Source organism: Rutilus rutilus (genome assembly GCF_951802725.1).
Source record: "Rutilus rutilus genome assembly, chromosome: 14".
NCBI lineage: Eukaryota > Metazoa > Chordata > Actinopteri > Cypriniformes > Leuciscidae > Rutilus > Rutilus rutilus.
In genome coordinates this window covers 25,209,131-25,262,075 of record NC_140219.1, presented here as the reverse complement: position 1 = coordinate 25,262,075, position 52,945 = coordinate 25,209,131, and the positions used below count along the sequence as shown (strand labels likewise).

At 37.8% G+C, this 52,945-nt stretch overlaps 4 protein-coding genes across 6 annotated transcripts; 2 read left to right on the top strand and 2 right to left on the bottom strand.

Moving 5' to 3' along the window:
- The first annotated feature begins 24,684 nt into the window (after window positions 1-24,684).
- Window positions 24,685-38,107, top strand: slc43a1a (solute carrier family 43 member 1a). 3 transcript variants are annotated; one of them, XM_084430345.1, is made up of 16 exons: window positions 24,685-24,998; window positions 25,105-25,170; window positions 28,936-29,115; window positions 29,272-29,449; window positions 29,940-29,995; window positions 31,037-31,113; window positions 32,991-33,083; window positions 34,141-34,268; window positions 34,392-34,489; window positions 34,588-34,734; window positions 34,829-34,861; window positions 34,950-35,082; window positions 35,317-35,446; window positions 35,953-36,026; window positions 36,316-36,439; window positions 36,882-38,107. In XM_084430345.1, the coding sequence occupies exons 4-16, from the start codon at window positions 29,340-29,342 to the stop codon at window positions 37,071-37,073; spliced, it is 1,395 nt and encodes a 464-aa protein (XP_084286471.1). In that variant the 5' UTR covers window positions 24,685-24,998; window positions 25,105-25,170; window positions 28,936-29,115; window positions 29,272-29,339; the 3' UTR covers window positions 37,074-38,107. The 3 variants fall into 3 exon arrangements, with proteins under 3 accessions (XP_084286471.1, XP_084286469.1, XP_084286470.1); XM_084430343.1 differs by having other exon boundaries at window positions 24,909-24,998; window positions 28,936-29,093; XM_084430344.1 differs by having other exon boundaries at window positions 24,995-25,170.
- A 1,512-nt stretch (window positions 38,108-39,619) lies between these two features.
- med19a (mediator complex subunit 19a) lies at window positions 39,620-41,969 on the bottom strand. The gene is made up of 6 exons (XM_084429830.1): window positions 41,627-41,969; window positions 41,384-41,506; window positions 41,099-41,232; window positions 40,907-41,003; window positions 40,722-40,816; window positions 39,620-39,866 (listed from the first exon to the last, which is right to left on the bottom strand). Exons 1-6 carry the CDS (start codon window positions 41,844-41,846, stop codon window positions 39,801-39,803), a joined length of 735 nt encoding a protein of 244 aa, XP_084285956.1. The 5' UTR covers window positions 41,847-41,969; the 3' UTR covers window positions 39,620-39,800.
- Window positions 41,970-42,657: 688 nt separating this feature from the next.
- pmf1 (polyamine modulated factor 1) lies at window positions 42,658-47,010 on the bottom strand. Its single transcript, XM_084429701.1, has 5 exons — window positions 46,726-47,010; window positions 46,532-46,637; window positions 45,148-45,248; window positions 42,973-43,168; window positions 42,658-42,877 (listed from the first exon to the last, which is right to left on the bottom strand). Exons 1-5 carry the CDS (start codon window positions 46,911-46,913, stop codon window positions 42,809-42,811), a joined length of 660 nt encoding a protein of 219 aa, XP_084285827.1. The 5' UTR covers window positions 46,914-47,010; the 3' UTR covers window positions 42,658-42,808.
- Window positions 47,011-47,139: 129 nt separating this feature from the next.
- Window positions 47,140-50,440, top strand: tmx2a (thioredoxin-related transmembrane protein 2a; the record flags this gene model as incomplete). The annotated part of the gene is made up of 8 exons (XM_084429702.1): window positions 47,140-47,328; window positions 47,868-47,928; window positions 48,027-48,140; window positions 48,271-48,347; window positions 49,077-49,183; window positions 49,251-49,316; window positions 49,795-49,924; window positions 50,004-50,440. The coding sequence occupies 8 exons, from the start codon at window positions 47,140-47,142 to the stop codon at window positions 50,202-50,204; spliced, it is 945 nt and encodes a 314-aa protein (XP_084285828.1). The 3' UTR covers window positions 50,205-50,440.
- Between the last annotated feature and the right edge of the window lie 2,505 nt (window positions 50,441-52,945).

Sequence of the window (52,945 nt, the reverse complement as noted above, 5' to 3'; positions counted from 1 at the left end):
TCATTGAATCGGACAAGACCATTAGCATCTCTCTCCAAAAAATGACCAAAGAGTTTCGATATTTTTCCTATTTAAAACTTGACTCTTCTGTAGTTACATCGTGTACTAAGACCGACGGAAAATGTAAAATTGAAATTTTCTAGGCTGATTTGGCTAGGAACTATACTCTCATTCCTGTGTAATAATCAAGAAACTTTGCTGCTGTACCATGAGTCCAGCAGGCGTAATGATATGACGCAGCGCCTGAAAATAGGTCTAATAGGTTAGACAAATTTAGTCCTGGTCACGTTGGAAGTTAGTGAGCTGGGGACTATTATCAGGCGCTGCGTCATATCATTACGCCTGCTATACCCATGGTCCGGCAGCAAAGTTTCTTGATTATTACGCAGGAATGAGAGTATAGTTCCTAGCCATATCAGCCTAGAAAATCGCAACTTTACATTTTCCGTCGGTCTTAGTACACGATGTAACTACAGAAGAGTCAAGTTTTAAATAGGAAAAATATCGAAACTCTTTGGTCATTTTTTTGAGAGAGATGCTAATGGTCCTGTCCGATTCAATGATTTATGCTAAGCTATGCTAAAAGTGGTACCGCCAGACCCGTAGATCGGCTGAATGGATTCGAAAACGGTAAAACTCAACTGTTTAACTCTGGGGGAGTTGTAAAATGAGCCTATTTCCAAAAAAAGTGGAGTATCCCTTTAAAAAAAAGTGAGGAAACCCATTACCTTAAAATGATTAAGTAAATAAACTTAATGCGTAATTGAAAAAATTAAGTTATGTGGAATTGTCAAGTTTAAGTTTCTCCACTTTTTTTAAGTCAACTGATCACTTTTTTACAGTGTATCATAAATAAATAATAAATAAATCTCATTAATGATGAAACAGAAACAGATCATTTCTTCCGTATGGTGACGTACATCTGACTGAAGAAAAAAAAAAGTAGGGCGGGGGCTCACCATAAGATTGAGTTATGACATTTTGATAAAAAAATTGCAAGGTCAAAAAAGAAAGAAAGAAAGAAAAGAGCCATATGCAATAGGATGATCAATAACATGCCAGGGTGAATTTTCATTTCATTCTGAATTTAATGCATTCAAATATTGCAGTAAGGGACATTTTAGCAGTAAAGATATATGAAAACATATCGGTATAATATACTGTATGTCAAATTTATTTCAACCTTTTATGGCCCGCTTCAGTATGAACATAAATCCCTTTAATAATCCTGTGCAGAACTTCTCTCTCTCTACAAACAAACTGTACCAGAGGCCAGTAGCAGAAGCAGTGCCAGACATATCCGCATGAAACTGTAATCTCTATAATCAAAGTATAACATAAAACCAACTGTTTAATTCTGAATACCTCAAAAGAATTAGTTAAAACCACTATATTACAAAAATGACGCTCCATAATCTCTGTGAACTCTTATAAACCAAACATTTATTCAGAGCTGATTACAGACAGATTTTCTCTGCTTCGTGTTATTCCTCAAACAAAATCACAGTCTTCATTTGTGTTATTCGAGAAATAACAAACTTATTACACTGTAAAAAATTATATGATCGTTGCGTTTATGACAACATGTGTTTTCACTCGTCAAAATAATTTAAGCAATTTTCAACTTTTTTATAAGTTATACAAGATTCAACTCATCTTTTAAGTCAGTTTGACGTAATTTAATTTGAAATGCCTTAAACATCCAAGTTGATTGTACTTAAACATTTTGAAATGGCAAAATGGAACCAAAACAAGAGAATTGGACATTATATCGTCAATTGTGCATTTTCACGGGACCTCAATCCCTGTTTTCACTGCTTTGTATTCCAGTTGCTGAGGTTGCTGGGCTGCTGTTTTTGGTGGGGTGTGTTCAGGCGCTGGACCGCACACTCATGCTGTCCAATGAGAGGAGCTCGATAGAGAGAACATACGAGCTGACCAAATACCTGGACCACCAGCTGAAGGAGATCAGAGACACCTACGTGAGTCACAATCTGTTTGTGTGTGTGTTTTATCAGTGTGTGTGGCGATGAATGACGTTTTTGTTTATAGATGGTTTCCTGTGGATGCTCTCGTCCTCACTCTCTTTTTATCTCTTTTGCCTCTTCCTATTGTAATACATGCTCTAGTTTTATCATTTGTTTCTAGTATCTCCTAACTGACCTAACTTTTGCCAGCTAATAGTGTATAAAGACCCTTTTAAATGGTTTGATAGTAGTTTTGTTAACTGTGTTTGTGTTTACTTGCTAATGAAACAGTTGGGGTGTATATTAAAAATCTTAACGTGAACAATTAATCCGTGCATATGTTTAATTTTCTTCCTGTGAAAACGACAGACTTCTCCCTGGTGAACTATGCAGGACTTCTCATATCATTTAGTCAATTAAACCCGTCCCTGCATGCTCACGTTCATCTGCCTCCACTTTTGAGTGCAACACCCAGTGCATAGAACCAAGTAACCAAGTTTCTTTTTCAATATCCAATTTCACTCGGATGTACGTCACAATACAGAAGAAAAGATTTGTCACTACTTCCATTTCTTCGCAACTTTAAAGGGAGAGTTCATCCAAATTATGAATATTCTGTCATTACTAACTCACCCTCATGTTGTTCCAAAACTTTTCTTTCTTCTGCGGAACATAAAAGAAGATATTTTGAAGAATGTTGGTAACCAGACAGTTTTTGGTTACCACTGACCACAAAATAAAGAAAGTTGTAGAGGTTTGAAACAACATGAGGGTGAGTAAGTGATGAGAGAATATAAATGTTTAGCCAACAAACATGCCAACTAAACAAAAACAAACACTACTTTCTAGTCAGAAGCAGATGGTATTTCATATTTAAAGGGATAGTTCACCCAAAAATGAAAAATCTGTCATCATTTACACACCTTCAGGTTGTTCCACACCTGTATAAATGTATTTGTTCTGTTGAACACAAAGGAAGATATTTTGAAGAATGTGGGAAACTTAACATTTCTGAGGCACCATTGACTTCCATAGTATTTTTTTTTCTTCTACCATGTAAGTCAATGGTGCCCTAAAGCGGCCTAGTAACAAACTTTCTTCAAAATATCTTCCTTTGTGTTCAGCAGAACAAAGAAACTCATACAAGTTTGGAACAACCTGAAGGTGTGTAAATGATGACTGAATCTTCTAGTACACACTCTTAAAAATAAAGGTTCCAAAATGGAATTTTCATAGCAGACCAACAGAAGAATATTTCGGGTTCCCTAAATAACCTTTTAGTGATCAGTTCTTAAAATAATAATATTTCAATAATCTAAAGAACATGCAATGGAAAGTGTTCCTCATGGAACCATCAATGCCAATGAAGTACCTTTATTTTAAGGAGTGCACTAGCGTGCAATTTTGATTTCATGGGGTCTTGAAATGCCTAAAAGGACATCTAAAACCTGACAGAATCAGTGTAATTGTTTTCTAAAATCTCTCCTCATCTCTGGTCCTCAGCTGTCGTATCTTGGGCCTCCATTCAGTGATCCCGGCTTCTCTCCTCCACGTCCCAACAGCTCCTCTCTGTCCGTGCCCAGTGCAGCTACACGCGTGGACTTGTGGCGCGGGCTGGAGAACGGTGCCCGTCTGGCACAGAACCAGCGGGCGTACAGCATTCTCCTGTGTGCCGTGAGGGAGCTTGCGCGCTCCACCCTGTGCCCGTACCTCCAGAGCTCTCTCCTGCACTTCTGCTCCGGCCTCAGCGGGTTACTCGGCTCAATATCCGGCCTGATGAACGCCCTGGGCTACACCAACCTGCCACCCTCCACAGGATACGCCACGCCCGTTCAAGGATACGCCCCACCCATGTCGTCACAGTTTCAGGGCGTGAGCGAGAACAGCCCCGCCCCTCTACGGAGTTACGTGCCTCGAAACAAAGGCACTCACACCGCCTCCGGTGTGAGAGAGGGAACGACTCGGGCGGATCTCAAGCGGGACAGAGAGAGGGAGAGGGGGAGGAGAGGGAGGAGGAAAGAAGGAGAGAGTTGGGTCGCCAAAGAGGAGGGAGAGAAGGAGGAAGGAATGGAGAGATGGGGGAAAAGGAGAAGACTGCTGAGCACGGAAGAGGAGAAAATGATCAAACTGAACAACATGAACTACACAACTTTAAAAGTTGGAGACGGATACCGAAAGCAGCCCCTACTCTTTTCCTCGCCATCCCTCCATCCTCGTCGATCTATCCGTTCCCTGCCGTCTCGTCACGACGGTCTCTCTCCTCTCTCGCTCCTCTATCAGTACGGAGGGCCGGCCACTGAGGTTCACGCTTTGCTGGCGGCCCCTGTGCTGTCATCACATCCCACTCCTAATGACTTCTCCCGGAAAGTCGAGGGATTTTGGGTACTGCGGGAGCTGCAGAGCTGGCTGTGGAGATCCGCGAAAGACTTCACCAGACTGAAGAAGCGGCTACGCGCTTGAGAGAGAACAAAGGCTCGGCTCTAAAACCTAGTGAGCTGCCTCGCTGCCTTCTAACAACTTGCGGTCACATTAGCGAAATTTCATGGACAAAAAAAGGTTGTCTATTGTCAATAGTGTAGCGATGTATGAAGGACAGCTCACACAGAAGACACTTTCAGACCTAGCAGTTTTCTGCAAACCACATGAACAACTAGAACCTGTTGCATTTATGCAAAATTCCCAAATGCATGGATTCCTTTTGAAATGACACAAAAATATGCCGAACAACAGTAAATGTGGCTTACAGCATCTTAACAAGGATGCTTGAAGCCTTATAAATGAATGATCTGGAACACTCCACATGGAAGATCCAACTGATTCAGAGTTTGATGATAGCTTGTTGCTAAGCAAACAACATGACACTCCAATCAGAATAAAAAGCACAAAATGCACACATTTTAGGGAAAATAGTCAGGCAGGCAGTTACTGTGAACTTTTGATACTTTTCGACACTGAATGAAACAAACATGTTTTAATTGATATTTCTAATGCTTCAGCCACCATGTTTAATTTATTTTTTCACTAGGCTTTTAGCAATGCATTCCGGGATTGTCTTATTTGCGAAGGATAGATGCAATGCTGCCTTATTTTGGTCAAAACCAAATGTCATCCATGTCAGGAGCTTGGATATGATGCCTTAAAATGCAGCCTGTGGAAGCAGCTCACTAGGTTTTGGAACAGAGCAGAAGTGTGTGTGAAACAGATTGATTCATGCTCTATGGATGGGGATCTAAGGACTTCAGATGGTCACGCTTTGCACTAAATCACCAAACAGAAAAGAGCCGCCAGTACGTCACAGACAAAGGGAAGAGAGCGCTCATTGAGAGAGCGAGACGTGATTCAGCAGAAGGAAAGTGAATCATGTTTGGAGTCATGCAGTAGTGAAAGGGTCAATGGGCAAAGTGGAGGAAATGTGGCATAACTAAAGAGACAATGGAGATTTTTTTGCTGCCTCACAAACTGAGTCAGTAATGCCTCATTGACACTGACTCGTCTTTTTCCAGACACACACAAATACACACCTACACATTTGGAAACAAGTGCACAAATCTGATGCTCAGATGGTGTGTTTACGAACAAGTGACCGTGAAAGTATATTATTCAAAAAGGTTTATAACATTTTTGGGCATGGTACCATGGTAATACTGTTTTCTAGAAATGTACAATGAGAATAGCATGGTGATTTTTGTAGACACATGCAGTACTATGTAAATACCATGGTATGTGAATGTGGTAATCATTCAGTACCATGGTATATATCAAAGTACCACATTTTTTGGCATGATACCATGATAATACTGTGTTTTCTGGAAGTATAGAATGGTAATACCATGATATTTTTTTGTAGGAAAATGTGGAGTACTATGTAAATACTATGGTATGTGAATATGGTAATCATTCAGTACCATAGTATTCCCATTTTTTTAAAAAAGATAACAGTATTCTTGAAGGTTCATTTGGGTATCAGGGAAATACCAGAGTATATAATATATGGCATTTACATGGTACTCCAGTGATACAAAAAGTACCATAATGTGAAATTTTTGTGGAGAACATAGTGTTTTCTTGGTGTACCATGTAAATACCATGGTGCGGGAATTTCAGTACCATAGTATTTGATTTTTAACATAGTTTCATGGCAATCAGTCAGTACCAATGGTATGTTTTTTTGACAAGGCATACCATGGAACTAATTGAAATAGGATTTAATATAAATACCACTATATAAATATGATAGTCATACAGTCCCATAATATACTATAGTATTACCATTCTTTTACCATGTTACCACCACAGAGCTTTTTTTTTTTTTTTTATAGATAAGGGATTCTACAAACATGAAAATGAGTTCTAATGCAGATGAGAGGGTGTATAAATATGAGTGTTTGTGTACAGTCTGTACATTGATTTCTGTATGTGTTTATATGTCTGTTATATTTATTTAATACTATTTATTTCTCTGGGGTATGACATTATGATGTCACATGTTTTTTTAAGAGTACAAAAGACCTTTACTGACTACACTTTGGGTGTGTGTGTGTGTGTGTGTGTGTACTGTTACCCCTTGAGGAAAAACCAGAGGGACTGGGAGGATAGCGAGTTTTATTCGTCTGTCTGAGCGAAATTTATGACCACTCCGTTCTTTCATGTAATCCCACATCCTCTCATCCCTCTCTTCCCCTCTATCTCTCTCTCACGCCTCTCCTCTTCCCTAGCGCTCACCTACTGACACACACACACACACACACACACATACACACACGTTTACTTCACTGTCTAAATGGGAACACTGCATAGACTTCTATTGTTTTTATGTTAGAAAGGCCCCACTTCATATTAAGTGACTATGTAGTAAGATTTAAATTAATAATTTGAAACAATGCACTTATTGTGTACATACATGTTTTTGTATTTTAAAAATACATTTCTGTTATTACACTGTTGGGTAACACTTTATTTTACAGTTACACATTACTTTGTGTACTTACAGTAAATTATGCTTAATTACAAGTAACTAACACTAAACCAAACCCTAACCATAACTCTATAGTAATACATGTTAATTAATAGTGCTCAGTACTTATTTTGAGTAAGTACAATGTAACAACGTCACCTTAAAATAAAGTGTAACCTTGTTGACCTTTCATTACACCTTAACCCACCCTTAAACGTCCCCATACCAAAAATCTGTCCCTAAATGTACCTGTATCCCACCTCAAAAAGCAGCAAAAGTGTTTTTCAATATGAACACAATAAGTATATTGTACCTTTATTAATTTTTAATGGACCCCCTCCCCCCATTTTTAAAAGGATGTCCCCATGGGAGTTTTTTTTTATCAGGTTTAGCTCATTTCTAGGTACAAATTTGCCCCCAGAACATGTAGGTACGCACACATTCTGTACATACACAAGATAAAAACAAAATGTCACATGTCATACTGACTTATGGCACAAACATCACAGTACTACAACATAATCAAATGAACGAAAGTTCAGGCGCTTAATGTTACTTTTCCTCAGGCTGTGTTTGAGGTAAAATTAAAGGATCAATGATAATTTGTGTTTACCTTTGAGCAACACACCTGCACTGGAGTTATCACGGCACAACCACACCCACACACACACACACACACACACACACACACAGGGGTGTGACGTTTTTTATTTGCAATTATCACAAATTACGGGAAAACATGAGTTTGGTGAGGGGGAACACTTTCTCTCTCACACATGGCCGACGACTCAGCGAAATGCGTAATGCAGAATCCAGTCAGCTTCGGCCCCTAAATGGATGACCACACATCGGCAACAAAGGCCGCATTGTGCGCCTGTGACATGTGTGTGTGTGTGTGTGTGTGTGTGTGTGTGTGTCATCACGTGTCGCTTCACTGAATCAGCGCGAGAGACTGTTTATGCATCTGCGCGACTGTAAAGTAGTTTTATTTGTTTTAGCCAACTTTAAAAGGCCTTTTCCGAAGCCTCTCATCTCGTGCCATCGCGTCTGCCTCTATCTTTCCGCCATATGTGCAGCAGGTCGAGAGCAAGTCTCCACCGCCAATCACGCATTAAATCACTCGTCTGTCATCAGGTCGTCAGCAGCAGCCTATTTAGTCCATCTTTATAGCTCCCTCCATTCTCATTCTGTCTTTTCGACTTCTTCCGCTGCTCGTCGTCAGGTTTTCTTTCCCATCCTCGTCCAGCACCCCCCCCCCCCCCCTCTCCCTCTCCCTCTCTCTCTCTCTCTCTCTCTCTCTCTCTCTCTCCGTGTCGAGCCCTGATCACCTGCAGCACATAAAAATTCCTTTTTTCTCTCTCCAGAGGATTGCGCCGCTGCCTAGGGAGTTTCTGCATTCCTGCTTCTCTCTCATTCCGTCTGACTCTGCCTCCTCCTCGATCCTGCTGTTTTTTTTCTCTCTTGCCGTTTGCTTTGTCTTTCCCTCTCTCACCTGTGGCCCAGCCCTTCCTGTTACCTCACGGCACCCACCACCTGCCGCGCCCCCGCCCGCGCCGCGCCGCGCCGCGCTTCTTTGGCTGCAGGGCTGGGCTGACTCTCCCAAACCGCTCGGTGCGGGGGAAACCTAGGGCACAGGTTGACTGATTTATTACCTAATCAATTGATCCTCCCAGATAAGAGTCGGTAACCACAAGTTCATTTATGTACGCGAATGTTGACTGAGCCCCTGAGGAAAAAACTGACTTTAATGTACCGTGGCGTGTTTTAGTGTTATCAACATGCTTTCATAAAAGATTATGGATGATTGTTTTGGATTGCCTTCAGAGAGTTTGGTGTAGGCCTATGTGTGTGAATGTGGGTGAATGAGTCAAGTGTGTATAAAGTTGCACATGTGAGCTGCTTATATCTACCGCCTACATAGTCAATATCTTAACTAACATGACTCCCTGATTTGAAATGCTCTACATACAAAAATAGTGCTCCTCCAAGGGGGTCTATAATACCTGGAGAATACATGATCTCACTCACAACTAAGTGGTTGATGGCACCACAAGAAGATGCACAGTCCATGTTATGCTCCAAAAGAAGAAAGAAAAAGCATTGGCAAAAAATCATAAATTATATTCTGAAATATTAGCCACATACAAAAGTTTGGGTCAGCAATTTTGAAAATGTTTTTAAGAAGTAGTGCATGTTGTGTGCAAACATATCTATTAATCATTTTATGGCTAACTAGATCATATAACCACCAGCCATTCTCCTCCCCGCGTCTGAATATGCCTACATCTCTACAATATTAGTAGGTGAAAAGCAGTAATCAAAGTACACTGAAACCAAATCAATCAGGTTAAATCATTTAAAGGGATAGTTCACCCAAAATTAAAAAATCTATCATTATTTAGCCTACTCACCCTCAAGTTGTTACAAACCTGTATTTCTTTGTTCTGCTGAATACAAAAGAAGATACAGTATTTAGAAGAATGTTGGTTACCAAACAGTTGATGGTCCCTGTTGACTTCCACAGAAGCCTATTCCCCCTGATCGGATAGCAAACTGAATTGTTAAAACTGTCCCATTTACACTTGGCCACATAAATGTGTCTCCACAAAACGAATATAAATCCGATCTTCAATTCCCACTTTAAAAAAAAGTTGCTGCCTTAAATGTTTTAAGTACAATCAACTTGGACAATTAAGTAATTTCAACTTAAATTACATTAAACTGACCTTATGAGTTGAATCTTGTTTAACATAAAACGCAGAAAATTACTTAACTTATATTGATGAGTTAAAGCAATGTAAAACCATATGTTGTCATAACTGTGTATCAGAGTTCATGTCAATGAAAGCAAAAGATATGAGTTTAATTTGTGTCTGTCCCTTTCAAGCTTCAAGAGCTCCTGTGTTAGCAGCTCCAATTACCTCACACAAACACACTGAAAATGTTAATGTTCAAACCGGAGTCAGACAAAGATGGAGAGACTCAAGAAGAAGTGACAACATAGACAACATTTCTGAATGGTTAGTTGGTGAATTTATGTAGCTTATATGTAGTTATCTTCTAGTCATTGATTAGCATATTCTGTCATGATAATCTATAAATCGCGTTCCCGGGGGCGGGGTTTATGTACATTTTAGGGTTTGTGATGTCACTAACCCGGGAGGAATGTCGTGTAGTCCCTACCAGCCGTTTGTTGTAGTCCTTAAAAAGCAATTTCTTTAAAAGTAAATATCTCCCTTTGCTTTGAACTTTGAGCGTTGTAACTTTGCAGATGTTGTTTATGCTCAAACAGCAACATTACACACTAACTACAGTTAGAAAAGTGAAATCATAATCAACCATCCCTTTAATGAAGAAGTTTACACGTTGAGCTTCAGGATGCAATGCTGAACTTTGATTTTCATTTGTGGCAGTTTGCGCATTTGCGGCTTGAGATACTTAAAATTGACATGTGGCTTCAACAACCACATGCATTTATACTATTCCAGGTATTTACACCTGGTCTTTTCCCGATTGGATAGCTATCCGATCAGAGAAAACGCATGAAGCGACCAGGCGTAAACGGGCCCTTTGAAGAACACATGCAATGGTGCCGTTGATTTTAGCTAAATATTATCTTAGAAGGGTGCATAATGTTGCTGCCTACCTTTTGAAATCTGTTGCACACCTGTTGTTTTAAAATGCTGTCTAGGTAGGAAGGTTCACTAGGTTTGGAACAAAGCTGAGTGAATAAAAACTGGCTGATAGAATTACTATAGCCAATGGTTTGGTTTAAAAAACATGTTGGCAGTTTCTCAAATGAAAAATAGGGTTAGCATGTGTTTGAGTGTGTGTGTGTGTGTGAGAGAGAGAGAGAGAGAGACCTACTAGGTGATCGTAATAAGCTCTGCCAGGGAGGATGAACTCAACTGTAATGTGAAGGACACACAAAGTTTGATGAACACACACGTTTGTCTGTGAGCGTGTGAGTAAGTGAGTAAGTGAGAGGTAAATAAAAAGCTTTTAGTGTCAGAGATGGAAGGACAAAGATTACAGTCACAAAACCTCCCACACTGTCTCACCAACTCACAGTGTCTGTACACTCACACGTATCCTATCTGATTTGTCTCCACACACACACACACACACATGGCTGGGCCTATTTTTGGAGGCTTTTAAAAGTTCCAAGAATCTTCAACATAAACGAATGAACTGTAACAGTTCCTTAAAATCCGGAAGAGCATGTAATGTTCTTCCATTCCGTTCTGCTTCTCCTCTGTCTCTTTCATTTCGATCTGTTGTTTCTCCGTGAACCAAACACAAGCTGACAGGTGAAGAATGGCTTTCTCACGCTGCGAGCGTGAGCGAGAGATCTCGCGGAGGTTTTCGAGAGCGCTGCGCACGCCCTCGAGGGATTCCACTTTTACAGCAGTTAAATGAGGTTGGCTAAGTGCCACAACCAGAACATCTAAAAACAGGAGCTTATTGAATAAATTCTTGTCTATTTTTGGTCAAAGTTATCGTATGACATTATAAGACCTGGTATATAGTATAATAAAATGAAAGGTTCTTGATTGGCATCATTGGCCTATTAAGATGCATTTTGGTTGATCGGATCACAGGTAGATGATGCTAAATACTGAAGCATTTTGAACTTTCGACCACTTCCAGAGAAAAAAGCGAATGCGTTCGAACAGCCACAAAAGATAAACTCTCCTCCTATACTGACCTACTGCCTAAACATTATGGGAAGTGCTCTAGTCAGATGAGATTTAAACTGTCAGCTGAAGACCCAAGTTTAGTTTGAAGACGCAAAATGTACCAAGCAAGATGTTCTCTCACCATTCCTGATTTCTAACACACACTCACAACGTTTGCCTGAGTCTTTATGGCTGTCAGAGCAGAAACAAAAGCTGATGTTCTCCATATGTTTTTCCGTTGTCTCCGGTTGTGTTCAGATGTATATTTGCGCAAGCTTATTTTGTCCATTTGATCAAAAGATCTGAAAAAGCCCATACATTTACCCACCCCACCCAAAGACCCTCCCCTTTAAGAAATCAGGACAGAAGTGTTTGAAAGAGGACAAAAGAGACACATTAAAGCACCGGGTGTAAACGAGGATGTATCTCCCTCGTCTACTTGTGATCCAATCGACCAAAACACATCTTAACAGGTGTAAACAGGGCCGGCTCTTCATGGAGCATTTCCATTTTTTAGGTTCTTTAGATTTTTTTATGAAGGTTATTTTAGGAACTGTCAACTGAAAAAAAATTGTTCTTCTATGGCATTGCTGCGAAAACCGCATTTTTTTTTTTTAGAGTGTATTTTGTGTCCTTGTTCACCTTCATTGTGTGGAAAAGAGTAGCGTCAACATTCTTCAGAACATCACATTTTGTTTTCCACGGAATAAGGAAGTTTCAGTGGGGAAATTCCAAATTCTTTTTTTTTATTAATCAAATCCTCAGTAAGATCTTCATTTATTAAGTGCCTTTGTTATTTCTGAATAGATGAAACGCAGCATTCTCAAATGCGACCAAAGTTAGAATTTACCGAGAAACATCTTGCCAAACGCTTTCCATTGTATTTGACCGCTGAATCCAGTGAAGTCTAAGGAGCATGTTTACGTTCCATTCATTGAGAACTGTCAAGGTGGAAACATGTTGAAAAGATGAAAAGTCAGTGGAGCCTCCTTTAAATGCTTGAGCAATACTGTTTAGAATCACACACCTGTTTTTGAAGCAAAGGGAACTACACATGCACATAAACGCACACCCATAAGTAAAGTTTGGGGAAGCGATCGGGGAGAAATTACAGACATGTGTGGACTCTGAAGGTAGAACTCAGTTGTACGAACTCTGACATGAAACCGTGACCTTTGGAGATCTTTACGGAAGCAGACTTAAAGACAAGAGTTAAGCTACTGACTGAGTGTTTATATACATACCACTATGAACATATGTTAGAAAACTCAACTGTCAGCTTAACTAGACAAATTGAACAAAACATTGTTCATGGAACATTTTTTTAGACAGACAAAGAGTCTGATCAAGCAGACAAACAAATGGACTTTTGCCCTTTTCAATGAATGTTTAAAACAGGACTTACATTTTTAGTTAAAGGGTTAGTTCACCCAAAAAATTAAAAAAATCTGTCATTAATTACTCACCCTCAGGAGACCTTCGCTCAACTTCGGAGCACAAATTAAGATGTTTTTGATGAAATCCGAGAGCTTTCTTAACCCCGATAGACTGCAACATTATTACCATTTTCAAGGCCCAGAAAAGTAGTAAAGACATCGATAAAATAGTCCGCGTGAAGCACTATTATTTTAAAACAGTCAAACATAAGTTAGCCTATCTCGCCATTGCCAATTTTTTTTTTTCAGTTGCAAGGGAGAACTTTGATCTTGTCGGTGACATTCGCACTGATAAAGGATCACCTGTAACAATAATCAGATTAATCCGCGCTGAAGACGCAGAGCCGAAGCACAACTCAACGCAAATACCTGAAACAAAGTTCCTCCGCAAGTAATTTGCAGTTTTACGCGTCAACCGCTAGAGTGCCAAAAGTAGTACGGCTTTTTGGAAATTTAGAAGATACTTATTTAAAAAAATGCTTTTTACACAATGCATTTAATATAAATTAATAAATTCGATGTATTTGAATGGCTAGAGAGGGGACTATATTACACTGTAAAAAATTACATGATCAATAAGTTATGACGACATATGTTTTTACATTGCTTTATCTCATCCAAATAAGTTAAGCAATTTTCTATTTTGTTTATAAGTAATACAAGATTCAACTCACTTTAAGCCAGTTTAATGCTATTTAAGTTAAAATGACTTAAACATCCAAGTTGATTGTACTTAAAAATATATGGGGGGGCACTTTAGTTATTTTCATTGTGTTCTAGTTCTAATCTAACATATACACAATTCTCTCTCCAAAAAAATATGTTTTGTGCCTTAATTGCTTTAATAAAGACTAATGTGACTACAATTTGCACCTTAGCTATTCTTGGAAAGTGCCTGTTACAGATTCTGCACCTGAAGTTTTTAACATGTCACACAGCAGCAGTAAAAATGATCGTAATGTCATGAATGACATAATTCTACAAATCAAACTCGATCTCCCATGCGCTGCATATGAGGAAACTAATGTTTTTTGACAAAATGAACTGTGATCTTGTCAAAGCTCATTGCTGATCTGGTCTAAATAAGCGTTTTTATGGCAGCAGCGCTGTAGCTGGATCTCAAAAGTGCTTTCTGTCATGAGCAATCACATAATCAGCAGAAAACACAGCGCCGCTACAAATACAGCACAGTTTACAAGTCTACAGAAGTCCAGGGGTTTGTTCGGTTTGACGTTTACAGAGTCTGCAGAGAGGGAAATTGGTCTCCTTTGGCTCAATTTATCCCAGCGATGGAGGATGTGTGAGCAATTTATGAGGGCTAACTGCATGAATGACAACACTATTGTTCTTTATCCTCAGGTTGGGTGAAGGAGCGGATTTTAATAACACCATTTTAGACATTTAAGACACCTTTTGTTGTTTTACAGTTTAACCCTATCCACCGCTTTCCCCCCTCACATTCTCTTCTCTTCCACTGTCATCCATCATCCGTGTCGCTGGAGGTCACAAGCCATCGATCAGTCTCCCCCCTTAAACATCACCTCTTGCTCTCGCTTGTGTCTAAAATCAATTGATTCGAAGCAAGTCTTAATCATAATGATGGTTATGGTTACTAAAATAATAACTGTTAAATGTATATGTTCACAGACTGTTTTCTTCTGGATAGTCTGATACTACACGTACACAAAAACCCACCCCCAATTGTAAAAGAAAATATATATATATTTGAGAAATAGTTGTATAAAGTAGTTGTAAAAATAGTTGAGAATAGTTGAGAAAACTCAAAATATCATATCAGATTTTTCTTAATTTTTCGACTCAACACACAAAATATTTTTTTTAGCTTTCCAATGTAGTTGAGAAAAGTTTATGGTACACTTCAAATGTTTTTTCTTTTATTATTATTATTTGTGAAATTTTACATTCTACTACAATATTCTATCTCAGTTCCAAATTTAATGTTTAATTCAATATAATTTCTTTGTAATTGTGAAATTTACTTGCAATTTATGAGTGAAAATGTTACATCAATGAAATGAAACATTATATCATTAAGATCATAATTATCATAATTATATAATGACAACATGTTTTTACACTGCTTTAACTTTTTCAAGTCAGTTTAATGTAATTTAAGTAGAAATTACTTAAACATCCAAGTTGATTGTACTTTAATTAAAAATTTAAAGCAGCAACTTTTTTTTTTTTTACATTGTACGCCATTTTCAGTGTAATGTGATGCATTGAGATTTTTGAGTTCTCAAAATGCTACATTTCTGTTTCTGACAGTCACTTTAACTTTTTATTTATTTCTTGTCATAGCAAGAAGTATTATCCAGCAATTAGCATTTAAAACATTTTGATTTGTCATTTATTTAACACTGTTTTTTTTATTTTTTTTATGTTTGCCACTGAAAGAAGGAACATCAGCTTTGCAACATAAAGTTTAAGAAGCAAATATAGACCCGACAAAACATAAAACTCAGTAATGGGGACAATTAACAAACACATCAACACATATATTTTGAAGTATCTGATTTCATGGTATTGTAACTCCAATATAATCAGTATAATTACTTACAGAAATAAAGTCTTGATCAAAATACTTGTAAATGAGCAAATGTGTTTACTGAATTAATATGATTAAATGAAAAACATAAATTCAAAGGATAGTGCTAATATGAAAAGAAGTGTTTTGGTGCCACCAAGTGGATATGAAAAGCAGCTGTTTGACTCTGAGTGAGCCATCCTGGCCCTTAAGAGCCCCACGGCCGGCCCCTCACAGATCTTCTGAAGAAATAACAATAAACTCAAGTCCTGTTTCTGCCTTGGAAGTGGAGTTCGTCTTTTACTGAAGTTTTACAATGAAACTCAAGCTCAGCCAAACTCCAAACGTTGCCCGGGGACGAAAATTAAAACCACATGAGAACGAGAGAGAGAGAGAGAGAGAGAGAGAGAGAGAGAGAGAGAGAGAGAGAGATGTCTGTTTATATGTTCATACTGATTGCAGTCTGGTCATCATTAAGAACAGAGAAATTTAGGAATGATAATAAGGTCTAATTTGAGAGGAATTTAAATCTCACCAAAGCATTTGAGATCGTTTGTTATGTGATCTGCTATTGTCAGAGTGTATTTGTAAATCACAACATTAGATTCCTTCAAAATCTGAAATCCAGTTTAATCTGATGAAGGAAGATGTTTGTTTGTGATGTATTTCCTGATCCGCGTCTGTGCCAAATGGTTTTGTGCTGGGATTTTGATGGGTGCTGGCTGTTTGAGCGTCAAACACAACATGTGATATTTACTAAGTCTTTAGGAACATTTGTGTCTGCTTCTTCAAATTAGCAGGCCTGTAATGTAATTTGCTTTAACTGTTTTTAACACTTCAGATTTGAGAATAATTTTTTTTCATTAAGAGTATGTGCTGAAAACACCAGTTATGGATCTTATTTTTAGATTTAAATATAATCTACATTGTCATTCACTTGACTATTTCAACTGCATTTACAGAAACATTTTAAATAACACAATGTAACAATGCTACACATTTTACATTTGTAAAATACATTTGTCCTAGATACAGGTAATTGTAAGACATGTAAGTTACTTTACATACAAATAAGCAGACTAAATTGGACAATACATGTAATTTTTTTTTGGGGGGGGGGGGGTGAATTGACAATCTATGGTGAAAAAAGGTCTATATTAGACTATTTTCAAAAAGACAATGCAAATAATATACATATAAAGTAATATATATATGTTAAATGAAATTGAACAATACCGTATACATTCTTTGGGGGGGGGGGTATTTAATAATTTATGGTGAAAATAGGCCTATATCATATTCAAAAAACTTACATATACAGTAAAATATAGTTATTGTACAAAACAGGATTTTAATAGTTATAGTTCAATATAAGTAGCAGGTTGGTATTTAAGGGGCTTAAGTAATGTAGGAATATCCATTTATTAATCGCCTTTTTATTGCCAATGAGTGAACAGCTTCAAATTAAACTTAAAAATAGAGAGCTTTCCCGACTTCACATGTTGTTTATGAGAACATGTAGACTGGGTTTATTTTACGTGAAGGACTCGGGACGTTTTTGGCGGGAAAATTCAAAGGACGCACGATCGCGCGATACTCTCTTCCGTTCTTTGACACGTGAAACGAATGCTTAGCCTACAATGTTACGGATTATGCCGAAATAATTCTGTAGTGTAATGATGTTTCATGCAAAAACAAAAGGATTAACTCAAACAATAGTCTCACATAGCCAGATCTATAGTCTCAATTTACTTTTAAATTCAATATCAATGTAATTTTGAGCTCATACATTCTTAACTGCTGTTTTCTCACAGCTGTCATTTTGTTGTGTTTATTTTGTTATTGAGAGGAAAGTGCAGCACATAGGCCTATTTACATATTCATCTAAACGTTTGTTAATAGTAGGCCTGTCGCTGAAAGGTATTCCCAATAACAAGGGTTTCTAAATTCTACATATAGCCTGTTTAACATTTTACCAGTTAATAAAACATATGAACTGTAAATATATAGCCACCAAAATGCCTGTAAAGCCACTGTATTTTTTGGTGAATTTCTAGCAAGTAGCCTAGCTGTTAACATTCCAATATAAAGCAACAACATCTAAAGATAAAGGCATCAAGGATTCAAGACAGGCTCACAGGACATTTTGAGATCAGCTATGGCTTGCTGAACAGTATTTCATCAGTATAAGGTCATACGTTTGGCGCAATGTGTGCCAAATAATGTTTAAGACAGATGTTCTGATGGTCTCTGGAGTCTTTAACACACACACTTCAGTCTCAGTAATTCAATGACATCACAACCATTCATGACCATTACATACCACAGGTGCATCTGGACATTGTTTACGATATTAAACTAGAGAACAGTAAATTTCTGTGTCTAGACATAAGAGGTCATTTTCAATACAATCAATAAATTTAACAGAGACACAAGATGGCAGCAGCCGTGTTTGCATGAAACACGAGAGAGCGAGTCTTCAGTCAGTGTGATACGAGACACATGAAAGATTCCCGGATGGGCAGTATATTATTCAGCGTTGCTATTGACGACAGAATGTCACGCCTGACAAATCAGAATCAAGTATTCCAGAGAGCCTTGTTATAAAGAAAAATAGTGCAAAGTAACAATGAAACCATGTTTTTGATCTAAATCCACAAAGTTGAACACGGTGGACCAGAAGATATTACACATTACCTCCTTATTTAAGTTGGTGTGTGTCAGATTCAGCTGTCAGGCATCAATGACATCTTCACTGATAGTCTGTCTCCATGGTTACTAGCCCACCTGTTCTTCATCACCTCATGATTCAATATCTTATCCCACTTTTTTGTTGTTGTTGCATGTTTTCCTATACTGGGGTAATTTCCCTGTCTGGATTCTGTTTATAATTTTGAGTTCATGATCCTAATCTGTATCTTTGACTTCTCTCTTTGAACGCCCCTCCTATGTTTGGATTATTGGATTACATCAGCACTGAATGTGGAACTGATTTATTGATGACTGAAACTGGACTGCAGATTTAGCTTTGAAGATATAATTGTTCACAGGGATGATAATCAAATGCCATCGATACTGAAGGCATTACTTTGAATCTGTAATCTATTCTGAGTGTATTTATCAGTACTGTTCGTCTGTGTTTTCCAGAACCCTTTTATTCATAATGGTTTCCTCCATTATCGAGAAGCTTATACGAATCTTAAATTCAAACATTGTAACTTAAAGTCTCCCTGTGGTGAAAATCAATCTTTTAATGTTGTTTATATGTCTATTTGGGGTTTTTAATATGCTTTAAGACAAAACCACGTGCAAATGCATGAGTCAATGCCAATTGCTTTGTATTTTCTCATTAAAACTGCAGTGAATACAGTCTCAAAAACACGGTTTGAAATCGCTGGTGTTTCTGACGTCACAAACTACCTTGTAACCAATCAGGTCAACGAGTGGATCTCTGAGCTGGTGCGAGTGAGTGGAGGCGGGGCTCAGTTGCATATTTATAAAAACGTGTATACTAAATGAGGCAAGAGTTACATTCAAGATATTTTGAGGCATGAAGAATTTTTTTTCCAAGGAAAAATCATGTAGATATGTCATTTTGGTTATCAAAGAGGATACAATTATTGACTACAGGGGGACTTTTAAATGAGAAAAAATATGAATTCCTTGATTGCTGAATAATTGTATTACAATTAAAAAAAAGTTGTGTTTTTTAAGTTTTTCACAGCTTTCATTGGCAAGGCCCGCTCAAGAGGATGTCTGACCGACATGTAAAGCAACCAATCACAGTTCATTTTGTTCTGTGTCATGTTTAGGGGTGTGAAAATGTAAAGTTGACCATTTCCAGGTGGACCATTAAAGAATGCGATACAGAATTCAACCAATCAGATGACGACTTAGAAACCCTGAGGCTGTGTCAGAAATAGCCCCCTATACCCTTAAATAGGGCACTATTTGAAGGGACAGCCATTTGTAGTGGTGTCCGAAACTATAGAGGGCGATATTGAGTGCACATTTTCAATCCAGTAATGCACCGCAATAACGCAATAACAACCAATGTACACTCAACGGCTAGAGAATACCCATAATGCACTGGGAGGGCCGTGCCGAATGAATTCCCGCGTCTCACCACAAGATGGCGTCACGTCATAAGAGAAGAGAAGTCACTGCAAGATGGATGGGAAGTTATTTTAAAGATTAAAGATTACGAGGGCAGGGCACATGAAAATAAAAGAATTTTTTTTTTTTATGAATACGGCAATATTCCATTAAAATAGAATAGTCCATTTTGATTTCATGGTGACTTTAATCAAACAGGTCAAGATTTGCTCCTCTAATGCTCTAATGTCACTGGAAACTATCTTAAAGGCAAATTGAGGATAACAATAAAAGTGATAGCCTTCCATTCCCACATCCTTGATACTCTTTCAGATGGGAGCACCCAAATGTTAAGGTGATAATCCCTGGTAATCATGTTCATGTATCCTTTTGAACACTGAATGGTTCTTGATGGCCCATCGCCACGTCACTCGCTATATGCCTATAAGTGATTCGTATCACTCCAGTGGTACTATTTTACATATTACTGAGATTGTTGCAGTGTGGAATTAGGGTTTGAGGAGGCCAGTTTCAAACATCTGTTTGAATTACAGACACGTGTCTGATCAGGAAGAAGCTGATTAGTGTCAGGAAGGGTTAGGTTTACACAGATGGTGTACTATGTGCACCTTGAATGCAGCTGAAATAAACTTTCAGCTCAGAGTTATGTTATGTTTCATTGTTTTTTTTCCCTGTTTCCCTGTGACCCAGTGTGTCTGATTAGTCATTTAGTTCACCTGGTGTTCTTCAATTATCTCATTAGTTCCCTCGTTTAGTTCTGATATAAGTACTCCCTGGTTTGTTCACTTCTTTGTCCTGTCTTGCCTGTAAAGTGGATGAGTTTATATGTGTTTATACCCCATCACCTGTTTATTTAATTGAGACGATTCCTCAAATGTTTACTTAATTAAGCACTGTATATTTATGTCATAGGCATAAGTATTCTTTTAACCAGAAACAGCTTCAGCATCTGTGTTGTCTCTTCAAATTTCTCTCGATTTTTCAAGAGATTCATTCTACAAAGACAAACATGAAGTTAAGACCCAAACCCAAAACCTTTTTTTTTTTTTCTTTAGTGTTATTGTTTGTGTTTTTGGACTGGCGAGTATGGCGTTAAACTACCTCATGTCTCAAAGCACGTAACATTACTATAATAATGAACATAAACAACTTAAAGAGCACTGACCTTTTCCACCTGACTGCTGCAGATTCATTTCAGCATTGATAGTGTTGCCATTGAAATGCACACATTCTTGTCACGAACCACTCCAAGTATGAAGTCACGGGTTTCCATCTCTTCCAAATTATGGTAGTTATGCAGTGAACTGAATGCAAGCTAGTTGTTTTGGTTCAGGAGGAACTGTAAAAGATGGCTGCTGTTTCGGTTGTGGTGCTCGGTGACTGACGTCTGTCTACACTGCATAGCATGAAACGGAGGTATGCAATGATTGGACAAACACTTTATGGTCCTACGCCTTCCACAGACGATATATATATATATATATATATATATATATATATATATAAACCTCTTCAAAGGCACACTATGTATTTTTTCACCACTAGAGGTTGTTTATTCAAATCGAAGGCTTGATGACATGATGATTTGTTTGCTGTCTTCACCTCTACAGCTGGTGGAGAATACGAGGGGACACGGGCAGAAATCATATTAATGGATGACCGGTAAGATTTATTAACATTACGAATGTCGTTGGAGCGATTGCTACTGACAAGCACAACACACGGCTCAAGAGCATTGGAGCTTTTATTATGCTACGCTTCCGCTTCTTCCAGTCATGCATTCCAGTGGGGTACTGCACGTGTGTGTGTGTGTGTGTGTGTGTGTGTGTGTGTGTGTGTGTGTGTGTGTTGAAAGCTGTTATAATGCTACTCTGTGTGATCGCTCGGCGGCTACTATATGAGACACTTGTTGCACACTGCTGTGAGCTAGATCGATATTGGACATGGGAAATATGGTCCTATGGAAAGATTTAAACATTAAGACTAACTGTGTTGAGCTGTATATCAATTATTAGTTTTCTGTCGTTGAATGTATCCAACCAGTTGCTCACCTGTCTAATAAAACATATACTGTATATTAAAGCGTCTTTGGTGTTTCCATGGTTTCTACAAAATAAAACCGGAAATCGAGGGTAATGCGGGTGTGATGTCATTGATAGGCAACGTACGGACACAGTCCGTGTTTTGGTTAAAACTGTTCATTTATCTGGATTTAAACATTCTTATGGAGTATTAGAAATATTTGGAATAATGTAAGTACATAAATCAACAAAATATATAACATTATTCTAGTAGGTTTTGGATATTTTATTCCAAAAATCTTAAATATTGTGCCTTTAAAGGTGCTATAAGCAATGTCACGCGTTTTTTAGGCCAAAACATTTTTTGTCACATACAGCAAACATCTCCTCACTATCCGCTAGCTGCCTGTCCCCTGAACACACTGTAAAAAAAAACGCGGTCTCTGTAGACTCCACAAAGGCAAGAAAAACAACTGGGCTAACCCGCATCACGAAACATAACAAACTGTTCCAGCCAATAACCGACAAGAAGGATTTGGGGGTGGGGTTTGTGTGGTTAGTGCGCGGATGAGTAGGAGGGAGGGTCTAGCTAGCCTCCATTTTGTTTGACAATACTTTAAACATCAACAAGAAGTGACGTCACCCAACATCACTTAGAGCACCTTTAACTTTAATTGCTATCAGGATGTGAAGAGACTTTCAACCAGCATAACAAAACACTTTCTGGAACAAATTGCCTACCCTGCCTTTAAAACAAAACTAATTAATTAAAATGAAATCCATAAAATGATCCCATGAATGGAAGCCCTAAAAGGTTCTTATATATGAACCATCTCTGACCAGACAGAACCCTGTCATGTTCTAAATAGAACTTTCACTTCAGCACACTGATTTAATGACCATGATGCTATTTCGTCAGCCACCAGAGATTCTACAATCCACCACCAGAGGTCACTGTTACCTCATATTGACCTCGGTCGCCATGGTTACTGCCACAAGTGTTCCTCACTATCATGATTAGATTGTCTGCATATACAAATGCTCTCTGTATATGAATAGCACTTTGTAAAGTTTAGCATGTATTCTCACTGAAATTCGGAGTAATTGTCCTCATTCTGTTGGTAAACCAAACCTGTAAATACATCATACATGTCAAGAGCAAAGTAATGAGCAATCTTTTTAAAAGATGGAATAAATGTTTTTACTTGATGTAATCAACCATCATACAAAACATTGCATGTCCATCGCTTTAAACAACCAGATTTTACGTATATGACCAGCAGATGGTAATATGTCTGCCTCTCTTATCAGCAGGGGGCACTATATGATATTAATTTCTTATTAATACATATCTTACCAGCATTTGGTAATATATCATTTCTAGTGCTGTAAAATTGATTAACGTCTAAGATAAAAGTTTGGATATATATCCTATATCCTATACCCTATACCCGATACCACACACACACACACACACACATATATATATATACACATGCATATGATACATACATTCACAATAGTAACAAATTCAAATTCTGCTGTAAATCAGCTCTAACAAGCCAATAGTGTCATTATTCATCTCAAATCAGTTCAGTATTGATTCAGTTCCATAACTGTGTAAAATTCATCAGTTGTTCATAATGTATATACAGTGCATTTTTGTGTTGGAGTGCTATGACAAACTCCACTGCACACTGAACAAGCAGAAGACAGGATATAGCGTTTTACATTTTTCACATCTGTGTGTATTTTGGCGTGGATGTGGCTAATAATTTGATGTCTGTGTGTAGACTTACAAAAATAGCATTTTTAGAGTGTTTGCTTTTGCAAGAGATGTGTGACGTTTTGCATCTTTTTTTGTGTAGAGTTTTGAGAAATGGAGCCATAGTTTGAAGAAGAAAAAAAAACTGTAATACACATTTGAGTGATTCTGAGAACGTAAAGAACATCAGATGGTGAATAAGACCATTCAGGCCACTTAAGAACATACGACTGATCCCTGAACCAAGCTTCGGTATATTTGGATGTAAGTCCATTAATCATCAAGCTTCAGTCTCTGCACCAAAGGCATCACAATCTTTGCCAAAATGGCTTAATACTTCAAATAATTCATTATGTCCTTTATACAGTCAAGATTTCCACTTCCTGCAACACCCAAAGCACCCCTATAATACTGGACCACCTGCATGTTTGACCAATGGAGATGCTGTTGTTCTGCTCAGAAGCTTTGCTGATCCATGGGTCCAAAAAGTTCCAGTTTTGGTCACATCACTCCATAAAACATTCTTCCAGAACTCCACAGATATATCCAAATCAATTTTAGCATATTCAAGTCGGCCTTTTGTGTTCTTCTTGGTCAAGAGTATAGCATTCAGCAAGATCTCCCAATATGAAGGCTTGTCTAATGCATCTCTTATTGAAATGTTTTTTCCTCCTTTCATCAGGGCATATTGCCAGTCTTTGGCAGTAAATTGAGGGCTTTTCTCAGTTGCTCTGATCAAACATTTTATTTCCCTTAATGATATTGTGCCTTTTCTTCAAAACCCTCAAAGGTTTCCTGGTACAAGACATTTTTAACTTATGAAGAAGAGCTGTGTTGTTAGTGTTTTGGAAATCTTCTTGTAGCCATAGACTTTCAAATGTTCTCTATATTAAATAAACAATTTGTTCTAGCTTTTGTGAGAGCTCTTTTGACCATATTTGCTACTCAACTTTAGCACATGCATGGGGCTACTACATGTATGTAGGCTATAACAGAACAAGCTATAATTCAGTTTTGTCCTCCAAAGGCTTAATTGTGTGTTTTAATACAATTCTGTACCGTACAAATAAGTGACTTAAAAACAGCAGCGTTGAATAATTATGACATAGCTTTTATCTTTCAAACTGAACTCTTAAAGTTACCATGGTTACCCTGTTCGTTAAAATGCTATAGTTACGGCTAGTCACTAAGTTACATTAAACAGCGGCAGCCTCTTTATAGCCACAACAGATGTAGAAGTAGCCCAAACGAAACAGCAGAAGGTTTAAATACTCAATGTTAAAGGGCTATTCTGTTTTAATTTAGGATTGTCACAGTAATAACTGTTAACTATTGTGTAACTAACTAGTTTTGTATGGGTATTGTAGCCTATAGTAGTGTAAGTTACAGTAACTGAATGCAGAAAGTACGCCCACAAGGTGAGGAGCGAGCACGAGAAGAAGAAAAAGGGGGGAACAGCGTGGAGGGTGTTACTCTCACTCTCACTCTATCCATCATTGTTAAATATTGGAGGTTAGTAACACAAGAAACAGAAGCTCAGGCCAGATAACTCCACTATCGAGTTGACTTCGGCGGCAACAGGAGAATTGGTAATATCTGTAACGTTATTCTGTTTTAGCGCCGAAACCCGAGGAAACCAGGAAACAACGTACCAACCAACATTAGGAAATTATACAGAAATGAAGTAAGTCAATTCAATTTAAGCCATCATATATATTTTTTTTTTAAGAAAAGTAACGTTAAAAGATTAAGGAACAAACGCATTATGTAGGTTTGTGGGTTCATCTTTAGGCTAATGTAAATAGAGACTTTGGTAACTACAAATAGAGACACGTGGCGAGTTCTGAATCTGAATTCTGCATTTCCCCGTGTTTCCTTTAAAAAAAAAAAAAGTTTTTTTTTTAACGGAAAATGTCCGTTTGTTGTATTTTAAAAGAGCTCAAATGTATTTTGTATGAGCTAACTTTCTACTTTAGGCTGCGCGTGAGACAGGCGTGTTTTATTGTAGTCGTGGAAGGCATATGGCGCGACCTTGAGCATCTCACCGGCTGAGGAAAAACAGTTTGTTTGGTTAATCCCGTCGAGAGAGTAGACCCTACATTTGTTTCTCCTTGGGACACGCCGAGAAAGATAAACCCTTTGTCCTCTGGGGAAATACAGCGAGGGCAAAACTCTCAGCGTTTCAGGCTCCGGAAAGAGTTTGCCTAGACCAGAAAACCATTTCCCTCCGCCGAGTGTCTCACAATAGATAGATCAGTAGATCTTCATTGAGGAATCGATTCGATTAATGCCATTTGAACGATGTAAATCCATAGTTTCTAATGATGGTGGAACACGCTACCCAGATCCTCAGTCGTTTGATGATGCATAGTGTTTTACAGTCTGTTCAGATTTTAAAAGTCATGTAATACTTCAAGAAGTTTTCAAAAAGACTCTGTCCGGTTACTGTGTTGGAGCACGGAAGATTTGTCCATTTAAAAGATTCGATTCCTCAGCAGGACAATATTCAATTCTATTTCTACCAGAGAGAATAAAATGATTCTAAGGATTTGATTCAAATGGAAAGTTAGGGCACATTTAACCCACCAGAGGTGTAAAACATGACCACATTTTATTGCAATTAAATGAATGTACTATATTTTAGTTTGATAATGTTTTTTATTTAATATTTTGTATTTTTTAGGGGATTTTGTGGTACTGAATTATATTTATAATTTTATTATGCATTATATTTTATAATCCATTTATTCACATTTTGAGCATAGACATGAAAATTAAATTTCCAACTTAAACTGTCGTAAGTCTTGAATGCTGTAGTTTAGAGCACACACTTAGTTTAGTTTAGTGCACATAGAGTGAACTTAAAAAAGTCACTAAATTTTACATTTATTGTCATGAAAAATGCACAAAAATACTATTTTCAATTTTTAAATGAAATATATTTTCAAAAACATGTTTTACTTTAAAACGGCAGGAAAATCAAAGCCATAAATCTAAACAAGTCGTGTTCCAAATTTGAGCTTGATATCTCAAAAAATGAGCTTTCAATAAGATTTTGTTTGTCCGCAGTACCAAAAGTTTTAACTTAATTCGTCTCCCATTCATTTCCAATGCGGCCATTTTTGACTGCCACGAGCACAAGTGTGACTAAATAGTTTTTTAGGACCATTTAACCTTTTCAAATCATGTCCATGATTTTAGTTTTTGTGTTCACATAGCAAGTGGCAAAACCTTTACCAAGTTTTGTACCATTTCGATGAAGTAAAAAATTATAAAAATGACCGTGTGAAATATTACAATCTTGAAATGCTCCCCAAGACTTCACTCACTTTTGGTGCTTGGACTTCATTACAAAGCATCCTCTACTAAAACCCCAACTGTAAAATTCCCGGGGCCAGGGCTGGAATAAGCATTTTATAGGGGCCATCCTCCTTTTCTCTGCTCAGAGAGTAATGAACAGGCGTACAGGACCTCAGTGGTCCCCTGTAAACACACACAGAACGTGAATTGTTCCAGTCGAGTGTCGCAGGACTCACTGGACAGAAATGTCAATAGTTACTTTTTAACTGTGCAAAATGTGAGCAATGTGGTTCACATACCTGTGTGCCTCAAGGTTTACAGTAGATACCTACTGTTTTCACTAAACACATGATAACATGAAAACCCCAAACCGTCTTCACTCAAACTGTGCACGAACACACATGCAACTGACCTAAACTGAATCCTCTTGAAGGTAAAAAAAAGTGTGAAAGGCTTTCTTTCTTTCTTTGTGAAACTGGCAGGTAGTGAAACCTGCTTTCTCTCATTCAGGAGAATATCGGTGGAGATTATTTTGAGCACGTGCCACCGTGTGAGTTACAAAAAAAAATCCTCCCATAAGCCTGTGTGTTGAGGACAAAGACATCTAGTGGACTGCGTCTAATCGTATTAAACACAACACGCTGAATCAGTGTCCTGCTGAGATCCCTGCAGTTTCTTCTCTGTGGTTCTGTCTCCCTCTTTGTATTGCCTGTACACCCCCCTTTACTCTTCTCTCTTTATTTATTGTGTGTGTGTGTGTGTGTGTGTGTTAGTGGGTGTTCTGGTCATCCAAGTTATAATGACCGATCTCTTGCAGTCATGTCATGGGATAAGTTGACCCGGTTTACAAACAAAAACTTGGACTCACTTTTTTAATTATCTCTAATCCGAGGATACACATTTGTCTTACCTTTAAGCTCTGATTTATTCATCAAATTAATTTGGTTCACAATATGACCGCTGGTGGTTTTTCAAGTTGTTTCACAAATAGCAGCCAATGCAAATTGATTGGACACACACCCCTGTTTAAAGAGCTTTTGACTGGCAGTAAGTTGTCGGAAATGGTTAGGTGTGTCTCTCTTTTACAGTTCACAAGAATTGCCAGAGATTTCAAGAATGAAGGCCTCACATTCTCACATTTTGTCTTTAAATATGTCTACTAACAAGTTCCAAGTGGACAACTGAACAATTTCTGAAAGGTCATGAAAATTTCCACCAGCGATGTTCGAAATATTTTTTTTATTAAGCAATGTACCTGTCTTCTTAAGACTAATTTCATAGTGCCTGTAGCTAAAAAAATTGGCTTCGGTTTCGGTTTGTTTATGAGACGAACTCCAGTTCACTCGCCGGCGCCTCCATGTTGTGATTCTGCTATATTTACTTCTTATTTATTAAATCCAAGCAATTGGTTCAACATGTTTGCTTACAATTCTTTCCATACATTTTGCCAGGACAGAAGTCAATGCAACTGGTCTATAATTCTCGAGTAAAAATCATTCTACTGTTCAATAGTCTGGGATCAGTAGGATTTTTTTGTTGTTGTTGTTGTTGTTGTTGAAAAATATTAATGCTTCTATTCAGCAAGGACTCATTTAATTAATCAAAAGTGTCAGTAAAGACATTTATAATGTTATAAATAAATGCTGTTCTTTTGAAATTTCTAATCTTCAAAGAATCCTGAAAAAGAAATGTATCATGGTTTCCTCAAAAATATTAATTAGATCAATTCGATAATTAAATATAATTAAACTGTTTTCAACACTGATGATGTAAACAAGAAATATTTCTTGAGCATCAAGTCATATTAGAATGATCGTGACACTGAAGACTGGAGTAATGATGCTGGAAATTCAGCTTGGCATCACAGGAATAAATAGCTTTTTAAAATATTACAGTTTTTCATTACAGTTATTTTAGTTTTTAATAATATTTCACAATAATGTTGTTTTTACTGTATTTTTGATCAAATAAATGCAACCATATAAGAGATTTGCTGTCATGCTGCCAACTAACCTTATGTCATAGTAAAGTTTGCTAAGGCAGAAGATTGGCAGAATTTGCATATGTTTTTTAATATGCCACTATGCGTTTACTGTCAGACCCTTGATCATTTTTGTTTTAATAGACACTCTTTTTCTCTGTTTGATAGGGGGATGGCTCCCTCTCTAACACAGGCGTTCAGGAGGCGCTGGTGGATGGCCGTCACAGCGGTGTTGGAGAATCTGTTGTGTTCGGCTGTGCTGTTGGGCTGGGGCTCTCTGCTCATCATGCTCAAAAGCGAGGGCTTTTACTCCCACCTGTGTACAGGTAATCCCACCTGTGTACAGAAGTCAAACACAATCACCCTAACTCAAGTCACTAACTAGCACAAAAAGAAAACGGAGCCAGAGTTCCTGGGAAACCTGAACTGCATGGAGACATTAAAACTTAATAAAGTGTCTCTGTCTCTTGCTTTCATTGACCTTTTATCTCTCTCTCTCTGTAGAAAATATTACTGAGAGTGTGAACGTTAGCGAACCAGATGAATGGCTGAGCTGTGTGGAACAGGATGAAATGTTGAACTTGGGCTTCACCATTGGCTCATTTCTGCTCAGTGCCGCCACACTGCCATTGGGTATTCTCATGGATCGGTTCGGCCCCAGGCCACTGCGCCTTGGTGGAAGGTGAACACACACATACACACTTGCTCTGATCGCTTACTAATATGTGCATGATATGAGAGCACTTTCGCATTCAAGTTATTAATTATTCTTCAGGCAATATATGTGAAAATAGTGTTTCATTTTATCGATAATACAATCGTTTGATGCAAAATTAACGCTGCAGCCCGGTTTGAATAAGGAAAGCAATATCATAGTATCCTTTCAATGGTTAAAGTTACTATAGTCATTGCATGTGCTGCACTTTATATGTGCCGTTTTGTTTTATTCGTTTTTCTATTTTTATTTATCTATTTACCTTGATATTAATCAATAATAAAGATATTGTTTGATTAGTGAGATCTCTGATTGTAGTCCTTGAAAACAAAAAAAGTAGTGCTTGAATTTCATTTTTCAGTATCTGTACAAACACTGACTGATCACATTTGTATTTCTATCTTGGTCTGTATTTGTTTCATTAACGATTATTCATGTATACATTTTTTTTTCTCAGTGCGTGTTTTGCGGTCTCTTGTATGATCATGTCTTTATCAGCCTATCAACCGGAAGGTGAGCGAACTAATACATTAAGAATGTGCAAGAGTCCCTGAATTATGGCAGTGATCAATCAGAGTTTTTAAAAACATTTTTAAAACATTTAACATTCAACAACACATTGTTTATAATTTGTTTATAATTCATTAGTGGCTATTTTCATAATCGATTATTAATCAGTCGAGGATTTCAATAAATTGAATTTAAAAAAGCATAATTTTATTTTCAGAAATTTGTTTATTTAGTTTGCTAACTACTGTGAAGTGATGTCAACTTTTTTTGATGAATTGTTGCTGCCTTTAAATATAGAGCAATGATAGATCAATATCCCTTGTGCATCAATTTAAAAAAGTCATACAAATCTGGAGTTTTGAAGCACAGACTTAGGTTTGACCCTTGGCAAGATTTTTGTTTAAGGAAAAAACAAAAGTTAAAAAAGTGAAACAAAAAGTTATAGTTTATGAAAATTATTTATGAACATTATAAATAAAATATGCTGAACCAAAACCTGCTAGAAAATCAAAGCCATAAATCTTAACAAGTTGTGTTCCAAATTTGCGGTTGATATCTTCGATATCGATATATCGATATATCTTGATTTCGATTTTGTTTGACTGCAGTACCAAATTTTTAAGCCTTGCCAACAGAACGAAAGCCTATTAACAAACACTGCATCATTTTATAGTTAAATGGCCCTGGGATTAAAATTTGCTAAATTATCAAAGAGTCAAAAATGTCCACAAGGGATATATTGGCAGAGCCAATTAATTAGCCATTATTTGACCATTGTCAGATTATTAGCAATAGCCGATTTGATGAATTAACAGAAGTAGTATTTTTATTCCAAGTAAATTCTATGAATTATAAGTACATTTTGTGTAAAATATATGTTCACAGTTGTACACAGAGTCTCAAATGTAGCATTTAGTAGTCATTTCTGAATTTATATGTTTGCTACTCTATACAGCGGACACATAAAATATAATGCATCATATCCAAGTCATTGTCAACACAGCTGTTTCAATTGTGTAATAATGGTTGTGCCTTTCGTTCTAGTCCTCTCTGCGCTCATTTTTCTGGCTCTGTCACTTAATGGCTTCGGAGGGATCTGTCTGACCTTCACATCTCTTACGGTAAGAAGAAAATAGAAAATGGTAGAGCGAAAAGTGCACATGTGGTGACTTGGATGTTTTGTAGTGCAGCTGTCATATGAAGCTTTTTTAAGTTTATTTTGTCCAGACAAGTGCGTGGGTGTGCATGTGTGTATTTATGTGTTTTGGCCAGTCAGAGGATTAACGCACATGACCGAAGGAGAAATTCTGGCCTTGTCAGTGCCCACCAATCAGAATGCTAAACTGCCCACACGCCTTCTCTGACGCCCTCTCCCTCCCATCAACCTCTAGCTGAAACAGAGCAAGGGCACAAACATTGTCCCACACTTTCCTATCGGTTTAGTGATATCACCTGGTGTGGGAAAGAATGACTATATATATCAGCTGCTCTCAGATGCAGATGCCAAAACACACTTACCCCATTGCTCATCTAGTGCGGCTCAGGTATGCGTACACACTGCCCTACACTAGACAACACATGGTGCTTTCTAGCCAATGAGATCCTGATGCACACCTCTGAGAAAAACATAGCACAAGACTTTCTGCGTCTTTGTTGACAGTGATTTACTACCAGCATGGAGACAATAACAGCATTGTTTACACTATATTTACCATGTTCCACAATGTGCGTTGTTGTGATGTTATCTGAACTGACTTGTGATCAGCAGGTCAGTGACCCCCATGATTTTGTGTACTCATTACACATAATAAAATCCAGTCACAAATGAGATCTCTTTATCTCTTTTTTGTCCTAGACAGCAATGATATGAAGGCAAGAGCGGATGGAAACGTTTTGCTTAAATCTCCTTTTCAGACGTTTCTTCTAAGCAAAGGGCCCCACTAATCTCACACTCAACATTCTCACACTATGCTCAGATTTAAAAAACAAACAAACTCTGCAATCAAAATTCAGCGATTCTAATATTCACCTAACCGTTTCTTATCAGATTCTTCCAGGATTAAATTACCATTGGTGTACCTCAAGGTTGTGTGTTGGGCCCCCTCCTCTTTTCAGTATATAAACAATGCTGACATCTATCATCCAGGCACATTGGTTTTCTCTGGCACATCGACGCACCTCTTTACCTCTCATTTCATATGACCTTAGCTATTCTTTCCACAACTATGTTATTATAGCATTTATAGCTGTACGTCAGTAATCGTCTCTTATGTCTACTTGTATTTGAGGAATTTTAGTTGAAACTTCTGAAGCAATACTCGCCATTAACACAACTGAGAACTCTATTAACTTTCCTGAACTATGAACATCTGAGAAATAAATAACATCATTTCCTTTGGGTACTGTACTGGTCTTTAAGGTTTGCAACCTACTGTAACAAGTTCCTTCAGGTTGTTGTACCATTCTGTGTTTGTGTGTGAAAACCACAAGGAAGTATAAATGTGCCGTTTCTCAGAAGTATGCGTTTGTGACCTCTTCATTTCACACAGGGTAGTAAAACACACTAGCACATCCCTGTTAGTTTGCACGAGTCTGGAAAATGAAGCACTACTTGGAAAGTTCTTGGAAAACAAATTTGGGAGTTCTTTGAAAACAATCCATGCCAGGACTTCACAGCTTTTCTCAAAGTTCTCTGCTTTTGTTATTGGTATTAAGTCAGGCATCTCTATCACTTTTGCTCATAATTGCAGTTAGACATGTGATGCGGTTAGACATGTGATGTTCGCTTGACTTTTGACTTGTGTCATTGAGAAACCACCCAGAACACCTTAGCATCATGGTGGCGAGTGTTTCCATGGTCAAGCAAGCACCACTCACATTGTTTTCAAAAAATAAAATAATCTAGTTATTGTTCCTGTTTTTGTGTATTGCAAATCAGCAGCGTCTTCTGATTTTCCTATACTGATAACAATGTGCGCGTCCTTTCTCCCTGTGATAGCTGCCGAACATGTTTGGCAGCCTGAGCTCCACTGTGCTGTCACTGATGATTGGCTCGTACGCATCATCGGCTGTCACCTTCCCTGGAGTCAAGGTATTTTCTTTTGTGTGTAAATAAAGGTTATACCAGTTTGACATGTACAGTCGCTACAAACCCTCTGACGAAACATTGCATCAGATTGAAGGAAGCTGTGCCACATGAGTAGAAATCATCAACTTAAACTTCAGAATATAAAAGTGATATGCATTCATTCCAGGTTTTGAGCTGGGATTGTGTACGGCCACATTTTAACTCAATACATTCTTTAGTTTTAAATCATTTTAATGCCAACATGAAATCGGAATGGACCCCATGTAGTACTTACATTTTATTTAAAACACATCTGATGTTATAATGTTAGTCATTCATTTCTTTCATCAAAATGATTGGAAAACTGGACAAAATGGTCATGTTGCTGTTGGTTAGAAAGTACAGTAGTGTTCACACGTTTGTGAAAGAAGTCTCTTGTCTCTTGTAAAGGCTGCATTTATTTGATCAAAAATACAGTAATATTGTGCAACATTATTACAATTTAAAATAACTTTTCTATTTTAACATATTTTAAAATATTATTTATTCCTGTGATCAAAGCTGGTTTTTCAGCATCCAGTCTTCAGTGTCACATGATCCGTCATAAATCGGTCTGATATGCTGATTTAATGCTCAAATATTAATGGTGCTTAGTTATTATAAAGGTTCTCATTATTTTTTGCTGCTTAATATTTGAGTGGAAACAGTGATACATCTTTTTCAGGGTTCAAAAGAAGTAGAAATCTTTTTCTACTTTTCACTTTTGTTCAATTTAATGTGTTGATGCTGAATAAAAGTATTGATTTCTTAAAAAAAAAGAAAAAAAAAAGTTGTACTGAAGTGTACATGCTGACCTCTGTTATAACTGGATTTAGCAACATGTTGTTCTTTGATATTTTGTCATGCTGAACCTAGTGTTACATGCTTTCTTCAGCCTCATTCAAACCTAATACCATCAACCAGATGCCGCAGACAAGCAGCATCTTTTATTTCCTTTTCGCCGACCATTCAAGCATGTCATACAAATGGAAAAAAACTCATCAATATTACATCTTGTCTTTGTCTCTTTCTCTTTCTCCAGCTGATATATGATGCCGGGGTGTCGTTTACTGTTATCATGTGGACGTGGGCCGGCCTGGCAGGTCTGGTGTGGCTCAACTGTTTTCTGAACTGGCCAGCAGAAGGGTTTCCTACCCCTGAAGAGATTAGGTTAGTCCAACATTTTTGTTACCTATATAACCCTCAACGATTACCTTAATACTTACCCTCTCTGGCACCTTTAAACTTCTGAATAATAATTCCTAATTCCTTCCTTTTCCAACTTTTTATTAGGGAAAAGATGAATTTAGCTGAAAACCATAAATTGTCTCCAGTTGAAGAGGCGACTGGAGAAACCGAGAAACTGCCTGCTGCAGCTCCGGACACACAACGTGAGACACTTTGAGATGAAGTGATACATTTTGAGACACTTTGTTACACTTGTGTGAATGTGTAGCTGAAGCTAACATCCTGGAAATCTTTTTCACAGCTTCTGTCCCGTTCCGTCGCTCTGTGTTCTCTCCCATCTTCCTGTGGAGTCTGATCACTATGGGAATGACTCAGTTGAGAATCATCTTCTTTATGGGAGCCATGAACAAGATGCTTGAGTTCATGGTCACCCACGGAGAGATGCATTGTAAGTGAAGCAACACAGCTTGTAGCGTTATCACTGTATTTATTAAACCTGCCATCTGTCCAGGTGACTTAAAATGCGTTTCTGTCTTGTTTAGCCCCTGAAGAACAGGAGGAGGCAGAGCAGAAAGGTGAGACCCTTCACACTTTTGTCAGTTTGATGAATGAAACTGATAATGTGATTAAATGTGCTGATTGTGACCATATTTGAACTTCCAGTGAGTTTCTACTCGTCCATCTTTGGCACACTGCAGCTCTTGTGTCTGGTCACCTGTCCTCTGATTGGATACATCATGGACTGGAAGATGAAAGAGTGTGAGGTGGATCAGAAGACAGTGGCGAGAGAAAAAGAGTAAGGAATTGAAGTTCTTCTAGTCTCAGTAGTCTCTTCTCTGATGATGTGTTTAGTGGCGCGAGGGCGGGGCAACCTGTCACTCACATACGATTGACCAATAGCAAACCACAACCGTCCAATCAATTCCCCTTGGCCCTACATTTGTTCTTGTTTGAGAGGCCGTTTCACTCGGATATACGTCACAATCGTTCTGTAAAAATCATTCTTCTTTGACTTCTTGTCTCCTGCCAGAGCTGTTGCTGTACCAAAGCGTGACAGAAAGATCCAGAAGTTGACCAATGCCATGAGAGCCTTCACTTTCACAAATGGTCTGCTGTTTCTGTTTGGAATCCTCTCACTCATAGACAACCTGCCTCTGCAGGTAACAACATAAATATTATATATAGACCACCAGTCAAACCTTTGGGGTCGCTGAGGTTTTTTCAAATGTTTTTGAAAGAAGTCTCTTATACTCATCAAGCCTGCATTTATTTCAACAAAAAAATACAGTAATATTGTGAAATATTAGTACAATTTAAGATGTTTTCTATTGTAATTATTTTCAAATGTCATTTATTCCTGTGATGGTAAAGCTGAATTGTTACATGATCCTTCAGAAATCATTCTAATATGCTGATTTAATTCTCAAGAAACATTTCTCATTATCATCAATGTCGATAAAACAGTTGTGCTGCAAAATATTTTTGTGGAAACGTGATGCATTTTTCAGGATTCTTTAATAAATAGAAAGCTCAAAAGAACAGCATTTTATTCAAAATTCTAATTAAAATAAGTTTCTGTAGTTTATTTGCATAGGTAAAAACTGTCTTAATTACAGTAGATGTGTCATCTGGTTACGTTCTTATGACTGTCGTTCTCTTTGTCCAGATTCTGACTTTCATTTTGCATACTATGGTACGAGGCTTCATTCACTCCTGTTGTGGAGGCCTGTATGCTGCTGTGTAAGTACATAAACACACACACACATACGCACTAAACCTGTTGTTTAAACACACTGGCAAGTTCAGACTTATCCTGCTCTAATAAGATCAAATGGTTATAAAACTGCACTTGGCAGGATCAGGTTTACCCTGTTTGTGTGTGAAGTATAGCATTGAGTGTGTAAAATTCAGACCCAGGGACAGGCATTAGTGTCACCCAGGCAAATGACCATGATGCCCTAACGAAGTTTTAATTTAAATGCCACAACTCTTCATTACAATCACAAAACTCTCTCTCTCTCTCTCTCAGGTACCCGTCCAATCATTTTGGCACTCTCACCGGGCTGCAGTCTATGATCAGCGCTGTGCTGGCTCTACTGCAGCAGCCCCTCTTCATGATCATGTTGGGACCTCTGAATGGAGATGCTTACTGGGTAAGGAATGCAATTTTTACCTGCTATATTTAGGAAGTTTCCAGAGTCAGAAGATCCAGTTCCTATTTAAATCTATAGCTCTAATCCACAATGAAGTGAGCGGCCTTCCTAGACCGCATCTAAGGCATCACGGACCCATTCCAAAAAGTAATAAATGCGCCATTTTCTAAGATGCTTGTATTGGAAGACTATTTAAATCCTTTGTGGTGAGGGCAAACCCAGAATGCATTGTGACGAGCTCTGTGAAAGAAAAAGTTTCAGTTGGGATGCAAAAAATCATTTTCAAAGTTTAAAACAAAGATCGATTCAGAGTAAATCCTACATTTATTTTTTCTTCAGTGTAGGCTGTAGACAGCAAGGCTTATGTTTGTGGGTGTTTTCAGTGACAAATAACTATCATGCGATTTTATATGGTAAATGTATTCTCTTTCAATCCGATCAGATCAACGTGGGGCTTCTGATCTTCTCACTGTTCGGTTTCCTGTTGCCGGGATACTTGTTCTTCCACCGCAGACAACTTTGCCAGATGAGGGCTGGAGGAAAAGGTAACGGACACATTTATGTTGAGGATCAAGCCGTAAACCAGCCTCTGACCAACGGACACAGCAACGGTCACGTCCCGCAGGAAGCTTAACTCAATAATGGCGCATCACAGGACTTTACACATTTCATCCGCATCAGCAGGAGATGTGACAAACTCTGCCATTCCCGACATCCTCATTAAACACGCAACCTTTTCATTTTCTTTTTTGTATGCAAGACATGTGGTTATCAGATCAGTGTTGTCTTCTACTGAGTATCTGTATTTAAAATCTCAAAACCTGCCTGTGAAAAGCGATGCTTTCACAAGTTTTTAGAGGAATATTTATTGAACTGCGCACACGTTGGCTGTGATTCACTGACATGAACTACCTCAGCCAACCTCTGGACTCACAGAGGGAACGGCTTCTGCCTGTTCAGCGTCTGTTCTCCTTCACAGAACAGAAAGAGCGTTGATTATTGTGTGTATTATAGTTCCTGTTTTTCTGTCTATGATTTAAAACGAGCGACAATCAACACAAGCATTCAGCGAACACCAAAGACACTGCTAATGGAGCTTTTTAAAGTGTATCACTTTATTCTCAAGTAAGACAAGTGTTATCCCAAAGCAAAAACATTTCAGGCAGATTTTTATAAAGCAGCAGAAATTAATTTAGTGTGTATTCAGCTTTTTCCCCCCCTCTGTGCATTTCATTGAAAGGGAATTATATTTTTGTATTTCTGTTATTGTGACATCATTTAATGCGTACGAGCTGTTGATGTTTTGTATATAATACAACATGTATTCATGATATTTGCGTAAGCTTGTGGGATGGGTTGATTGGGTGTTTTTTTAAAGTTGGGAACTAATGACATGCTTTCAGCGTCTCTTTCAAATGTCAATATGAGTTTTCATTTATGTGTGTGAAACTAGTGCCTTATGTTATTATTTAAAGTCATCATTTTAGAGACATGTGGGAAACCAAAGCCATTTGATCCTACTGGACATGGAGGCATTAAAGCCATATGGGACTATTGGAGATGCAGATGTGCGAGAGAGGAAGAGAGTATCCATGTACCGAGTGCAAGAATGTCAGATTTGAAATACCAAAAACATTAAAGAAATGCATACAGTTATTGTGAATGGTTCGCTTGAGTCTTCCATCTGAGATTGTTATTGTCTTCATGGAGCATGTCTCCATCTAGTGGTTTCTGCAATATTGTATGCAGTGTTATTTTAGGATTATTTATATACTGTTATTTATTAGATTCTATTTTTTATTAGAATATAAGTGTGTTTACACAGGAATTACAATTACAGAAATAATGTTAAATACACTGCCCGGACAAAAAATAAAAGAATTGCTGTTTGGATTCAAATGAGCAAATGCTGATTGGATCATTTTAATTGCAGTGATTATGATGTTAGGAAGACACATCATGGCCATATTCCAGGATGGCAATGTCAAGATTCATCAGGCTCAAATTGTGTAATAATGGTTGAGTAATCATGAATAATCATTTTCACACATGAATCGTCTCCTCTGAGTCCTTAAATTCAGTGAAAGTCTTTGGGATGTGCTGGAGGAGACTTTACAGAGCGCTGGACTCTTGCATTGTCAAGATCTGGACCAAAATGAATGCACCTCTTGATGGAAATAAATGTTGTGACGTAACCGTTGCAAAACATATAACATGACAGAAACATAATATAATAACTGCAATGATTATCCAGTAGTAAACTCTTAGCATTTGCCTATCTAAATCCAAACAGCGACTTTTTTTGGCAGGACAGTGTTGTGAATACAGAACCATGACTGATTAAAAAAAAAATATTATAAACAAATTCGAATTAATATTGAAATATATGCTCTGTCATTACAAGGTGAAAGTGTAAGGCTGTATTTCTTATACACAGAAGCAACATTTTAGACGTTTTGCTAGATAAATATAATATTTGATAAATAGGTTAATGTTTTTGTTACTTTATCTATTCATGTCACGTCAGAAATTATGGCAAAGACTGTCATTAAATTAATCTACAGGTGAAAAGGCTGAGAGCAAAGCCTTCACACTGACACCATTCCCGTTTGTGCGCCTGCGCAGCGTGTGTGTTTAGTCTGTCAGGTCACGAGGTGCGATTCCATAGTCAAGTTTGATTTTATCAGCTTTACTCTCTGTGAATGCTCCCTGTCAGTTAACTTTGACGACCTGCAGCCAGTTACTAAGCACTACTCATTCACAAACGCTGTCCCAGGCCCTGTGAAGAGGGGACCAGCCCACTACTACTCAGAAATATGTGGCTCTTCTGCACTGAGCAGCACCACTGGGGAGATGTCGTCCCGGTCCGGCGGTCCTCGTTCATTACTAGCGGTTATTTTGTGCAGGCTTCTTATTTGGCAAGTGTTCCGCTCTTTTTCCTTACACTACAGCAAATGAAATGTCTCTAGAGCAATGTTGCAACATCTCTCACTCATACACACACACACGACAATTTTGACTTAGTGTGTGTGTTTTTTGTCCAACACTGCCCTCTCCTGACTGAATAATGTGTGACTGTTTCATTGAATTTTTTTTAAGTGGTTTTAGATTACAGCTGTTTAGAGCTAAAACAAATTATTCTGACAAAAAAAAAAAATAAAGGTTCATTTGAAGCATGTGTAAAGAACAAAGTTTATTCATTCAGGTTTTCTTTATATTCAGAAAAAAAAAAGAAGAAAAAAAAAAAGGCAGAAATCTTCAAAATCAAGTCTTTGTAAACATCAGTCAAACACACTGGTCCATATCAGGGTCTCTAACACTGTTCAACATGCTTTCATACACGCACACACACACACACGTTCTATCTCAGGCTGTTGCTGTTGGTTTGAGATCCAGTAAGACCAGGATGATCAGGACTGTGTCGATTCTGAGAGAAAAAGAGGGTAAAGCAGATGTTTCAAAAGCATGCACAGAATATCCTGGGATCTACAAAAGAGACGCGTATCAAAGCAGTTTACAATGTCTAGCAAGATTATAGGCGACATATTCGACAGCGTATGGATGGGGTTTGGGTGGCATTTTATATTTTGGATGTTACTGATATCAAAGCTTATGTATTTAATATCGTATTTTTTATTGTAGTGTTTATTTATATACCATTAAAGTATATAAATAGTATATACATTTAATGTTAATATTTTTAATTAGCCTTTATTTTATATTTTTAATGTATTCATATTATTTGTCTGTTTTATTTTGGGCTTTTTTATTTTAGTACTTAAACTTTTATTGTCAGTTTATTTTGTCTAATATTTATATCCTTATTTCTCATTTTAGTTTTTTTAATCTAACATTTATAGCTTTACATCCATTAACTAAAACATTTGTAGTTGTTTTAGTTAACAGTAGCAACACTTATTTTATTGAAATAAAATAAATGTAATTCTTTACAAAGCTGCTATAAATATGTAAAATCAGAAAGTGCACTTACACACTGATTTAATTTGCACAATTTTTAGATACACATATGAATATAAATGACTGAAAATATGAAATGACTAAATCTGCAACTTCAAATTAATTATGAAATATATACTCAAAGTTTAAGGCTGCATCTCATTTACCGCCTCCAAAGTTTATGTATTTATACATTAATTATTACTGCATTTATTTATTTATTAAAAAACTATATAGTCCGTCCTCTAAGACCCAATCTTGTTCAAAAGTACTTTGCCAGCTGGACTGTTGTAAGCCCGTCCTTACGTTCTGCGCAATCTCATACCTTTTTTTTCTTTTTGTCTTTCTTTTTCTTCTTGCGATCAGGGTCATCATCCCTCTTTTTCTTCTTCTTCTTGGGATCAGAATCCGAAGGGGTTTCTGCACAGGAAAACACAGGTTACAGCCAAGTTAATGCATGCACAGAGACTAGCAGCGTGTGAAAATGTCTCAGGTTAGTTAGTACGTCACCTGGTGGCAGAGGATCCTGCGGTCGATGGTGTCTGTGTTTGTGTTTGCTCTTTTTCTTTGGCGGCTGTATGTGCATCAGTCTGTATTGCTCTGGAAGCTACAGGACACACAAACACCAGAAACATTAAGCTTTCAGATGTTTAAACAATATGCTGTCTAGGCATGCAGCTCACTACTAGTGCACTAGTTTACCGGGCCAGTGTGTAGTCTAAATCCAGTGAGTAGAGCTCCTGTCAGTGGACTGAAAGAGTTTCCACAGACCGGATTTTTTTCTATGAGAGAGCGCAGAGAACTGCCATCTTGAACCCCAGGACAGTCTATCATCCCTGCAAGAGAGAGAACACATATTAGTGGCAAAATGCTATGGTAACAACACCATTGTATATGTCAAAAGCCAGTTTATCACCATTTGTGGCAAGATCTTTCACGGAATTCATTTTATATTATGCATCTCTCTCTCAAATTGCTGTAAGTTACCTGGTAACTCTGGTAAGAAGTTGCTCAGTTTCTCCTTCACTTTCTTGCCGCAGAATTTATTATACGCGTGTTCTAGATTATAATGCGTGATGAGGTTCGTGTTTCCCGTCAGGTCGTTTCCAACTGAAACAGAACAACCACAAAAGCTGATCCAGATGCAGTATACCATGTTACATAACATTGTTACAAATCACACATGTACTTTAAGGCCTTCTTAAACACTAACGTTACAGACGTATTTACCAGGCAGTTCTCGTAGTAAATAGAAAGGTTCGTTCATGGCTCCGGGTTTTCGCAGTGTAGGCCCCTCATCCCCGTGCTGTGCTGGAATCGGAGCCGCCACAGGCGCTTGGTTGGACGGCATAGGCGGCGGAGGTTTTCCAGGGGCGAACCCCAAAGCCGCTGGCCCCGTGGGTGGCTGTGCATCATTTTGTCCGAACAAAGATGAAAATATTTCCGTCATAACTCCTGAAATTAAGTCATTTATATATATATATATATATTTTTTTATAAAACAAAACTCAAATAAAAAAGGCCCGAACTGCTGCCGGTCACACGGGTTTTGTACTGAGTTCAAGCAGCTCGCCTCTCACATTATCAACAACAGCGGTACCATAATGACACGATCATAAGCGCACTCAATTTTATTAAAGGGATAGTTCACCCAAAAATGGAAATTGCTGTCATTACTTACCCTCATATTGTTTTATACCTGTATGAGTTTCTTTCTTCTGCTGAACACAGAAGAAAATATTTTAAAGGATGTTGGTAAGCGGACAGTTGACGGCACCCACTGACTTCCATAGTAGAAAAAAAATGGAACATTACAAACAAGATCTCCTTTCTTTCTTTTTTTTTTAAAACACCCTAGTTTCTGTAAATAAATTAATTTGAAGCTTGTATTATTTGTTTTTAACGACCGTAACATGCTTGTGGGCTGTATTATCAAATAATAACCAGAGTTAAAAAAAGTTTCCCTTGCACAAATTTCCACCAATATTACAGCTCTTTATAAATACAATATTATTATTAAAACTGGTAACATAGCACTGTCAAAAAAAATCATATGCTTCTTATAATGTAAAAGGAGATCCTGTATCAATATATTATATTACAATAGCAACAATAACTGTAGATTATTTTCTATTTAAATAGTGCATTTATATTACAATCTTGTCCATTGGAATAATTCTCGTCGAGTACTACAGTAACAGCAAATTGTGTCTTTTTCATTTATTTATACTTTACACCGAGACAAATGAAATGCAACACTGTTAAAAAGTGCATGAAATGTTTAATGATTAGAGTACACATATACTAATGGCATATTATAACACAATAAACCATGCAGATGCACAATAAGTTCATCTTCAATCTTCACTTAATCAAAAAAAGAGAGAGAAAAAGATATTTAGACTATGGATGTTAGAGAGACCCGAAGTTTTCAGATGAGGAAAGAGTCAGAACAACTGGTTCCAGATCTTCAAGAGATGCCTGCAGGCGGAGAACAAGAGGTAAAGCTGAATCTGTGGTAACATATGGCAATGGAAATGTGTGAGTGCCTCAATGAAATCAGTTTTTCCTCTTACCCTCCATTCCTCCACTCCTGAGGCAATGCGCTGCTCGGTGTGTGTGATGTTCTCTCGGCCGGCCTGCACCTTCTGAGCAAGAGCAGCGTTCTCCTTCTGGAGTTTCTTCAGCTGGATCCGCATGTACTCCTCCTGCTTCTTATAATATGACACTAAACCACTGCACACATCCTGCTCTGGAACACCACTCGGACGCCTGCAATATATAAAGGTTCAAAACAAAGCAAAAATCTTTCATTTAGTTCATTTGGAGGAATGATAAGAGAGAGATAGTAGTATTTAAAGGGGTATTTCACTGCTGGAAAGATGAATGTTTATTTAAATTGGGTCATTTATGTAGTAGAAATGTGAAATTATTTTAGAAGTTGAACTTCTAGACTGAGAAAAGCCAGAAAATGTAGTTGAAAAGACAACAACTCCCAGAATGCACTTCGCTGCCCTACGAGGCCACTCCCAAGCCACGCCTACCGGTTACAGAGGGCAGTATCGGAAGAAATGATACAAAGAGTTGACTCGACACTGAAAAGACGCCGTTTTATCGTGAGATCCCCCTATGGATGGGTTGAACACATGCGGAACGAGCTCCTACTACTGGCTGGAGTCTCTCGCCTCTGGCCAAAAAAGCCTCCGATGACGCAAAATGATGATTTTTGCGTCATCTGAGGTTTTTTATCCAGACACACAATACAGAAATCTCTCGTCTCAGGGGGACATGAGGAAGGGAAGCACGGTCATTCGAAAATACTACCGGGTTTCTACTGATACAAAGCTTAATGCTAATCGGTGAAGTATCCCTTTAAAGACAGATAATTTTTAAAGGAGATGCATGTAGTTTCTGCGACACTAGTGGCGCAAAGCGGAATTACAAAAATAAAGCATATTTCAGACAACATGGCAAATGCCACTTTCGCACCTCCCCCAAACACAGCTCCTAATGGGTGCTTCTGAAGGCATGTCTCAACAGGTAAGTTCAATAAAAGCTCAAACATATTAGGAATACTTTTAGCTGTCATGTATCATGATTAAGCCACTGACTAGGTTAACACTGTAGAGCGAATGGGAGCGTCTAGCATATGAGTTATAATAAACCCATCTGCACCAGGTGCATTTTTGACATGACACTCCACAATTGTTTGAGGCTGTCTACACTGGACACATCAAAGGAAACATCAGAACTGGTACATTTGTTTTTCTGAACAAGTGAATGATGATGTTGTATTGAACCGTCCATCATAGCGTGTGGCAGCGCAATGCCCCGTTCGCTTTGACGTGTTCATGACCCGTTTAATCATTGAAGGTCTATATGTGGTGAATTTTTGCTTTCTCTTCTGTACCCAAAAGCTAAACGTCTTTTTCCATGTAACGCTTCAGTTTTTGGCTGAAAAAAATAAATAAAAAATGGCTCCGCTTACTACAGTAGCCACCCCCCCCCAACTCTCACTATTGGTTGAGCAATGAGCAGTGATTGACAGATCTGAGCGGACCGCTCTTAATGTTTTGGTGGTACCTGGGAAGCTCAATGTTTTCACATTTGGGGGAGACAAACCCATGAATGTCATACTAATATTACTCAATGAACAATAAACTGGGTTAATATAATGTACATTCAAAATAAATCTTACATGCCTCACCTTTAATTTAAAGCATTAAAAAGAGACACAATATTTGAATATTCAACTTAACCAACAAGAGGGCCTAATGGAAACATGGGAGAATGTTGGTAACCAAACAGTTGATGGGCCCCATTGACTTCCATAGTATTTGTTTTCCTACTATGGAAATAAATGGGTTTCATCAACTGTCCGGTTACCAACATTCTTTAAAATATCTTCTTTTGTGTTCAGCGGAAGAAAGAAACTCATACAGGTTTGGAACAACTTGAGGGTGAGTAAATGATGACAGAATTTTCATTTTTGGGCGAACGATCCCTTTAAGAGTTAAAAGGAATTAGCTCCACAGTCCACAACACATATTGTGTTGTATATCGTTACTGTTAAAAAAAATGGAGGCACTGTTTCCACCATTTTTATACATATATCTGTATACGGTACGTAACTATTTTGTAGTAATATTATGTTATTGTTTTATTGTAGGAATAATGCCTATTTTGGTTATTGTATGTATTCTAGAAACAAGACTCAGTGGAGTCAGGAGAGGATCAGTCTGTGAACTCACCATGCAGCTTGTGGCGTGTCTTTAGCAAGCTCCTCCAGTTTGTCCAACTCTTCAAACTTCACCTGCAGGTCGCCCTCCTCAATCACAGAGGCAATTTCTTTCTGAACACATCACCAACACAAAACATGATCAGAATGATCACTACTAAAACTGTGCACAGATACACTGCTAACATAAAGCAACATTCTGATCAAATAAACTGCTGAATGTTACACGGCTCAATCCATCAAATTACCCACGTGTAATTTGTGCATCTGTTGTGTGCAGATAGTGTGACTTAAGACTGTCAACAATGTGTGTGGGGGGGGATTAAGTTAGATTTTGCTTGAAGAAATTAGAAAATTAAGCCCATTTTTGGACCATCAAGATTACTTTAATTGTTGTGACATTATTTTCATGACAATTAAAGGCACAGTATGTAAGTTTCAGCGCTAGAGGTCACTTATTCAAAACAATAAAGGCGTAGTTTGATGATGCCGTGAATAAGGGTGGATTAATGGGAGTTGGAAAATGGCCGATGGAAAGCAGTCCGATGGGACTCAGGCAGAACTCGTGTTCATCGGTGAGCTAATGTATTCAAGTCTTATTAACATTACTGTGCTATGAAGCAGGGCGGAGCCGAGAGCCTGGGACGTTAACATTGCAGTTTTTATTAAGCTTATATGCCTCACGGTTTGCGTCCACCTCCGTCGCCCCTGCACTTTGTGAGTTAGCCTACGTTTGAACACTTAAATACACATTATTTTATTATGTGTTCTAATGAAACAGTCGCAAGCACTGAATTACTACTCATACAGGCCACTTTACTTGAGGAATTTAAAATGTGGGGTTATGCATTTGCTGTTTTACTTGGTCGAAACATTCACACTAAAAAAACATTTGAGTGTGTGAAAGTTGTGTTATAATGTTACTCTGTGAGACACTTAGCACTGCAGTAAACTTGATCGATATTAGAATATCATATTAATAAAAGCTGGATGACTTGTGTTCCTAAATGGAATGCGTTTAATTAAAAAATATATTGTATGGTGGAGAAAATGCTGTATTATTGTAACTACAAATAAAGCTCTTTTTGATTGTTATGTTATTTTATTTGTGTAGTTAGTTAACAGGGACATTGCACATTAATAAAGCATTTCTGTAAAAACACCATAAATAGCCAAAGACTATTTTTCAACTGCAGTCCCTGGACATAATGTTACAAGTCACCCTGGAAAGAAATATGTGGTTAAAAATACACACTAGTAGAATTTTATCAAATACAAAACACAAACCATCTATCGATAAAAACAAATCAAATATGACGTCATTGACGGGCGACTCAATGACAAGGGCCGTTACACTGTTTTAAATATAATACACACATGTAGCGTGCATGCATTACCTGTACTAAAGTCTGCAGTTGGCTGATGAACTGTTTGTGCATGGCTTCAGTCAGCTGAGGGTTTTGCTTTGACAGCGGCTGGAAATAGTGGGAAAACCTATCGAAACTGACACACAGAGTGCAACTAACTTATTAGTAACAGACAACAAAAACAGCCAGTCTGAATGCGGATTAAGTGAGATTATCCGGGTTACCTGGCGTTGTCCAGCAGCCACTGCAGACTCTTCTCCATCACTTTACTGAAGAGCTTGAGTCTCGGTTTAGACTGAGATGACTTCACCGAATCACTGCGACGAGTCGACGCTTCTGACGAAACATCACCGACTTTCTCCGCGTTATGTTGAGCTGAAACAGATTCGCTGCTCTTCTCGGACTCCTCCATGTTACTGCCTAGCTGTTGATATTTACAAAAATCCCCGCCAAATACGCGCGCGTCACACTACGGAAAGCGAGCAGCTGCCAGTTCAAATCGTTTTCTCGAAACGCGCTTATCTGGTCTGAAGGTTCATATTACCGCACTCACCCCTCAGCTGTCTTATGATCTATTTCTACCCTCCCCTTCTCTTTCCTTTACCACATGGGAGTTGGTTTTTACATCGGCTGCAGCAATGAGTTTAATTAGAGGCCTTGTTTCCACTTTATACCATCTTCCAAAGATTTATAAATGGTTTTATCGGCCCTATTACCTGCTGTCACTGCTGATGACCCTGGCGTTTCCACTCGTGCGCCGCTGCCCGGGACTGTGCGAGCATTTGCCCTCTCAGAGAGAAGACAACAACTCATGCGCCTTCGACTGGGTCAGTGCTGCAGCTCAGAGACTCAGAGCCTTCAGGAAACTGTCATGCTCATATAAAGTATTTTTTACTATAGCATAACTTTATTACAGCTTAATAACACTCACTTGCACTAGCAGAAAAGAAACATGGTACTACTGACATGCTTTTGGACCTTGGTACTGCTGCATGCTGTGCTGTCTGTCCCTGTAAATAAAACAAAAACGCAATATCTAAGTGTATCCTACAGCCTACAATAATGTCATTGTTATACAGTACCGGTCAGAAAAAAACAGTAATATTGTGAAATATTAATACAATTTAAAATAATGGTTTTCAATTTGAATATACTCTGTGATCAAAGCTGAATTTTAAGCTGTCACATAATCCAGAAATCATTCTGATATGATGATTTATTATGAAAGTTTGAAACAGTTGTGCTGCTTAATATTTTTTTGGACTTTTTTCCGGATTCATTGATGGGTCAATAGTAATGTTTCCAGATTTTTATAAATATATATAGCCTATGTGTTTATGTATTTGTATTATGTTGTTCCTTATAGAGGGAGGTGGAGATTTTTATGTTTCTCAGTGCCATTGTCATGATGAAGAACCGCAGAGCCAGTAAGTTCAGATTACACATCACCAAATAGATATTCATGAAAAATATGTACATCGATGGTGCTTTATTTGAACTGAGGATTGATCTCTTTCCATCTCAGTAACCGTGGAGCAACACATAGGGAATATATTTCTCTTCAGTAAGGTGGCGAACGTGGTGCTGTTCTTCCGAGTGGACCTGAGACTGGGCCTTCTCTACCTCTCGCTGTGTGTGGGTAAATAAATGAAAATAAGACACACTTGGAAATAGTCACGAGTACACACGTGATTCGGAGAATAACAGCATTGCATAATTCTGTGATGTGCGATATTACATTATTCTGATACTGTGCCTTCTCTATACAGTGTTCTTGATCACATGTAAACCACCGATCCACATGGGCCCCGAGTACATCAAATACTTCAGTGACTCAACTATAGATGTGAGTGGAATCCAGTCAGAGTTCAGTATATTTGACCAATATCTTCTTTTGCATGTTGATATGCATGTGTAACACTCAAACACTTCTGCTTTTTAATACAAAAATTAAAGTTTTTATATTAAAACAAGCATCAAGATGTTTTTTTTTTCTTTTCAGTGTAATCATTTATAATTTGCCATAATTTTTGTACATTCCTGATATAAAAAAAAAACACTTAAATTTGATATCACAACATTACTGATAGAAAGTAGCTATACAAGTAATCTGACAATACATTGCACTTGTCAGGTTCCTGTGATCTGTGTCATGTCTTTTATTTTGAAATTTGAAATTCATGCATTCATGTTCATTTGTATGTTCTGTCCATGATCTTAGTTATTTTGCTCTTTGTAATTAGTTGTTCCCTGTTATCATGTTTCAGTTAGCTATTTAAAATTGTCTATCTGTTCCCTTTGTGGATTATTGTTTGTTTGTGTGTATGTGCCTCTCATGGTTCATGGTGTTACGGGTCAATATCAAGAGCTACGTCTCATGTCATGTGTCCCACAGTCAAGTCATGGACACCTTTTTACCTGCATATAGATCCAGATACTTATTTGACTTTTGAGGCCATGTTACAGTTAGTATAAACTCTGCTACTACTAAAGATTCCACATTATTTAATTTAATATAATATCATGTTATGTCATGAACTGAAACTAATGTGCACATTCTTCTATACAATGTCAGGAAGAACTGCAAAGGGACGGTCGGGAGACATGGATTGTTGAGTTTTATGCCAACTGGTCTCCAGAGTGTCAGTCATTTGCCCCCATTTTTGCTGACCTCTCACTTAAGTAAGTCACACTACTAACACACACATCTACTCTTAACGAGGTTAATGACTTTGCCTGTGTTCAACAGCTATAGCTGCTTAGGCCTCAAATTTGGAAAAGTGGACATTGGACAATACGGAGCAGTTGCCGAGAGGTAAAGCCATCTTTATTTCTCTTCAAAGTCAGCATGAAACAGAAGTAGCAATAGTCTTTTCTTCCCTATATTGTGGCGTATATCCGAGCGAAACGGCTTCTCGATGTAGGGCGGGACTTTTGCCCACGGGGAATTGATTGGATGGTTGTGGTTTGCTATTGGTGGATCTGATGTGAGTGACAGATTGCCCCGCCCTCGCGCCACTAAACACATCATCAGAGAAGAGATGACGCAACAAGAGAGACTGGAAGCTACTTTGATTAAAGATTACGAGGGCACATGAATTATAAAACGAATGATAGGCACGGATAAATCATTTATGATAAATACTGCAACATCACATAGAAAATAAGATCTGTCCAATTTCCATTTGGCTTTAACCTCAACATATTTTTAGCAACAGTCTTGTTAAGAGATGTATCTTGCTATACTAGTTATGATTAAAGACAACACTGACAGTCCTGTGCTCTCATTCCAGGTATAATGTAAACCCGTCGCCTCTCTGCAAGCAACTGCCCTCCCTGTTGCTACTGCAGGGTGGCCGAGAACTCATGCGGCGCCCTCTGGTGGACAAGAAGGGACGGGCCATTGGGTGGAGCTTCACTGAGGTACAAACTCCAACACTCTCAAGATATACAAAGCAATTGGTTATTCTTCCCTAAAACAATTCACTTGTGTGTTTTGCAGGAAAATATCATTCGAGAGTTTAATCTCAATGAGATATTCCAAAAATATAAGAAACTCAGCAAGGGAGAGAAGTCTGAGAAACCAAAGCCACTCCTGCAGGAGGATCCTGAAGAAGAGGAGCTAGTCGGCCCTCATGAGGAAGAGGAGGAGGAGGAAGAGGAGGAGGAGGAGGAGGAGCCAGAGAGCAAAAAAGACAAATAAGACACAGACCTGAACTGACACATGAATTCAGCATCATGAACCCAACACACATGCTCTCCCTCTAGACTTAATAGTGCAACACATCTAAATGCCTCGCATGTGGAAGACCTTTCCTGCTAATCTTAACTACGACTTTCATTTTAGTTCACAGAAAACTTTAACCTGCAATAATTTCAGCTTTCATATATCACATTGTGACCTCTGGCTTTTATAATAAATGTATTGAGTACAGTTTGAACTAGGCCTCTTTGCATTAATTTTTTGCACAAGGAAAATCATTTTTAAACTGCATTAGGGAGTTTGCCAATCACTGGTTGATCAAAAAAAAAAAAAAAAAATAGGCTTTAAACAAAAACACAATATTAAGTTAACTTCCACAAAAGATAAAATCCTGTCCGCGATTATATAATGCCAGCATCATAAACTATGTCAATGCATGAGGATGACATTATACGCGTTTTATAGGCCATTTAAAATGTAACAGTCAGTTTTACAAACAGGACGTCCCTGATCCATCTCTCAATCCACCAGGGAGTTCTTGGCCTTGAAATGGTCGAGCACTCCTGACTCAGGCTTTATTTTATGCTACATTTGCCTTTGAGGTTGAAAGTTTTAAAACTGCTGAGTAAATCATGTTTGATCCAGCAATAGTTATTCACACTGATATTTCACAGTCTTAACGGAAAATCCCAAAAATGCTGTCATCATTTATTCATACTCATGTCTTTCAAACCCCATATGCCTTGTGATAAATGACAATATTTTGGGTGGACTGTCCCTTTAAATTGAGCAGCAAATCCAATCAACACACTAGGAAAAACATTAGTGAAATGAGGGAATTCCAGCAACCTCATATGAAGTTCATTATTGAAATCTTCTTAACGTTGATAACACAATCAAAGCTCTAGTGCTTTCTTTATTTACCTTGTTTACATGCTATCGGTATGTGATGAAATGACTGGTCCTGAGTTTCATATTGACGTGCATATCATACCTGTGCCATCAGAACAGCTGAAGCAGGAGCATAAGATAAAAGATGTATATACAGATCATATACACATACTACCAGTGTGTATATATAGTTTAGAACATATATAGTGTTACGATTATAAATATTAAAACCAGTACTATATATTGAAATATTATTGCAATTTAAAAGAACGGTTTTCTATTTGAATGTATTTTAAAATGTAATTTATTCCTGTGATGATAAAGCTGAATTTCCATCATCATAACTCCAGTCTTCAGTGTCACATGATCCTTCAGAAATCATTCTAATATGATGATTTGATGCTCAAGAAACATTTCTGATTATTATCAATGTTGAAAACAGTTGTGCTGCTCATATGTCTGTGGAAACCGTGATACCATTCAGAAGTTTGGGATGATAAAAAAAAAAAAAAAGCATGATGTTCAGCAAGGAAACATTAAATTAATAAAAAATGACAGCAAAACCATTTATAATGTTACAAAAGATGTCTATTTCAAATAAATGCTGTTCAGTCAACTTTCTACTCATCCGGGAAAAAAATATGTATCACGGATTCCACAAAAATATGAAGCAGCAAAACCATTTTCCACATTGATAATAATCATAAATGTTTCTTGAGCATCAAATCATCATATTAGAATGATTTCTGAAGGATCATGTGATGCTGAAAATTCAGCTTTGCATCACAGAAATAAATTCCATTTTAAAATATATTAGAAAAACAGTTATTTTAAATTGTAATGATATTTAATAATATTACTGTTGATTAAATAATAGCAGCCTTGGTGAGCATAAGAGACCTCTTTATAAAACATAAAAACTTTTGATCAGTAGGCTATGAAACAATGTTTCCTGTGCACAGCTTCAAAAAAGACAGTAACCCTCCCTGTCTGAGCCCATCTGTATTAGTCTCTGTTTATATGTACTGTATATGAGCCAATATGAGTCATTCTCTCTCTTTCTATTGACATGCGAATCTTTGTGAGTCTTATTATTTGCTCCCGTTTGCCTCTGAAGCCTGGAGAGGGGGGTCTGAGTATACTGTAGCATCATGGCACCTGGCAGACAGTGTGTTGGCATGGCCGAGGATACAGAGACAGATTGAGGCTGACACAGCAGACCTTCACTTGGCGAATGGCTGGCACCGCCTGCTGTGCGGATCAGAGCAGGCCTCTATGACTCCTCTCGGGGAGTGGAAAAAAAAAGGAGTGCTGTTGGACTTCAGTTCCGGCTGCAGGATGGTAACAACAACAGCGGAAAACGTTTGGAAATCCTTCACAGTGTGATGCCATATTCTAAATGTCATGGAGCCAAGTGTCTCACAAAGAAATTGGGGCATTTATGAAGGGCTCTTTCCTTACATTTAGAGTGTCAAACCTGATTTGAATTGGCAAGGATGATAAGGGATATTTTCTCTTTGGTTATTAATGTTGAAAACAGTTGTGCTGCTTAATAATTTTGTGAAAATTGTGCATTTGTAACAAACTTTTGTAACAATCAATTTAATGCACCTTTAAAAAATGTTTTATCTTACTGACCCTGAATGTTTAAATGGATAAATGTGTAGTATTTAAAATGTTGGCTATAAAACACAAAATGGCGCCAGTTACTTTGAAACAAAGGAGAGCAATTCCTTGTTGCAATACGAGAAACATGAAATATATATATATATTTTTTGTTGTTGTTGTAATGTACACTATTTAATGATTTCTGCTTGATGTAATAGGCCTACCCTGGAAATAATAATAAT

Bases quoted from the DNA above. Each gene is read 5' to 3' on its own strand.
- pmf1 (XM_084429701.1), bottom strand. From the start codon at position 46,913: ATGGAGGAGTCCGAGAAGAGCAGCGAATCTGTTTCAGCTCAACATAAC. The intron at 45,249-46,531 runs GTAATGCATGCA...TGATGTGTTCAG, and splicing joins AACTGCAGACTTTAGTACAG to AAAGAAATTGCCTCTGTGAT. The intron at 43,169-45,147 runs GTGAGTTCACAG...TATATATTGCAG, and splicing joins GACACGCCACAAGCTGCATG to GCGTCCGAGTGGTGTTCCAG.
- med19a (XM_084429830.1), bottom strand. From the start codon at position 41,846: ATGACGGAAATATTTTCATCTTTGTTCGGACAAAATGATGCACAGCCA. The intron at 41,507-41,626 runs GTAAATACGTCT...GTTCTGTTTCAG, and splicing joins TTTACTACGAGAACTGCCTG to TTGGAAACGACCTGACGGGA. The intron at 41,233-41,383 runs GTAACTTACAGC...TCTCTCTTGCAG, and splicing joins CTTCTTACCAGAGTTACCAG to GGATGATAGACTGTCCTGGG.
- slc43a1a (XM_084430343.1), top strand. The intron at 33,084-34,140 runs GTATTTTCTTTT...CTCTTTCTCCAG, and splicing joins TCACCTTCCCTGGAGTCAAG to CTGATATATGATGCCGGGGT. The intron at 34,862-34,949 runs GTGAGACCCTTC...TTGAACTTCCAG, and splicing joins GGAGGAGGCAGAGCAGAAAG to TGAGTTTCTACTCGTCCATC.